Source organism: Cryptomeria japonica, chromosome 2 (genome assembly GCF_030272615.1).
Source record: "Cryptomeria japonica chromosome 2, Sugi_1.0, whole genome shotgun sequence".
In the NCBI taxonomy this organism is placed as follows: Eukaryota; Viridiplantae; Streptophyta; class Pinopsida; order Cupressales; family Cupressaceae; genus Cryptomeria; species Cryptomeria japonica.
The window spans coordinates 206,898,693-206,970,781 of NC_081406.1; the positions used below are offsets into that span (position 1 = coordinate 206,898,693).

General features: G+C 37.4%; 1 long non-coding RNA gene across 1 annotated transcript; it reads right to left on the reverse strand.

Moving 5' to 3' along the window:
- Positions 1 to 4,109: 4,109 nt before the first annotated feature.
- On the reverse strand, positions 4,110 to 29,543 carry LOC131040337 (uncharacterized). Its single transcript, XR_009104813.2, has 4 exons — positions 29,332 to 29,543; positions 22,770 to 22,847; positions 5,009 to 5,105; positions 4,110 to 4,770 (listed from the first exon to the last, which is right to left on the reverse strand). It is a non-coding gene; the product is annotated as an uncharacterized LOC131040337 (long non-coding RNA).
- Positions 29,544 to 72,089: the final 42,546 nt, after the last annotated feature.

The window sequence follows — 72,089 nt, forward strand, 5'->3', positions numbered from 1 at the left end:
CAGTAGCATCTCCTAGCAGGTTCTTATATTATGTTATCTTCATAGATGATTTCTCTAGGAAAACATGGATCTATTTTCTTAAATCTAAAGAGTCTGAAGAAGTCCTAAACAGATTTAAAGAATTCAAAGCCTTTGTTTGAAAATACTACAGGAAATCGAATTAAATGTTTGAGGTCTAACAATGGAGGTGAATACACCTCAGGTAGCTTCTATGACTTTTGTGTTAAAGCAGGAATTAAGAGGGAGTTTTGTGTTCCCTACAACCCTCAGCAAAATGGAGTTGCTGAAAGAAAGAATAGGACCATTGTTGAAGCTGCAAGAGCCATGATTCATGATCAAGACTTGCAACCTTTTCTATGGGCAGAAGCATCCAAAACCGCAGTTTATATTCAGAATAGATGTCCTCATCAAGTCCTAAAGAATGTAACACCTGAAGAAGCATTTTCAGGAATCAAACCTGATATCAGTCACCTAAGGATATTTGGAAGCCCTGTGTATGTTCACGTGCCTAAAGAAAAACGAACCAAGCTGGATCCATCTGGAAAGAAAGGCATCCTAGTAGGATACAACAAATCTTCCAAAGCTTTCAGGATCTACATTTCAGGTCAAAGGTATGTTGAGGTAAGAAGAGATGTAACCTTTGAAGAAGATATTGCTTTCAAAAGATCTAAAGGTTCATTAATCAACAATGATGATATGATGATGGAAAAACAAGATTCAATTGTTGATGCTAACCCTGAGTTACAGGAGGAGTCTACTGATCTCCCAAATCAGGGAGTTCAGAATGACTCATCAGAACCCATGCAATCTATCGATATACCTCAGGATATTGTGGTCTGCAAGAAGAGACCACTCTGGGTTAGAAATACAATTCAAGATGCTGAAGGGTTTGCTGCTCCCAAAGGAACCTTCAGAAACAGCAAGAGTGTCCAAAATCACGCCAACTACATTTCTGTGATGTGCAATATAATTGAGTCTGAACCCCACAATATCGGTGAAGCTATGTCCCATCATGCTTGGAAATTAGCCATGGATGAAGAGTATGGGTCTATCATCAAGAATGATGTCTAGGACATTGTACCCAGACCCAAAGGTAAGTCTGTTGTTTCCTCTAAATGATTGTTTAAAATTAAACATAATGCTGATGGTAGTATTGAAAAATATAAAGTTAGGTTTGTAGCTCGTGGTTTTTCTCAAAAGGAAGGAATAGATTATGAAGAAACCTTTGCCCCTGTTGCTAGATATACCTCTATTAGGTCTATAATAGCTATTGCTGGAGCCAAAGGTTGGGAGCTGCATCAAATGGACGTCAAGACAGCTTTCCTCAATGGAGTCATTGAGGAGGAAGTCTATATTGAGCAACCAGAAGGTTATGTAATCCATAAAAGAGATTCTCATGTTTGCAGGTTGAAGAAAGCCTTATACGGGCTCAAACAGGCTCCTCGCACTTGGTATGAAAGAATTGATAAGTACTTACTAAGTTTAGGGTTTTCCAAGAATGATGTTGATGCTAACATTTACTTGAAAATTTATAATAATGAGATGCTTATTTTAGTTTAGTATGTAGATGATTTATTTCTCACGGGTGAAAATAAATTAATCATAAGATGTAAAAAGGAATTAGCCTCAGAATTTGAAATGAAAGATTTAGGTCTAATGCACTACTTCCTAGGGTTAGAAGTATGGCAAAGAGCTAATGAAATCTTTCTAAGTCAAGGAAAATACACTATTGATATTTTGAAAAGATTTAGAATGATAGATTGTAAACCTATGCGTACTCCTATGGAATCTAACTTAAAGAAGTTAAGTGTTTCTGCAGCTAACTCAGATTTTGCAGATCCTTCTGAGTACAGACAGTTGATTGGCTCCCTGATGTACCTAGTCAATACTAGGCCAGATATCTGTTATGCTGTGAATGCCCTCAGTCAGTTCATGAGCTCACCGAAACATGTTCACCTGGTTGCTGCCAAGCACATTCTAAGATATCTACATGGCACAATTGGTTATGGGCTGAAGTATACACTTAATACCCCAATCCTCCTGAAAGGCTACTCAGATTCAGATTGGGCAGGAAGTGTCAAGGACAGGAAAAGCACTTCAAGCATCTGCTTCAACTTGGGCTCCACAGTAATCTCTTGGGCATGCAAGAAGCAATCTTCAGTAGCATTAAGCACTGCAGAAGCTGAGTACATTGCCGCATCTGTTGCATCCAGAGAAGCAGTGTGGCTCCGTAAGCTTCTTGTTGGATTATTCGGTCAAGTCAATGATCCTACCACCATTCATTGTGATAATCAAAGTTGTATAAAGATGTCAGTAAATCCTGTATTTCATGATCGGTCCAAACGTGTGGAAAGATACTATCATTACATTCGGGATATGGTGCAGAGAGGCGCCATTCACCTAAAGTACATTAGCACAGATGAACAGATTGCTGACATCCTCACCAAACCCTTATCCAGAGTGAAGTTCGAGTACTTCAGAGATAGACTCGGTGTCATGGAAAACGGAACCTTGATTGAGAGGGAGCTTCAATCTCAGTGACTATTGGTAGCACTTTGAATCATTCTTTGCTTGTGTGCAAGAATGAATTTCATCCAATCTATGCTTGTGTGCTAGATGGATGGTTGTAATAATGTAAAGACCCACTGATGTATTACACTTTCTATGCTTGTGTGCTAGAACCATCCTATGCTTGTGTGCTAGGTGGAAGATGTAATTCTATGCTTGTGTGCTAGATCCATTCTATGCTTGTGTGCTAGATGGAACGTAAAAGGTTCAGATTATGTATTCTCCTCCTCCCTAGTTAAGAGGGAGTGTTGATTGTAACTAGGGTATAGGGGTTCGGATTGCCTTAAGGCAACATCCGAACTCCTTTAGGACCGGGTCCTACCCTAACGTGGCCCTATCCTAAGTCCACGCTAAAACACATCTATTAAATATTAGCACCAAATAACATTAGCGCCTAAAATATAAGGAGGCCGACTTCAAGAAAGGGCTGACCTTAATAAAGTAAAGAGGCATATAAATAAAGATCATTTTGCAAGTCAACATCAAAAAAAGTTCAATTAACTCAGAATGCAAATTAGCTCTACTGTGCGAACCTAAGGAAGAGGGTGAATTATTCAGTTTGGTGTAATATTGTCCAAGGGGACATTGCATATCTTGAGGCAAGTCATTGAAGCATACAAGGACAGATCTGATGTGTTGAGATCAGATTCGAGCTAAGTATTGTACTGTTATTTAGAGGAGAATATATAATCTGACCTGTGGGTCTTTCATGCTGGGTTTTTCCTCCTTGGAGGTTTTCCCAGGGTATGCTTGTTTGTCTTCTATCATATTTCTGATTTATGTTGTCTTACTAAGTTCTGCAAATCTGATTACAATCTAGGGCACAATTTAATGCATGTTGGTTCACTAAACTACTGCAAATCTAATACAAACCAGGGCATAATTGAATAAGATAAATCTGATTATCATGCCTAGGGTTTAAATTAACACAAATAACAACATTAAGAGCAAATATCGAGAGTTCTGCTACAACAGCAACCTGCAGCAATTTTTTTGAAATTAAAGAGTTCATTAATATGTCTATTGATTTTAGACATCTACTTACCAGTCATGAAGTATATCTGTGTAAATACTCAAAAACTAGAATCAAAATATTACCTCATCTCTATAAGCCGCACATGCAATAATTCTTCTTCATTTTGAAGAACTAAGTTGATAATGTAATTTTAGGAACAGATTGAAATGATACAGAAGCAACAAAAAACTATGATTGCTACAGTTCCTAAACTAGAACTGATTACAACCCATTTTTCTACAAATTAGGGAAAATATTTTATTAAAAATTACATTATATTTTGCTACTATTATAGGAAAGTAAATGAGTGTATGAAGAACATCTGACATTAATGTTATGCTCCAGAAATCTCATATTTTCCTAAAAGTGATACCCTCAGAATGATCTATTGCTTTAAACAAAAAATAATATGCCACGGAGTTTGCTAACAAGAATTATTCCGCCATTACTTTGAGGATGATATGCTAACTACCCTCCTCCATACCAGAGCAGATTAATTGTTTTAAAAACATAGTTAACAATGTAGGAATACTAAATAATCATTTTCAAGAAATCTTCAGTTGACCAACATTATGAATCTGTATATGGAAGAAAGCTACAACAGAACCCACATAAAAACCTAGCTAACAATGTAGGAAGACTAGATAATAATTTTCGAGAAATCCTCAGTTGACACATTATGAATCTGTACATGGAAGAAAGCTACAACAGAACCCGTATTTCATCTTTCAAGAAATCTTCACTTGACCCACATTATAAATTTGTATAAACAAGAAACCTGTCAGTGCTACAGTTCCTAATCCAACATTGATTACAGACCAATTCTGCATTATCACGCAAACTAGTGCAATGAAACTCAAAGTGTGGAATCCCACTGATGTCCTCAAGGCAAGGATTTTTGTACGGTTGGACCCTCCAAACACAGTGATTGCAAGTACTACTGTCACAGTAGAGTATGCGACAGGAAATACAACATCGAAAGGAAACTCATCGAAGCAGGCAGAGCCTAGGGTTTTGGTGATAAACACTATAAAAGAGAGCAAACCAGCATAGTAAGGTATGAGAATCATCGCAAGAAATATGAAACTGTTTGTGTCTGCATGCTTTCCAATGGTATCCATCGCATTGATAGTAAGCTTGCTCAAGCTGCCTAAATATTTTCCTCCTTGCTGTGTGTTATCCTTTCCCTTCAAAAAAGAATAAAATAACCAGGATGCAATTCTTTTAGGGTTTGTTAAAGAAACCAACAACAAACAGATATAGGTAGTATTTGTTACAGAAATCAATAAAAAAAATATAGGTATTATTGTTACAGAAAACAAAATTAGGTGTAATTACAAAAATCAAGAAACAGATATAGATATAAAAATTACAGAAATCGAGAAACAGATATTGTAATTAACAGAAATCCTCTCTTGCTCATACCTCCTCCAACGGAGACACTCCAATAGAATCCATACCGCTGATAATAAGTTTTCTCAAGCTGTCTAAAACTCTTCCTCCTTGCCGTGTTATACTTTCCCTTCAAACAAATAAAGAAAATAACCAGGATGCAATTCTTTTAGGGTTTATTGTTACAAAAATCAAGAAGTATTGTTCCAGAAATCAAGAAATGGATATACATATTGATCTTTTCAAATTAAAAAATAAATTCAAATAATTTAACTATTCAGATTAAGATTAACTGTGATTATCTTAAGAAGATGAAATAAAGGATATGCCCATTAATTAATTTTAATGTTTAAACACTTCCTAATCCCCTTCAATGTATGGCTTAGAAGATGTTACCTATTTGTGCCATTTCTTAGAGGTGTGTCCCCTAATATGCCAATGCCATGTTTTAGTCACCCATGTATTAGTTGATTATTATGGGGTAGATATGAGAATTTATATTTATCCACACTTTTTATGTTGTGCAGTGGAATTTATATTGGCCATTAAATTCACAAGTGGTAGTAACCGCTTGATACCTTAAGTTATAAAAAGGAAAGAGTGTATGAACTAGGACTTGTACCAAAAGGGGTGCAAGGATCAAGTAGCGAGAAAAATATTTGTAAGTTAATATATTAAAAGTACAGCTCAAATTGTGAATAGAAGAAATTATTTTAGATAGAAAAGTTTGCACACGAATTGATATATAAAAGATTAAATATGCAAAACATGATTCTGCATTGTGATAGAGATTCCCTAGACAGATCTAAATGCACGACTCTTGCTTATACAAATTTTGAAAATCTTCGTCCCTAGGGTTATTAGATGTTACATAGAAAAACAACATATCAATATAACATGCAGCATAGATAATGCACTTCATTCAAGTAGCTAAAATTTACTTGTTGGGGTAAAAATAGTCTTGGATGTACATTTATCATTGTATGTTTTTCAGTCATGAAATAATAGCATATAAAGAGCTTCAAGTAAATATACAGAGATAGTGAAAATCTTTTCAGTATTACAAAAACTCATAAGCTTCAAGGAGACAGTTGGTCTTCTCTCTGCAAAGTCAATATATGAAAACAATATAAAATATATTTTTTTTCTAAAGGAAGGCATATTCTCCATTCAAAAGAAAACTTAACGAAGCTGGATAAGAAGAAAACAAGGATGAGGAAGGGTGAGCAGGACAACCACTCTGGGTTGTGTTGGTGCCTGCGCAAGGTGCCAAATTTTTGTTTCTGGTCTGTCAGTGGTCTCTGGTTTTGTCTGTGTAACTAACATAGGTTATAAAAAATAGTGTATGATGTAAATGAAGTATACTGCTATGGTGGGCCACAATTGTAGTTGGAGCACCCTATAGTTTGTTGTGTTGATGGTCTCTTGTTTGATAGCCGAATAGATGAATTGCAGTGAATGCTGGAAATCTCTGCCCAGTTAGGGGCTTTGAATGTACTGAGACTTTTTTTAATATATGAGTATAGCCCCGATAGCACTACATTTACTGATAAAAAAAAGTGATTTACTGGGGAGGAGCCTAAGGTCTGTATTTGATCAAGTACAATAGGGATAATATTCTTGACCAAGAGCAGTTGTAAATTGTACCTCAAATGGTATCTCATTGTTTTAATTTACCACCTAAAAATTTAGTTCCAAATTGTAGCATGGTTATTATCATTTTTTTCAGATCGGGTGAGCATTTGCCGAAATTTCAAAGCTCAGTAATTTAAAAAAGACAATAAAGAAGATTGCAGAGTTGCATCTCAACCTAAGTCACTGTGTTCGAATTCGAATTCGACTTCAGCAACAATAAAATTCGGATGTTCTTCAGCAAGGGTAAAAAATTAGAAAAAAAAATCGACATTAAATTCGCCTTATATAAAAAAAATTAAATATAAATAATATATAAATAAATTATCAAATTAGTTTAACTATTATTTTTGAAAGAGGAAAGATTTAAATTAAAATTTAATATAAATAATATAATATTTTAACTTTTCTAAGACATCTAAAGTCTATTTTTAAATTAAAAATACAAATATTGACAACATATTTAATAAATTTTAATAGAAAAAAAAGAATTTTGAAATTTGATGGAATATCAATACAAAAACGAAAAACAAAAACCTAAAAGAAAACTAAAACAGTGAAGATCCATATGCCTAAAGGTTGCGTAGGAGCTGCGGCCATTGCATCAAATTTGCTGGATCGCGTCAAATTTGCAGGGCGACACTTGTGAGAGTCTGCTCGCGTCGCCTCTGTTTGCGTCAGACTTGCCAAGCATCACCTCTAATCGCATCGAACTTACCGGGCATCACTTCTGTTCGTGTCAGAAAACCCGTAAAGGAAACTCAAGTTTTTCGAATGCATTTTTTATTGAGAAATCCCTAACCGATTTACCGTACGAATTTTAAGCCAAACTGAAACAAATTTTTTGGGTTTTTAAAAAAAATCGTTGAATTTCGAATTCCATGTATAATATTCACCGAATGCGGTGACTAAGCTCTCAACCAATGAAGCAAAAGTGATTTGCAAAAATCTTACACTTTCAAGATCAAAAATAGTAAATCTTCCACTTCCAAAACCTTTAAAATCCTAGAGCAGTTGAAGGGTGATAAGTCATGACCCTAGATTCTATACCCTCTGATTGTAGAACAGTCTGTCCCGAGAGGCATCCGAGGACCTTTCTAGAGTTTTCATTAAGAATGATTTTGCACTTTGCCACTAGTATCATGTCTTAAAGATGTAATCATTAATCATTAATGCATTTTTTGATACATCAGACAAGTATTGACTGCATTAAGCCTCATGCTAGAAAAGAAACTGTAAACCCTTGTAGTTGCTGTTTTTTAATTAACTGTAAGATCTGCTTCAAAATAAGTTACGTTTGAGCAACATGTGAGGTAATAGCAAGGATTTTGCTCTTAAATAGTGAATTTAATAACCAAAAATTGTTTAATTTAGCCAGAGTTGATGAGTTCTAATTCTGGAATTAGTTTTTTTGATGATGATGATGATGATAAATTTTTGGTTAATTACATTCATGTGACTCACTTCAGCATTCAATGCCTGTAACACGTTTGTATAATAAATGTTTTTATCTGACACACATTTTGGATAACAAAATTTGTCTCTCCATAGCATGAAACCACTTGTGAATTCCCCAGATATATGTGTCATGTCCCATCAATAAATGGAATTGCAACCATATTAATACGGTTGCAGCCATAAAACCCAGATAGCAGGGCCAACCTAGTACGATAAGAAAATAAAAATAAATAATAAAATCACATATAGGGCCGACCTGGATTGAGGAGTCAACCTAGGGTTTCGTGCAGTAATTAAGGAAAATAAAATATAAAAATAATAATAATAAGTTTATTGCCTTGGCCGACCTGTTGCGACCTTTGGTGATTTGAAAGGTATAAATAAGAGATTTGTGGATCATTAATGGCAAAAAACAATTTCTATTTAAAAGCAGATTTGCAGAAAGAAAGCAGAGCAGATGAACTAAAGGCAGAATTAGCAGATGAAATAAAATCAAACATTCCTATATATCTATAAAACCTGCATAAATCAAACAAAAATTTAAACACACATAATCTGCATAAATCAAAGGCAGAACATCGACCAGCAGCAAAAATAATAATATATGCAGCAAAATCGAATTCTGTAATAACTTCTCCGAGCAAAATCGAATTCTGTAATAACTTCTCCGATCATTGTGGACAAATTACAAGGTAATTCAGGAAAGGGAGCATTACAATTGGTATTAGAGCCTGATTCTTCCAGCATGAGGGATAAAATAGCAGATGCTTAGCCAAAGAACTTTGAAAGCCCTAGTGAGAAAATGGAACAAGAATCCAGGACCTTCATGGAGCAAACAGCCACAGCCCTACAAAATATAAATACTACCATAAATTCTCTTAGGTCACACCAAGGAAATGGGAGGGAAATTACCCCAAGCCAATATAAAAATAACAGCACATCAAGATCTACCCCTAGGATAACTTGACCTCCCTTATGTTGAGACCTTTTTACACATTGCCCCATTGCAAACGAGGACCCCCTCTTTCCTGCTTTTTGTGTCTTGTTAGTTTAGGGTTTTTGGCAATAGGTGGCAATTTTGAGCTTTCAGGAGTCCAAGTCTCAAGTTTTGATATGATCATGCCTAAATGCTATTAGGGTTTTAAAATTTTGAATAGGAACAAGTGCGTGTAAAAGGTTAAATATTTAGGTGATCCTAATTTTATCTAAGTCGGGAATTTGAGCATAGTTGAGTTTGAATGATTTTAAGTCGGTCATATTTTCGTGTCTAAGCATCAAGAGGTCCCTTAGGGGTTATTTTCTTGCTCCTAGGAGGTAATTCAAGTTAAAATTGCACTTTATCCCGATGGAATCTCTATTTTCTCACTCAAATTTTGATGAATTTGGCTAAGTCACGATGCATAATGATGAAATTTAACTTGTCTAGATGTTTTTGAGTGTGGAAATCATCAAATTCCCAATGGAAATTCATTAAATTGAAGTCTAAGAGTCAAAAATCCTAATGAGGGGCGTTTTTCCCCAAGTTTTTAAGCAAATTTCCAATGACCCATGATTTTCCCCACTCATAATCCTAATGGAGGGCATTTTTCCCCAGCTATCTTGACTTTTGTCTTGATGGACTACGTTTTTCTACCAAGGGGCCCAAATTTTGTCTAAGTGCTGGAAATTATCCTGATGACCCACATTTTTCCCCAGGAATGAAGTATGAACTTTAATGCGGATGAAACTGACTATCCTGATGAAGGTCGATTTTCCCCAAGTCAGTTGATGAGCAAATTTGATGGATTTTAGTGCGGATGATTGTCCTAATGTATGGCGAATTTCCCCCAAGTGTGTGTTATGATGATTTTTTATTCAGATAATCATCCAGATGGGGATTGATTTTCCCCAAGAGGCAATTGAGATGATTTGTGATGATTTTTCATGTGGATTTTTATCCAAACATGGGGCGATTTTCCCCAATTGGCCAAATTTGACGAAATTGAACGATTTTAAATGCAAATGTGGCTGGAATTTAATGGTTTTTGTCTTGTAAACAATTATCTAAGGATTAATAACAATTATTTAATGATTTGCAATGATCATTTAATGATTAAAATATTTTCCAGAGCCAAATCGATTTTCCCAGGCATGTTTAAAAGGCAAAGTTTTATCCCACATTGCATGTGTGGTGAAGTGTTGGGGTAAAAACAAGTTTAAAAGAGGCCAACCAGCAATATAATATTATTATATTTGCTGATGCGATTGATTGAAGACATTTTAGTGGCTGATTGGAGAGTTTCCAGCTAGGCGATTTTGCCTAACTGTCCATTGGACACCATTCTTGTGAGCTGGAGTTGCAGATTTGAGGAGATTGTTTGCCCAGTCAGACCTAGGCATTGCCCTTAGAGGAGGTTCCAATGAGTTGGTGGCTAATTAAACCACAGACAGCAGTTTTGAGGGGTGGTGCTTGTTGATGTGTTTTTTATGCACAATCAAACACAGAATAAAATACTAAGCTATCTTATCCTCTCTTGTACAAAGTCTCTCCTCTCAAATGCTATGCTTCGCAATCAAATGAGACAACTCCAAGGTTCCTATTGTCGGGTCTCGACATGTGGATAAGCTCAACGGTTGATGTGATTGCTAGTAATCCAAGGGGACTTACGTTGAATAGTTGAATACTTGAACACTAGAACTTAGATTCTAATTATTTGCTTGGAGAATAAAGAAAGGGCAAAAGACATAGGGTTTAAGAAGACTACGCTACTCCTAAGAATGCAAGAGATAATAAATGATTGGATGAGATTCAACTAACATTCTCTTCGCCATCAACAAACAACTCTACAAAGCCAGTGCAATCTCCTAAGGTAGGCATGTGATATTCAAATCACTATCAGCAACAAAGACTCCATCAAGACAATGCATATCAAAGTGTGAATAGCAATTGAAGTTAAGCTCGTTAAGAATTCTAGTTGACCACACAAGGCAAACTTACAGTCAGCAAATGGCTATTGGTATGGATATATGAATTTCATCATTAATCACTCACAATTCCTTTCATTCATCTAATCAACATGGAAACAAATGAATTGAGAAGTAGAGACCATGCAACTTATTGAAATGATACATTAATTCACCATAGCTTCAATGAAATCATATGTTCTTTACAACAAGATCTTGGCAACAATTTCTTCTTCTCCTATTCTAATCTAACTTCTAATTTCTAATCCATCTATTCTTCTATGCTTATTGCCTTGCTATTAATCTCTATATTTTTGCAAATGAGAAAACTGAGCCTTATATAGATAGCTCTTTACAATGAATGGATCAGATTGATTCACAATCAATGGCCACGATTGCATGATGAAAACTCTAATTAGGGTTTGTTACAACAAACTCCTCTGACCAATGAGAAAATTACAGTCAGGTAAAATATTGAATGTGAACCAATGAAATATGAGGGTAGGTAGCTCAAAGTTTGTGCCTTCGTAAGATGAGTCAGGTGCATTGCATCTGGACATGCTAACATGGAATTCCTTTGATTAGTGGAATAATGACTAGGATGCCATCTCAATTTGTACTTGTAGACTTGATTCATCATCGTGAATGAGTATTGAGTAATATCTCTTGATACTCAACGTTATTCAGCTTGCTCAATGTGATGATGATAATTGATCTTCTCTTATTCATGATACATCAAATAAGTTGTCTCCTCCATGCTTTAGGACCTTGACTTTGATCTTTGCTTTGCATGACTCGAGCTTGATCTTGATGTTGACTTGTCCTTGATTCCTTACTTAATCACCTGCAAAGCAAACAAAAGTGTCAAATACATAAAATACATATTAAATGTTTGATTTTGTGCTTGATATAGGTCTGACGCAATGTGAATTTTTCACACAATTTTGCCCTCAAAGTGGATAAAAGATGTCTTCAATTTGATCTTCTAATCCTCTCTCAACTAAAATCACCGCCTTCAAGTGAATTTTGATCAAATGTAATGATCAACATGATCATCAAATTGCTTCCTTGGATGATGTTTTTGAAATGAACAAGAATACTCTCTTATATAGGCACTGAGAGCTAAGGATGTGTCTTTTCACTTCTCCTTCCCATAGGCCAACTTGCATCTTAAAAAAAAACATTTTAATTTGTTTGTTGTGCTGGGCGCTCCACAATTGAAAGTCAACCTCCTAGCTTCCCTTTGCACTATTTGATCTTGGCAGCATTTTAAGGTGCCTTTGCAATTTGATTAGAGGCAGCACTTCATGACACCTTTGCATCCTTTGGTCCAGGCGGATTTTCAAGAGACCTTTGCAATCTTTGGTCCGAGGCGGATTTCTAAGGGACCTGTTGTCATTTTATGACACCCTAGGTCCATCAGTGAGAACCGATCAGAGATATGTTCTATGCAGCACCGCTGCCTCAGTTGATCAAGGAGAAAACAATGGAATCATGAAGTATGAAGTATTGTCTTGTCGGAAGTTCCTTTCCCAAGCCTTCTCTTCCTCTCTCTTTCCCGAAACTCCAGAACCTTTTCCCTTCCTTGGTCTCTTGTTCTCTTGCCCCGGAACTCCGAAACCCCGAAGTTCCCAAGTTGCTAGTCTTCCCAACTTCGGTGACCCAGGTCTCCAAAGCTCTCCCAACTTCGGTGACCCAAGCCTCTGAAGTTTCCCCCAACTTCGATGACCCAGGGCTCTGAAGTTCCCAAGTCTTCGACCCTGGAACTCCGGAACCCCCAGGTTCCCAAGTTCCTAATTCCTCAACCCCAGAACTCCGAAACCCCCAGGTTCCCGAGTTCCTAAGTCTTCAACCCTGGAACTCCGAAACCCCCAGGTTCCCAAGTTCTTAGTTCTTCTACCTCGGAACTCCGGAACTCCCAAATTCCCAAGTTCCTAAGTCTTCCCAACTTCGGTGACCCAAGTCTCCAAAGTTCCCCCAACTTCGGTGACCCAGGTCTCCGAAGTCTTCCAAACTTCTTTCTGACTGGCGACACTTCCAGATGGCGTGATCAACACTCAAAGCTTTAAATGCTCCGACAGCTTTTGTGACTTATGCACCTTCTTTTGTGGAGCCACAGGAGTGCATTTAATGTTTTTGGCAAGATTTCCATCAAGAGAGGTACAGGGCCTTGCTTGTTGTGGTGACTTATGTCATGTCTGCATACTCTGACTTTGGAAGGTCAACCAGTCCACCCTTCTCAGGGTTGCCTTTTGTGGGTATGGCTAGGTTGCTTGCATGTACAGAAGTCAAGTGCATGCACTTCCCTGCACTCCTAGACTGAAATACAGGGGTCACGATCACTCCTGTAACCAATTTTCTATATAAAGGTTGTTAAACCTCATTGTAAGGAGTTCTCTCCCTGCTGCCTTGAGCTTTCCTATGCTCTTTCTCTTCTTTTGAAGATTTGCAATTATTTTTGCATTTCTGTAACTGTAAGTTTGGCCTTTGGCCTTTGAATGAATTGAAATTACATTCTTGCCTTCCTTCAACTTATGCATGTTGTGTATGTTTCCTTACCTTCATCATAAGTGTATGTTTTGTGGTTCTTCTCTCCATATATGCTGTTGTGTTAACTTGAGTTTCTGAGTGTGACTTGTGGGAATCCTTCTCCCCTCTTGACACTTAGCAAATTCTAACCTCCATACATGCGTTTGGGTCACTCATGCAACTGAAGTTTGTGCATCTCTTGGGTATTTCAGTTGATTCCTCGTGCCATTTCGGGTGGGGAGAGGAACAATCTCTTATCTTGGTGCATCACCTCCTTTCATTTTTAGCATTTCTCTCTTCCCTTTTCCTCTTTAAGTTGTTATTGTAGTTTAGAAGTAAGAGTTGAGGTGTTGAGTTGATTCAATACCTGCACTTGGATTGAGAAGGAAGCCGGCCTTCTCCGGAGATTCAACCTCTTGCGCAAGGTCCCACACTTCGGGGTTGTTTCCATGTTTCACAAGGTTGCTAAGTTGATAGCTCAGTAAGGGTGCGAGCTTTTGTGATAACAGGACCTTTGCAATCTTGGTTGGAGGCGGCATTTTGTAGCACCTTTGTAACTTGCACACCCTTTACAATCATTTGGTCTAGGCAGCTTTTTGAAGTACCTTTGCAAGTCATCATCAAGGCAGATTTTGGAGATACTTTGCAAGTCATCCACTTGGGCAGATTTTCAAGGCACCTTTGCAACTGAAGACCTTTGCATTGCAATGTGAGACTTGATTGGCCAAATTAGATAGCTTTGCAATTCTCTTTCATTCGTAGCACCTTGACTTCATCAAAACTTCATTTGTACAAACTTGAAATTATTAAGCTAACATTTATCAAGATCAATCTTTTGAGTAAACTCGTGCCTTTGTCAAGTTTCACATCAAAACCCTAGTTCATGCTATTTCAAACCCTAAGACTTTTCTTTGCAAATTGACAACTTCCAGCAACATTAACCACATAGACAAGGTTGACAGCACAACCTCAATCCTGACTTGACAAGACATATTCATTCCTAATAGGCTAGGGCTAATAGCTACTTAACTTACCAAGCTGAGATGAACTAACTAAACACCTAATCCTAAACAAAAAGTAGGGGTCCCCATTTGCAATGGGGCGATGTGTGAAAACGTCACAACAGCGCCATGATTGGGGAGGCCACGATTTTGTTTGGTGGCTGATTACTCCATCTTGTGGGGTGATTTTATGAGTTTTGTTGAGCGCCATAGATGATTTGAAGCTGCGAACACACTCGAATCTGAGTTGGACTCCATGGCTGGGTGCTATTGTGGGTGATTCTAATCACCATTGTTGCTAGTCACTGACTGAAATGTGCATTCTAGATCTGATTTTACATTTCCAGCCTTAGGCGATTTGTTGGTAGGCCATTTTGGAGTGGTTTGGAGACATTTACTGACTAAACCATTGCTGGTGTAAGGTCTGAAACTCTATTTATTTCCAGCTACCTCCATACTTGGGCATTTTCTGAGTACAGGTGCTGATGTAAGTCTGAAACATCATTTCCAGATTTGTCTTCAGACTTAAATCTTTATTTCCAACCCTCTACTTGAGCCCAGATTTGACCATTTTGACTTTGGGAGGTAAAATTTGTCAAATGTGAACATTTTCCTATGGCTGCAACTTCCTCAAATAACTGATTTATGGAAGTTGCAAGTTGTCTTCAAACTTTGGGCAGCCATTGTTGACCTTGGAAAGGTGTCTTCAGACATTGAAAGTGAAAATCAGACCTTATCAGACCCTTTTCCAAGCATTTCCAGATTTGTGGTATACTTCCAGACACTAATTTTGACATTTTTCTGAGTATATCAAATTTGTCTTCAGAATTTGTTTTGAAATCAGACCTCACGCAAGTCTGAAACTAAGGGTTTTATGAGGGTTTTAGACCCTTTTCTTATCACATTTTCATTCTATTTTCAGAATTCTTGAAGAATATTGTTACAATTTCTGATTTTCATCCCTAAAATTGACTAAATCATAAGAAATCAGAACTTATATGATTCTGAAATTAGGTTATTCGGATAATTTTTCATGATATTGACTTCGAGTTTCCTACAAGTGCCATGTTTAAATCCAAAATCGGCATGAGGAAAGAACAGTTGAAGATAGTGCAAAAGGAATTCTATCCGGATTCCCAGTGGTCCTCCCGGTGGAAGGGAATCGCAGATGCAAACATGGAATTCCTAAATATGGAGCTGATGCGGCAGAGAATGTTTGGAATAAATAATCAACTTCCTTCTTCCCTTTCTACTAATATCATGAAGAGTGGCATATACCACACCGTTAGGTTTCCTCAATTCATACAGTACAACAAGCTTGTTCCTAGGGTGTGCAGGGCATTACGATCTAATTTCCAGGATAATCCGATCTCCCAAAGGGGTAAGGAAGTATTTTGAATTCCTCGGAGCACAGAAATGAAAGAAAGAACAAAGGATGAGTATGAAGCAAAATATAAAATGAAGGCAGATCCGTGTAAGACAATTGTGAACAAGGAATAGATGATTGAGCCAAGGCCTCATCATTCCAAGGCACCTAAAAGACTTGTGTACAGATTTCAAGGATGAATAAAGGGACCTGATATTCCTACTCAATCGAATGATGGGGATGCCTCAGGGTGCCTTGTTCAAAGGATGGATGTTTTATTTTATTCAGGATTGTATAAGAGGAACAATGGTCAATTGGGCCAAGATTATAAGCGACAATCTGGATTTTCAGTTGAGAAATGTGGAAAAGACTAGTCATTCAACATGACTTCCTACCTTGTATACCTACTTGCAAGATTCCTTACATACAAGGGATTGATATGCAAAGACGAAGTTGAGAATGGACCAAGACAGTACAGGAGTTATGAATGCTATCCACAACTTCATATGCAAAGAATCGAAGACTACAGAAGGGTGAATGATGCTTTCACTATGCATATTACACGAATGTTGGAAAGCGTCCACAAACGGTTATCCAAGGCGGCAACGGAACTAATAGAGAAATATGGATCATGGTACATACAGTTTCCCACCTTCACATACCTACGGATTCAGGGATTCAAATCTGCACCTTACAAACTTCCTAGGCATCCTATAGACAGAATGATCCTACTTGAGGTGGTGAGACAACTTCTGAAATTTGATTTCATCCAGAAGGAGAAGCATAGAACAAGGATAACTTTCCCTCTTGCAATAGGAAAGACTTTGGAAGTGTGCCACACTGTCACTGTAGCCAGTTCAATGATTGATGAGCTTGCATTTTATCGCCTTGGAACTTACAAGAGTAGAGATAAATTTGATCCGCATAAGAATGTTGAAAGAATCAAGGGAGAAAGATTCATACATGAGGTTGACATTGAAGATTATTGGGCTAATCTCAAGGATGAACAATCAGTAAGGAAGAGAATGCTGTCTAGAATGTCAATCGATTTCATGAGGAAATGTGAAATTTTTTCCATTACAGATCAGATAGTTGATGATAGTGATCATACTCATCTGCAATATGAAAATGAAGTGAACCGGCCTATCCTTTTGCCCAATTGGTCGCAGCCAGAGGTGATGGATTTGAATGTACTTATGAGAGAAGTTATTGATTTCTCCAGGGAATGGGTAGACAAGTATATGAACAAGTTGATAGAAATGGGCATCGCCTTCACCTATGAGAAAACGAGACAAAAGGAGTCCTCTCTTGAAGATGATCAAAGAACAATCAGCGATGCAAAGATATATGCAGATGAGGGGAGTCGTGCTCCTAATCGAAGGAAGGGTATGCCTAGAGAATCCAAAACGAAGGGGAAGGAGATAGTTAGTCAAACATCAAAGAAGAAGAAACATAAACCTAGCGCTCCTTTATCTCCCCCTAGTTCCTCATCAGTGAAAGAGATAGATATGCCAGAGAAAAGCAAAGAGTTTGAAGAATGCCTCCAATACAATGATTTTACCAAAGAATATTCAAGAGTTACATGAAGATGAAGAGTAGCCAAGATCTCCCACTGTCCATTAGGACGTTAGCTTGGGCAACAACGTTTATGATTTGACTAAAGACAAGGAGGAAGATGATGATGTTATCTCAGTGTTGAGAGGACTTGATCCGGAGATGTGTCTCGATGATGGGATGGAGATTTCCACCATTCACGATTGGTTGCTGCAAAGCATGGAGAAAAGGAAGAAGATGATAGGGACACAGCCCATTGATGACATTGACGACTATTTAGCCAGGAATGATAAGGAGAAAGAACCAAAGAAGGCTAAGATATTTTCAAATATAGCTAGAGATGATATAGGTGTGCGAATTGCACAAGTGGCTATCCTGATGGGTGATGTAACCAAAGATACAGCTACTCCCATGGATTATCATATCACTTTGGTTGCCCTTGGACGAACTACAAAGACACAAGAGTTCCAGGAACTCGATGATACGATCCAGGCGATCAATGCAAGATTGGATAGGGAGATAGAAAAGAAAAATATGTATAAGGAAGAGAACATGAAGCTTAAGGAATATATTGCAAGGATGAGGCATGAAGATCCCACTTTTTTCTCGCCTATCGCAGTTGATCGTGGATTTCACTTCGATCATGAGGCAACTAGGAATACACATGCAGAGTTTGGAAAATGGATTGAAGATGTGACAAAGCAAGCGGATGATTTCCTAACTTAGTTTGTCTAGGCATTTGACAGGACGTCAATGCTCGCATTTAGGATACAATATTCAGAAGGAGTTTGGCATGATTTCCAGCCAATACAAGGGAAGACCATTCCCCGCCTCAAGGTGCTAAACAAAATTACATGATGGAGATATCTATGATTTCCAGGGTTAGTATTGTTCATTGGCCATGCGGAAATCTACTTATGAGCATGCACGGAAGGATTGTGCAGAGATGGAAGGATTGATTCATGAGATTCAATCCAAGATCCTTACATCCATTGAAGAATTGTTAGGGGTAGACATCAGCCCTTCCAGCAGTCTACACTTAGAGGAATTGGGAGAAAAGATGAAGTTCATGTACTTCAGCCAGTTGGATTCTTTGAAGAAGAATCAAATTGATGATTTGGTTTCCTTGCTGATACATGTCCATATTTCACAGAAGCTTATGCCAGATTGGGAGAGTGTTTTGGATGCTTGTTCTGATGCATTGGATCTGATAGATGCACAACAGGAGGCTTTGCCCATCATCACCATAGAGGAGCTAGATTCAATTTTAGCCATGTGGTCAGATTCTTGGAATATGCTGCTAGAGAGAGGAATGCATGTTGTAATCTTCTAGAAGATTCCCTACTTGATGATTAGGCGTCATTCCATTGGATCACATGTTGGTGATTCCTTTTTTGAAGTGAACCCTAATTAAGGCAGCTTTATGGTTATGTTGGCATGATCTTGGCCCTCGATTCTAAATGAATCTTGGCCATTCATTTCTTTTGAAGCTCTATATAAACCCCATTGCCTCTCATTTGTAAGAGAGATTTTGGAGAATTGTCGTCTACATGCTATAGATTTGAATACAATCATTGAAGTTTGGTGATTTTGTTTAAGTGTTGTATGCATTTGTGGTTTTCATAGCCTCCAAGTTAGATTAGAATTTTAGATTAAAATTTGTTTCAAGCATTTAGATTGAATGAAAGAAGTGTTGAATGCATTTGTGTGGAATCCATTTAATCCATACCACTAGCTTCTTGCTGATTATAAGTTTGCCTTGTGTGGTCAAGTGGAATTTTATTGAATTTAACTTCAATTGTTGCACGTCCATTGTTATACATTGCTTTGATGGTATCAATGTCTAATGGTGATAATTTGAACATCTACGAGACTTACCTTAGATGATTGCACTAAGCTATGTCAAATTGTTCGTTGTGGTGAGAACTTTCCTAGTAGGATTCCATTGAATTGTTCATTGCCTCTTGCGTTCTAGGTTTTAGATTAGAAATTCCTAAACCCTATTCCTTTTGTCCTTTTTTTTACTAGATCAAGAGCTTACAGTGCAAAATCCTAATTCATCAACATAGCCTATTTCAATTCCATATTCATGAAAAGAACTCCAAGTTTGAACAATTATGTAAGTCCCCAATTGAAAACAACATATCACATAAAACCATTGAGTTACCCACATGTCAAGAACTGATTGTAGAAACCTTGGAATCGTCTTAGTTGATCAAATATTTAACGTCTAAGGTGATTTTACTCAAGAGAGGGTAAAATAGTTTGGTATTTTATTTTGTGTTCATAAGTACATAAAACACACATCAACACCTTCTTAACAAGGGAAGGGTCAACAAGGGAGGAAGAGGAAATAGATGTACAAATCCCTGATTGGGATCATCTTGCTAAAGCATATGCAAGACTTCATCTAGAAGTTAAGAGAAGTATTCCTTTTACCGCATATTGTGAGGCTAGAACCAAGGGTACACAAAGAAGACGAAGAAACCAAACTAATAGGGAGTTGCAACACAAGGTAGGCAAATTGACACTCCCAAAAATTGATGGGTCAAATAAGATCACAATCCAAGCGTGGATGCAAAAGCTTGATACATACCTGTCTCTAACCCAATGCTAGAAGAGGATGCCATTAAATTTGCCATATTACACCTAAGAGTAGCCCATGAATGGTGGTACCATGGATTGGTCACCCAAAATCACCAAAACATAAAACTCTATGATGCCTTAACTGAAAAACTAATTGAGAGGTTTGATTAGAAGCACCCCCAAAAATAGTTCAAAAAGTTAACAAGAACAAAGAAAGAGGTGTCCATTGAAGATCGCGTGGCTGAGTTTCAAAGACTATCCATCATGGTACCGGAATATCAAAAAGCAAGCTCATCTACTTGTTTATAGAAGGATTGTCGGATGCCACCCAAGCTCTAGTAAGTGCCTTGGATCCAACTAGACTCCAAGAAGAAATCCTTAAAGCCACTGGGCTTGATGCTACCCAAACAAGAGAAAAGGGATACTCTAAACACACAATATCAAAAGCAAAACCTTTTATGATAAGGAAGGGCATAAGAGAACCTTTATCTGTAGAGATGATGTGATGACTTAAGAAGCAAGAAGTTATGCTTCCAATGCAATGGAAAATGGAGGCATGGGCATATTTGTGAACAAGACAAGGGTAGAGAGAAAAAGGTGTGCTACAAATGCAAAGATGAATGGACACATGGGCACATTTGTAATCTAAAAGATCTCAAAAAGAAAGAGGGAACCAAGATATTTATCTGGGAAAAGGAGCCAAGTCCACACTATAGAAGCAATATCCAATAAAGAAAGAGGAAAAAAGGGAGAAGAAAACCCAAACAAGAAAATAAGGCACGATGAATGAGATCTTAAAATCATTCGATCAAAGGAATTAGGGACAATAAACAAATGGAGCTTTGTGGAGGAACAACTCTAGTGCTTACAACACCGTTGCATCCTCAAGATCTAAAAACAAATTATCAAGTCAAATTCCACAATTACAAATAAATAGTAAAATAAAAAATTGAAACTTTTACCCCAAGGGATGGAATTGGTCATAGTTGGATGTTTCTACCTCTTGTGGGCCAAGTGATGAATTTATTGCCCCATGGGATGGAATTGTGGGCCAAATGATGAATTGATTACCCCAAGGGATGGAACTGGTCATAGTTGGACGTTCCTGCCTCTTGTGGGCCAAGTGATGAATTGATTTCCCCAAGGGATGGAACTGATCATGGTTGGATGTTCCTGCTGCTTGAGGGATGTGAGGCAAATGGCCATGATTTGGATGTGACACGCTCTTGGGCTTAGTTGGGTTGGGCAGTTTACTGGCACCCTTTCGTGTTTCTTACTGAACTAAGCAATTATTGGTTATATAATAATTAGCTAGTCATAATGTTGAGCATATTCTACTTATTCACTAAATGCTCATTATTTCTTATGTTCATGTGTATTCTTTGTGTCTTCATGTGTATGCTCTGTGTTTTTATGTGTATGCTTCATGTATGGTATGTCTACTCCATGAATATCTATGATTATTGTAAACATGTTCCTATCATCATATGATTTCTATTTTTGGTTTTGAACGAGAGTGAAAGAAACTTACAAACCACACCAACTCTAGATTCTGTTGTTACAAGTTAGTTCAAAATTGCAACTTAAGATTTCATCAACGTTATAGAAGCTAATTATACCACAAGAGCATCAGTGTAGGGATTCGCATGTCGAAAAATTGGATAAAGTGACATTGCTCAAAGACGAGCAATATTGGGAAGGGTGGACTGTCATGCCCCATCAATTAATGGAATTGCAACCATATTAATAGGGTTGCACAAAACCCAGATAAGCAGGGCCAATCTAGTAGGATAAGAAAATAAAAATAAATAATAAAATTGCATATAGAGCCGACTTAGATTAAGGAGCCGACCAAGGGTTTTGAGCAGCGATTAAGGAAAATAAAATAATAATAATAAGTTTATAGCCTTGGCCGACTTATTGCAACCTTGGATGAAGAGGTCTAATTTGAAAGGTATAAATAAGAGATTTGTGGACCATTCAAAGAGTGAATTAATGGCAAGAAAACAGTTTCTATTTAAAAGCAGATTCGCAGAAAGAAAGCAGAGCAGATTAAATAAAAGCAGAATTAGCAGAGGAAATAAAATCAGACATTCCCATATATCTATATAACCTACATTTATTGAGCAGAACAGAATAAGGAATCAAATAAGAAATTCAAACACATAATCTAAACATTGACCAGCAGCAGACATAATAATATATGCAGCAAAATTGAATTCTGTAATATCATTGTGGGCAAATTACAAGGTAATTCAGGAAAAGGGACATTACAATATGTTTGCAATATCAACAAATACACCCAAGAAGAGTTTGTAAAAATTGTAACCCTAGAAATCATGTGGGTGTGCAAAAGCAGCTAGAAATTTACAAAGAAACCTAGGCTACTATCCAAATGCAATGATTAGATAAACATGCATATTACTTAAGTTGATAGATGATTGAGCACTTCTACAAGAAATAGTTCCCCAGACGTATCAGACAGACTACTCTGGAACTGAAGGAGATTGCCAATGGAAAACTTCTCTGGGATAATGTCCTATGAATCAAAATCATCAAACACCATTTACTACACCATGCACACTTTTCAGGCTATATTTTTCAAAGGTTGCCATTAATTTCCCTTAAGTAATGAAATTGCAATACTTAAATTTCTTGTATGTACTAAGACTTTCCAGTGACAACTACAAATCATATAGAAAAGGAGAGAGTACTAAATACTCACCTTCATAAGCTACTCAGGAACCTGCTGCATTTCTTGACCTTTAAATAGTGCTTCTCTTGGTTTACCATCCTTTGTTTCCTACAGATATCATTGCAAGACAATCAACATACAAGAGTGAAAGTCATCTATAAATCTAGACATATTAATCACAGCCATCATGTCATCTGGTAAATAGGAAATCAATGTAAATAACTTGGCATAACAGAAAGTGAAATGCTTATAGAGCCAAAACAGAATTACATAAAATAGGCAGCAACAAGATAAGGGAGGTAGTGGTCCCAAAATAAGTTGATCGGTACTATATGACTGATAAATTACCATATGATGTAAAATCTGAAGAGGCATGCCTGATCCCTTTTAATTCTATAAATCCTATTAATAGAATTGATAAGAAATGTCTACTATAGAGAAATATTTCGTCTATACTCAAAGTGGTATGTTAAGTCCAAAATCATGTCAAGAACGGTACCCACAAAAGCAATTGTGGAAAAGAACCATACACATGCTCTATCACTTAAATTGTATAAATTATTAAATCCTATTAAAATTTTTGATGAGAAATATCAATTGTCCACGATAATTTTCTTTGAGATCAAAGTGAAAGAAGATACCCAATAAAAAAATTGGTAGCCATAAACTCAACGGGTAGAATTTGACATGACAACAAACAGACAACACATAATATAATTATTTCTATCCATATCTCAATACATGCAGTCCCTATTCTTACCAGCTACAAGGACCACACTGGATATAAGTACAGTAGATTAAAATTTTAGATATGTGAATTTGTGACCAAGTATTTACTTCTGACAATTCAATGTTTGCTTTTCCTATGCGATAACATCTTTCAGGAAGTTTGAAAAGGATGCAAATATAGTAATCATTTTATCATGTGCCAAATACAAACACTGTTGAAAAACAATATATTTTCGAAAGGAGATGATAATGTGTCCAGCATTTTAATAATCTCAACAGAAGATACACCTCGTTGTTCAAATACAGATACAATGTGTCAACTGTCAAATACAAGCACAGTTAAGGTACTACCACATAAGTAGAGGAATCCTTAAAAACCTTCAAACTTCCAAGAATATCAAAAGAAAAATTCATACTTTACTAATACTTATTTTAAATTAACTACTAAGAACAATCTTTCTTTGCTAAGACCATTCTCAAGTGCAATATCAATCAGCTGCTGGCTAACAAGAACACAGATTCTAATCAAATAGTACCTAACATTTGGAATTCTCAACTGGTGAGAGCTGTCATAGAATCAAATTCCTAACTTCTATGTGGTAATATCTAATTTGAAGTAGTGGCCTGGATTGTCAGAAGTTAATTAGCTGAACTTCAATTATAATACTTTGAACTGGCATGAAAATCAATGCAGATTGACAAATATTGAAATGATTCAGATTTTTAGTGGACCAAAGAACTCTTGTTCTTTCTAAGTCTTGCACCAACAGAAATTTAAGTTAATGAAAAGCACCTGATTCGCTTTAGAACTCTGTCATCTCTTAATATGTTGTCAATTGACTCAATTCTTTATGTATTTTAATTGTGCATTATAATATAAAATTTCAAAAAAAAGGAAGTGATGCAGGAGTATTTTAGAAATCAGGCAATCAGCATCAACCACAAAAAATCATCACAAAATTTCAAAAATAGACATTTTGTCAAAAATTTGGCTTCCCCATGTCATGGTTTGAGTAATTCAAAAGGAAGTTGCCACATCTTAAGACAGGTCTATAATAGGTCTTCAGTCAATAATCATAAATATATATTTAGATTTGGGTAAACAGCAGTCTTGTTTGTGTGAATTTTTCCTTGATAGACTCCAACAACTCCATGAGCACAAGATTGTTGGAGAAATCAAAGAAAAAAGAAAGTCTTTAAAACAAAAAGGAAAAATTATTTTATTGATTTATGGAAGAATGAGTGCAGGATCTAGATAATTTTTTCATGTATATTCAGTTTGTTTTTCAATTGTTTGATGAAATGCCTATTTTCCAGATAACATAACAAATGAAAAATTTTGGATTTGATTTGAGAAAATATTTTTTTCTTAATAAACAAAATTGAAACAATATATGTAGATCAGTCTAGATAGCTATGCCTCCAGAACATGGTGAATTGGTTAAAATGTTTGCATTTCATATATTGTAAGAATGTTGGCTAATTAACATCCCAATTATCATATGCCCTTGACTTACCCACATTAAAATTTAAATGATCAGAAAATGTAAATTTTTATGTATTTAATACTAAATCTATAAAAATCCAAAAAAAGTGATATTAGAGCTGGTGGTTTTGCCAACATTAAGAACTGTTGTACTTTCTAAATTGAGACAACAGAGATTATAGTTGTACAAAGTATAGAGATTCCCTAGGAAATTGCAGTCGGGAGTTCGGCCAATAGCAATCACTAATATTTCACTAAAAAAATTTTCTTTGGTGAGTGCCCGCAATAATAATTGAAGTCTAGAAAAAGGGTTGTGGGTAACAGTAGATTCGACTATTGGTTGAGATAGCATTTGTCTACGTTGCTGTTGAATTTTACTCTAGAAAGCTTATTGGTTGAACCATAAAAATACATATCTGTGTTTCAAGGTTTGTGTTTGGAGCTCTCAACTGATGAGAGTTGTCATAGAATCAAATTCCTAATTTCTATGTGGCAGCATCTAATTTGAAGTAGCAGCCCAGACTGTCAGAAATTAATTAGCTGGACTTTAATTATAATACTTTGAAATGGCATGGGAATGAATGCAGATTGACAAATATTGAAATGATTGAGGTTTTTTGTAGACCAAAGAACTCTTGTTATTTCTAAGTCTTGCACCAACTGAAATTTAAGTTAATGAAAAGCACCTGATTTGCTTTACAATTCTTTCATCTCTTAATATGTTATCAGTTCTTTATGTATTTTTAAGGAAAATCATTGCATTTACCTGGCAAAAACCTTATTCAGGGTTAAAGCCATTAATTAGGGCTTAACTTGGAAGCAAAGTTGTCCTCAAAGTTAGTACTACATAAGAAGGAAAATATTGGTTCTAAGACTCACAAGAAAACATTGTTGACTTCCAGACACCTGGTATTCTTCAAACAATGGTCATGAGCCCTTCTATTATAGCATAACCAATGCATACACACATGGACATAAAAGTATAGTAGTTTTTTTTTTATGAAATGCAGTCACCATGTTTTAATATAAAATTTATTTAAGTCTTTGATTTTCCAAAATATACATATATTACTGGTAAAACTCATGTGTTTGGTTCTTTGAAATCAACCTACTATTCATGTGTTGGGAACAAATTTGTGGGCAAAATGTGCCAAATTTTGACAAATTCCAGAATAAAGGGTCAATGGAGTATGACTTGAAATGTTGAACTCTGTCAACTCTTAGTTATTCAAATCAGTGTTTTACGAGGATGCGTCCCCCCAAAAAAAACCCGTGTCCCCTATAGGGGGACATTTCCGAGACTTGGGGACTTGGGAAAACATCCCTCCACAGCACCACCACTTCCGCCACCTCTGTCGGGGACGCTGCTGGGTCGCTTGCTATATGGCACAAACCATTACATACTGATTGCAACCTTTAACTTCTTGAAAACTAGTTGGCCTTTCAAGGGGCACTCACAGAGAAGTTATATTACAGATTTTGCCTTGAAGATTTCAATTCACCTCTATTTTTATATCATCACTGCCCCCCACCACCGCTCCACCTCTGTTCTCCCACCGTCCCCAAATTTAGGCCCTTGGTCCCTTGGTCCCTCGGTCCCCTGCCAGGAAACTCCATGGAACTATGGAACTTATTTTCCGAGAAATTCATTTTCCATCTCCACTGTTTTGTACTGGTTCAATGTAATGGGCTCAAGCAGATTAACTTGAATTGAGCTCTGCCTCATTCGTCTGCGGAGAGCTGTGAGTGACTTATCTGTTTTGCTCTGAAAACTTCCTCCGTGTGAGTGATGTCCCTTTGAAGTTTGAATATCTCAATTGTATATACCTACAACTTAAGATTTTCTTTTATCTTTGCTCCCAACAATTCTCTATTTTTTTAAATCCAATTCCTATGTTTAGAGGTGAAAGGGGCATTATTTTCAAATGGCAGTTCTTATTGAAGCCACTCTTAATATGCGTCTTTTAAAATATCTCAGAAAACTGAGCAAATGCAATTAAAATTTGTTTCCAGGCGTAGTGAGAGTAATATTTCAACTACCTGTAGACACCTAAAAATGGTCAACCCTTGTGAAGTCATACTTTAACATTTACGCATTGCCTCATTTTAGGTTTTTGCGTCGCATTAACATTTCTCCTATGATTCGTACTTGGTTTTTATCATTTGCGAGCATCGAGTCATTCTTCTACATTCTTCATTTATCTCGCTCTCGAATTTGGTCTTGTCGACAACACTATCCAATCATGATTTTGATCAATTTTATCTTATTGCATCAATGTGCGTGCTTATTTGTCATCATTTTGGACATCGTCAATCCTAATTAGGGTTTTGTCCTCCTATCAATCTTGCGATCGATTTGTCATTGATCGTTGTACTCTTATCAAGCTTGTCGATTTATCATCAATCCGTATCATTTTCAATCTTGTCGTTTAACGATCGATTTGTCATCGGTCGTTGTCATGTTCAATCTTGTCATTTTGCGATCGATTCGTCATTGATCGTGGTCATTTTCAATATTGTCGTTTTGCAATCTATTTTGTCATCAATCCTTGTCATCTTGTCAATCTTGTCATTTTGCGATCGATTTGTCATCGATCATTGTCTGTCTCAATTATGTCAATTTGGATCAATTTGTCATTGTTCCTCGTCAATTGGCGTATTTTATCAATCAAATCATTTATCACATTGGTCATTTATCGATTCAAAATCATGATCGATATCAATTATCTTCAATCAAGACCTAATTGTCATTCTCGCATTGCTAATTTGTCTTCTAGGGTTTTATGATTTAATCATTTAACCTTGTGTGTCATTTCTTCCTTTAGGATTAATAAATTATTTATTTATCCTAAGTCTTCTCATTGCAATTAAATGTTCATTTAATTGGCTAATTATTCCTCTTTGTGAATTAATTAATAAATGAAAGATTATTAATTAATTTACCTAATTCCTAATTTCTTAATTCTCTAATTTCCTAATTTTCTAATTCCTAATTTCAATTTCCTCCTATTTCTCTCCTAAATTCATGGAAATGACATGTCAATTTGTCATAAATTTGTCATAATTGACAATCAATCAATTTTGACATAGAAGTTGTCATAATTTGTCATAAATTATCAATCAACAAATTTTGCATAGAAAGTGCATAATTTGTCATAATTGACATAATTGATTTGCAATTTCCATTTGAATTGAATCATGCTAATCTTGTCATCTCTCCAATTCTTCTATAAATTGGATGATCTTCATCAATCAAAGCTAATTGATAATCAGACTATCAAATTTACGCTTCTAGTACTCTTGATCAAAAATCTTGTCTACTTGCTTTCAATTATGTGTGTGCACTTGTAGGTGAGATCCACAACCAAATCATTTGAAGAGGAAAGAAGAACAATGGAGCAGCATGAAGGAGCATTCAAATCACATCTTTGGTTTGCATAATCTTTGCTTTTGAATGTTTTTATTTCATGTCTGTATTGAGTGTTGTTTAGGATAGATCATTGCAGTTATGCTTTTGTGATTAATATTATGTTTATCTTGTCTTGTGATGATTTCCTATTTCCTAACGTACACTACCTAATAGTTGTTTGGCCTAGTGTAAGACAACTTTCCTGAGAATCATGCTTTCATTTAACAGATAACAACAGAATTGTTTTAAAATGAAATAAAACGCGACAAAAACAATGATCGGCCGCGTACAGATTTTGAAAAATATAACTCACTCAGAGTATGGCAAGTGACTCAACTAAATATTGTGCACAAATTTTGCCTTGATATTCATGATGCCAATGAGCGAATTGGGCAGAGCTTACAGAAAAAAATTATGAAACCCTATTGCGAAAGAATTTTTTTTAAAATGAGAAACCAAAACCAATCTCCTTTCAGCTTCTGCTTCAATCAAATTGCATATTAATCAAAAGTGGATCTGAAAAGATTTCACGCCTGCACAAAGAAATCCTATTTGATTCGGAGATCTGAATACTAAATGCAAATAAGATTTGTTTTCGAGCGTGAAGATAGGAATGTTTAACTCGTAGAAGGCAACCACCTGTACCAGTAAACAAGACTGAAAAACTATTTAACGGCAGTCTGTTTCCGACAGGTTTCAGATTAAAACCCCACATAATGTATACCCTATTGAGTAATAAAAATAAAGTCCTATGTAAGTAATTAACATTCTTTATATATAGCTTCAAATTCACCCTAATTAATTATTGGACAAAACAACACTCTTTAATATGCACTCTACAGTCAATTCAACCCATAAACAGATGACGATTAGATTACTTTGACCACTCAATTGCCCAAAATAATTTTAAAAAAGAGAGAAAAAAAGAAACAGAAAGAAGTAAAGATGTAGGAAAAATAAAAACCCACCTCCTATCATCTTCATTGTTTATTTCTGTTTCAGACGGATTTAAAAAACCCACATAGACTGAATTCCCAGCATACAATGTGAAAAGATCGCCTCAGACGCACAAATCCAGTCGAACACCAGACTTCTTGAGTGCCGAAGCGTATAGACAAAGAGACCAATCTAGAATTTAAAGGCCTCGGAGAACATCCACGGCCGCAGAGGTCTCACAATTACGCACTTAAAATGTATAAAAGGTGGCATACCAAGCAACTAAAATATCTATATTTTTTTTTAAAAATTAAAAATTAAATTAACGTTGAGAAGACAATCTTGATCATTTTCTTATAAAAAAATAAAGATATAGATCATATGCATCTTGTAAAAATAAAAATAAAAATTAATTAAGTGTGCACTTAAAATGTATAAAAGGTGGCATAGCATCTAAAAATATAGAAAAAAGTGGTATAATCCAAAAAAATTGAAGAAAAAAATTAACTAAAAACTAATTAGGTGCGCATTGTGTGGAATACAATGTAAAATTAAACTTCTTGAGTAAGTAAGCGATCAGACCCTAGAACAATATGGGAATTGAAGGCCCCATAAACCATCCACACCGATAAATTGGGTCGTGAAGAAATCTCATCAGCCTTCACTTAAACACACCTATATTTATAGACAAGGAGAACTACAAACATTGATAATCATAGTCGGTAGATATGTTCATGTTTGTTTTACAATTACATACTGTAGACGTATAAAAATGACCACATTCCTAAATGAATATTTTATGTTCATTTTTCTATTTGATTAAATCCAATTTAATTAAATTATCCACATTCTTCTATTTTATTAAATAAATTACTCAATTTATTTAAATAAAATTCACTATACCCATTTAATGAATAAATCATTTTATTCAATTAAATCCCCCTATCCACTTTTAATTAAATTCAAATTTAATTAAATAGTTATCCTAAATTGAATAAATCTAATTTATTTAATTTCTCTAAATTGCAACCAAATTGAATTAAATCATTTAATTCAATTAAATCCTATTATCCCCCATCCACTTGCAAAATCCCAAACCCCTTCCTAAATCCCTTCTAGAATCTTCTAATCGATTCTAATTAACCTAACCCTCCTCTAAACTTTGTCACATCCCTAAGCAAAGGGAGGTCACTTCTCAAATGACCCAAAGTCTTGGATAACCATTGAAGGTTTTCAACCTTCAACCACTAAAACCCTTAAAGTCTTTGAAAACCATTAAAAGCTTCCAACCTTCAACCACTTAATCCCTAAAGTCTCCAATAACCATTAATGGTTAATTCAAACCTTCCCACATGGTTAAAACATTTGTTTTGACTCAACCTCTATCCAACCCAAGGGTCTCATCAGGCCATTAATGCTTTGACCATGATTATCTCTTAATCATTTGCACAAAGGTTTATCCTTGGATTAACTCTTAATCCAGTGGGTAAGCCTAACTTAGACTTGACCCTTAGCCTTTAGATAACCATGAGGTCTTCTCAGGCCTTTAATGCCTCCAACCTCTTCTCTCAATCCAATCCTATGGTGACACTTGTCACCATTTCATTGGTACAAATTGTGCACATGGATCCCCAACTTTCAAACTTGGCCCTTGATTAAACCTTTCAATCCTGACCATCCATTGCCCTGTTTATGCTATAAATAGAGCTCTCATTCCTCCATTCTTAACAATCATCTTTCAAAATTTGAAGCATTATACTTATGCTCAAATACTTTCAAGCTTTTTCATTTCATATATGCTCATCATTTAGCCTCTTTTAGATCAGGAATTAGACTAAATATGCATGCTTAGATTACTTTCTTTATCATTTTAGTTCAATCATAGACTAAATATAGCATGCTAAGATAGTATTCATACTAATCTTGTCATCTTATCATTTAGATTATTGCATTTTAGCATCATACATAGCTTACAACACATCTCATACTAAAATCAATCAAAAGCATCTCTCGTTCTCATATTTGCCATCCCTAAATCATTTTGCTCAGTAATCTGAGAGCAAAACATTGGTTTGAGGGACATTGTGAGATAGAGAACCATGGGACCCTCCTTGGGAAGCTAAGTAACGCTATGTTACTTCATAGCTTACATCAAGAAGTCCTGTGTGTGTGTGTGGACTGGTATTTCTCATATTTTCATATATTAAGTTTTATTCACCCACTTTTCCCACACACATTTCTGGCACCCACCGTGGGGCACGACCCCCAATAACACATCGTTTTTTGAATTTGATGACTTTTGCAGGTATGCGGGAAACTAGAATCAGCGCGTCAAAAAGATATTTTAGTGCATCCGCTTAATAGTTTAGCACTTCTAGCCTACTGTTTAGCGTGTGTGCTTTCTGTCTTAGCGCGTGAACACTGTTCCTTAGCGCATGATACTATTTAACAAATTTTCCTGTAGGTGTCGACGCCGGCGAAACACACATTAGCGCATCCGTCTAACAGTCTAGCGCTTCTAGCCTACTGTTTAGCGCGTAGGCTCTTTGTTTTAGCGCGTAAAGACCTTTATTTAGCGCGTGATTTGTATTAACAATTTTTCCTGTAGGTATCGACGTGGGCAAAACACAGAGTAGCGCATCAACATAAAATATTAGCTCATCTGCCTAACAGTTTAGCGCTTCTAGCCTACTGTTTAGCGCGTGGGGTCTCTGTTTTAGCGCATAAAGTCATTCCTTTAGCACATGATTTTATTTTTAAAAAAAAAATTTCCTGTAGGTATCGACGCGGGAAAAACACTGTTTAGCGCATCCAGTAAACAGAGTAGCGCATCCAATCCACTGTTCAGCACGTGGAGACCATCATCTAGCGCGTGCAGTTCAAACATTAGCGCGTGACCTCCATTAAGTTTTTCCTGTAGGTATCAACGTAAAAAAAAAAAAAAATAGCGCATCGGGTGAACAGCTTAGCGCATTGGAGGCACATAATAGCGCGTAGGGGATTTTTCTTAGCGCATAGACATCATTTCTTAGCGCATAGAGTTGGCAGAGCCAAAAATTTATGACAGAGTCAAAGATTAGGCTTGTGGGAGACATAATATATACTTATACTTTAAGTTATATTCCATATATACTTTCAGGATGTTTGAGAGGGGTTTCAGACCTCTAGGAGTTATAATGCAAAATCTAGTTTTTGGAAGATCTTCCAAATTTCAGACTTAGTCAAATTTCAGGGCATTTCAGGATCAGGATTGTAAAATTTGTAACCAAGATCAGAATTTAGGCTTGTGTAAGCCCACACTAACACTTGATCGCTGATTGTGTGCAGGTTCTAATATTTTTTGTGCAGAGGAAGGAGTTAGTTTAGAGGGTTTAAGTCTCTTTTTTTTTACTTTCTTTCAACAAAAGTTGGTTAAAAAGAACTCACTCTCATTTTTTTTGCACAAGTTAAAATGAACCTCATCATTTGATTTGGATGCATAAAATGAACTTCATGCCTTCCTTTTTGGTGTTCTAAAAGAAAATTCATTTTTCTTTATTGCAAGGTAAAAAGAACAACAAACTTCATATTTGCTTTCTTGCAAGATTAGAGGAAAAACACTTCATTTTGGAAGCTGTAAAAAGAACCAACAATCTTTACTTTGGCAAAAGTTTTAAAAAGAACCTCACCATCCTTTGGTGTTTAAAAGGATTCACTTCATTTTGCAAAGTAAAAGAACCTCATCTTCATTTTGTGCAAGGCAAAGAGGGAAAGTTTTTCCCTATCGACTTTAATTTTGTTGACCAAACATCACGATTTACTTTGTTGACCAGGCTTGTTTTACAAAAGTTTTGGAAATACACACTTTGCTATGAAAGGTTAAAAAGAACATCATGCTTTTTGGAGCAACATCTCCAAGTAGAAGTTAGCAAATCATTGTCTTGGAGGCTAAAAAGAACCTTGTTTGCCTTGTCTTGAAAGTGGAAGGTATATGCTCTCCCCATAACTGGGTGACCAAAAAGCCAAGCCACTCTTAAGCTTTCTGTATTTCAAGCATTTAAATCCTTTAGCAGGCTTGCCTTCCCGAGGGGTTGAAAAACTCTTAAAGCCATTCTTTGGCCGGTGTGAAGGGAACGACCTAAGTGGGGAACGACTTTGATGCCAAGAATTCCAACCCACTATAATCAAATGTGGAAAGTGACGAAAGTCCTTTTCAACGGTTGCGCGCAGTGATTAGCCTTCCCCCAGTATCCTCGAGATACGTAAAGCCTTTGTTCTAAAGGTTGGGAAGCCTCCTGAGGGAGTTTATCACTGACGGCCGAACAGGAAGCCTGATTACGAACCATAGAATTAGAAACTTTGAGCTGAGTCAGTCGCCAAACATTGGCAATATCATAGTGCAAGGGTGGGGAAGAATCCGCCCCCAAGATTACTCACCATATATCTCTCAAGATAACTAGTCAATTGTGAAGCGATTCACTTTGAGTTAATTTCTGGCAAAAGACAAAAAACCGGGTGCCCTCTAGGGGGTGACAAGGCTGTTTGAGCTGACAGAGTATCGAGACTAGTGGGCTATGATATTGTCAATGACCTTTGAATAAAGAGTCTATCTGATGTGTCTTTTGTTGTAAATCAAACCAGTGATAACATCGAGGATTTGAACACATCCTCAAAAGAATATACACTCAATGTATAGCATTAGGATGATCATTGTCTTCATGTGTGCTATGTATTCTTGTCACAAATGTTAAAATATCTTGCAAAGTATCCAACAATCAAACTCAAAAGTCAGTTCAAACAAGGAAAAATCATAAAGTGGAGAAGATTTCCATATCCAACAAAACATCTTTTGAGATGGCTAGCAACATTTCAACTATCTTTAGGAAAGACTTTCATCCAACAAGATTAGGGGAATACCAAACCAAGTAATCCTTTCTAGAAAAAGTTTTCAAACTTCTTGAGTATCCTTTCAGGTCCAATATCAAACGTGATCACAAGAAATCAAATAAAAACACCAGAGAAATCATTTCCAAATCAAACAAGTCAGTCTTGGAACAAAAGTTGTCAAATCCAAAACTAGCTAAAGATAAGACTTTATCCTATCAAAATCAGGTATTATCATCACCTTGATCAAAAGGTCCATCATCTAAAGGATTCTATCAAACAACATACCAAGTTTAAACCTTAAGTTGTCAAATCAAGTTTCTATATCAGGAGACTTTATCCATATCATTTGACACACTTTGTCGTGAGGGGGCATCTAAACCTTCATTTGATAAAAGTGGACTTAAGTTTCCAAACGAAGTATCTCAATCCAAACATCGAAGGAAACCATTGATCATTCGTGTATGACCACTCCTCATATTTTGAGACGAACAAGTCTTCATCACAAAACTAAGTTAAAGAAGAGACAACCTAGTCCTAGGACCCTTATCAACAGGAGTAAATTTCTCTACATCAAACTATCAAAAACATCAACTTTTATCATTCGTATGACCATTCATCATCAAACCAAGAAAAAGGAAACTCAGTCAAAGGAAATGAGTCCTAGCCTAAATCAAGATCACAATATCATGGCTCTCCAATATGATCTCATCTTCGATCAAGATCCCACCTGTCAAGAATCTTATGATGATCCCCTAAAATTTTGGTATTCCATCCACAATGACCCTCTTTCATCTCAAGAGCAGAGTCCCATTCAACATCCATCTCTTAAGAAAAATCATGATGTTCCTTCCATATCCTCCACTATTCTAATTCAAAATCAAGAGAAAAGCACAAACTCAAATGATCCTACTCCAAGTCAAGATCAAGATCAAGGAATCTCTTCATCCTCCAAATCTATCTTAGGTCCTTTCATTCCACAATCAAACTCTCCTTTCATCCATCTTGGGTCCTTACTTCCCTCCATCCACAAATCCATCACCTCAAATGATCCATAAGAAAGATCAATGAGGAGCACATCTTTGAAATTCTTTCAATCCTCTATCTAAACATCTTTCCAAAACTTCTTCTATCATTTCCTCTATCTATTTTGGGTCCTTCTGTCCCAAAATTCAATTTTCCTCCATCTCTTCATCACTTCTCAAGTACCAACACTCATCCTGAATACATTTCCCTCTATCCTTGCACAAATCTTCAAACACTCTATCTATTATCCAACACCTCTTTTCTATCCTTCCATCCCTATCATTCAATCCTTTGCATACATCCTTCATCTGTGAAATAGGCATTTGTGTCATTTTGTCACATACTTGCCCATGCTCGAATCTCATGTTCAGTCCTTTTCCTAGATATCTATTCATGAAATGCTTCAGAATCCGAGGTTGTTCCTCTTTAACATTTTCTTTTGGTTGGGATACACACTCAATCCAGAAAAGAACCACTTATCGTATCTTGGTACCGACATCTTTTGATTACTATATCTCATACACTTAATTGATTGCTCTAAAAATCATTGTGGTCTCTTAAATTGAAGACATGGCTAGTGAAAAATCTAAAATCTTGCTTCAGCACCACTATAATTATCAGACCCATGTAAGTTTCATCACTTACAAGCCAATGCAAGAGCAATAAAAAAAAATAAAAAAAAAAAAAAAAAAAAAAAATATATCAAAAGCATGAGCAAGAAAATGAATATCAAGAAAAGAAAAATGCAATGAAATGCAATATCAAAATGATTGGCTATGGGAACATGCAAGTAAATCCATCGGGGCTATGGACGCCTGGCTGGCAATGGAGCAATATTTGTGAGATTACAGCGATAACCTCGTCGGGGCTATGGACGCTAGCTGGCAGCGAGGCTCTATCCAGAATGCTTTTGAAGTCAAGGTAACTCAGGTAGCTAGCCATGTTGGATTCTGAAGATTACAATGATCATATGAGCCAGAATGAACCCACTTGCACACACATGGGTAATCAAAGAACTAAGTACCTTGATCCAGTTTGGGATTCTTCTTCCCTTTTGAGTCCGCTTCCTAGTTGCTAGAAATGTTCAGTTGAATTTTCCAGAGGTTCTAAGTTTGGGTTGGGTCTCTATCTTTGAAAAGTTCAGAAACACTTATTCAGATGGTGCTAAATACTATGACAATCTTACATATCACCTTTTTGCAAATGGAAACCTCTACGCTTGGGGGCAAAGTTCATCCACTCTATTCTTCCTACCATATCTCCCAAATCCTCTAATCCATATCCCTTATCCTATATATTCATTTCTTCTATCCTCCAATTCTTTCTACAATCTTGCTTCACTCTAATCCATGTCTATCTATCCTATCTATTCATTGCTTCCATCATCCAGTGCTATCTATATCCTATCTCTATCCATATCCACTTTTTCATCCTTGATCTTGATCAAAACTATGGACAACAAATCTATTTCCACCTCAATGGTTCAATCATTCATTCATCCATTCCTCGTCTTGATATACATTGGGGCAACCAAATACATCTTTCTTCTAATCCAAAAACTCAAAAAAATCAAAATATCCCAAAACTCAAAAAAATCAAAATGTCCCAAAACTCAAAACAATCAAAATATCCAAAAACTCAAAAAAAAATCAAAATATCCAAAAACTAAAAATCGACAAAAATAAAAAAAAAAATCAAAAAAAAAAATAAAAAAAATCAAAGCATGAACACATGGACCATCCATCAAATCAGATCAACAACTGGAAAACTCTCAAAGTCTACAATCAAACTTATCACATGTCTTGTTAATCAACTCATTACTTGAAATCAACATCAACATCAAACATGTCTTATACAGGGATAGGTACACTCGAAACCAGACAGATCGGTCTTATACGGGGTACTCACTCTTTGAATCTAGACATTCTTCTCAATCATCAAGTCTTGATAATCAATCCATCCATCAAAATCATTTTTCATCAAAGCAGAGTGACAAACAAACCATTAAAACTATTTCTCGAGCTAAATTTGTGTCAAAACAAAAGTTGTCAGAATCCTAAACGAATCGCACGATAAAGGACGTCTCTCCTATCATAATCCGGAAAATCTCATCATCAGTATCAACAGAATCCTTTACCATCTTACGGATTTTTATCTCAAAAACACTTGTTTAAAATTTTCAAATTGTCAAATCCAGTTTCCAGATCGGGAAGCTTTTATCCATATCATTTGACACACTTTGTCGTGAAGGGACAGCTAAACCTTCACTCTAATAAAGTAAGATTTGAAATTTTCAAAAACAAGAATCAACTAAATCCAAACCAATCAAAGGAATCCATTGATCACTCATGCATGACTAATCTCCTTATTCTAAGAAGAAAGAACCTCTATCGTAACATCACGTTGAAGAAACAACAACCTAGTTTTTCCAAATTCATCAAGAGAAATAAATTTTTATACATCAATCATCAACCACATCATAACAATGACATCAATCAATCTGACTGCTGGGTTTTGTTCTAGTTAGCCTTATCTTTATCAATTGATGGAAATACAGGGTTCACAAATCATATTGTACATATCATATCCACCCATCTGAGACATCACCAGAAATTCACAAATGCTTATCAATCTTGGACATACTTAGTGTAGTCACTGTCCTTGGTTTATCTGAAACAATTATCCAAATAATATCCCACCATGGCTTGGTGATCAGTATACATATCCATATCAAAGTAGTATCAACAACAAGGGGCAAAATCCTGACCTTGCTAGGGGCATTTCGCCTTCAAGATTTTCAACATCAGACCAAAAATGTAGCAAAACAACAAGGATCAAAACAACCAACAAATGACAAATGACAATGCAAGAAGGCTAAACATCACGAACTTGAACTGATTTCAACTGAACAAAGATCTATTTTGCAAGATGTTTTAATTGACAAGAATACATTTCCAATAGCATGCATGATTACTTATGGTTGTTAATTTTTGCTTATCATATCTCCTGAGCACCTCCAGGATGTCTTATGACTAGAGAAGCAAGGAAGGAATGTGATGTTTTATTTGTCTTCTATCTGTGAGTGAAGTCTTTTACCATGCAAATTTGTCCTATGAAGAAATCCGGTGGCATATCGCTGAGGACATTTCGGATTTGTATGGGACAAAGGTTAACTCTTGTATGTTTACGCAATACGCACTCAGGTCGTTCTGGTTCAATTATACCTTGACGCTTGTGCTATCTTGCAAAATCAAATATCATGTAAATTTTACTCAGGTCATTATGGTTCAATTATACCATTATGCTTGTATAAATTTTCAACATATCCAAAAATCGATAAATGCTCCATGATGATATTTACAAAGAAAGCAAATAAATGGTTATATCGGATGGCAAATACAGAATGAGAGATGCTCCAAAAACAATTAGTTGCATTTCATTTTACAATTAGTTGCATATCATTTTACAATTAGTTGCATATCATGTTACAATTAGTTGCATATCATTTTACAAATTAGTCGCACATCATTTTACACTATTATCCCATATCATTATTACATCATTATTACATCATTTCATATTACATGTAACAGCATATTAAATCATACATCTCATTTTCAAAATATCATTCATCATTCATCATTGCATCCCTCGCATGCATATCTATCACATCATCATGGAATCTTTCTTCACTTTCATATCTTCTATCATTCTTCTAAACTATCTTCATCATTCTTCCAAACTATCTTCTATCATTCTTCCAAACTATCTTCCATCATTCTTCTAAACTATCTTCTATCATTCTTCCAAACTATCTTCTATCATTCTTCTAAACTATCTTCATCATTCTTCCAAACTATCTTCTATCATTCTTCCAAACTATCTTCATCATTCTTCTAAACTATCTTCATCATTCTTCCAGCCTATCTTCTATCATTCTTCTAAACTATCTTCATCATTCTTCCAAACTATCTTCTATCATGTCTTATACAGGTGGTATCCTTCTTTAAACCAGATGCTTGATCATCCATATCTTATACAGGTGGTATCATTCTTGAAACTAGATGCTCGATCATCCATGTCTTATACAGAAGGTGTCATACCCAAAACAAGACTTGCTCTCATTCCAATCAATCTAATCAATCTTATCAAACCCATGCATGCCATCACTATCTACTCTTCCATCTTTCAAAAAAAACATTCTTCTTCTTTCGAGAGATCATTCATGCTTTGTGTGCACGAACGATCTCCCGAGGGGGCATTATCATATCAAATCTCAAAACAAATCCAATATCAATTTCCACATCAAAACAAAGATATCAAAATCAAACTTACATCAACAACATGAAACAAATTTGCTCATCTACATCAAATTCAAAAACCTATCATTTCATATCAACTTGTAACACAACTCAAGTTCTCAAAAACCATATCAAAACTTGTAAAACAACTCAAGTACCAAAATCACATAAACTTGTAAAACAACTCAAGTTTCCCACCCATATCAGCTTGTAAAACAACTCAAGTTTCCAACCCATATCGGCTTGTAAAACAACTCAGGCTTTCACACACATTGAACTTGAAAACAGACCACGCAAATAAATCATATTCTGATCAATACAACAGATTGATATCTATACATAACTTGGAAATTCACAAATCAAAACAAGTTATACCAACACTCATATTGGATAAATCCATCACATCACGACAGGCAAAGCACAACAAATTTTCAAATTTGGGGCATCACACATCAAATCAAATCTGGCATCACCATCAAATATCGAATCTGGCATCACACATCAAATCAAATCTGGTATCACACATCAAATCAAATCTGAGGCACAACTGGCAAATCAAAAAAGCGACACAAAAATTGCATTTGATCATAAAATCACAAAAACACATCATTTTCTTTGAAATAACATGTGCACACACGTCACTTCAAAGAGGGGCAAAATGTAGACGTATAAAAATGACCACATTCCTAAATGAATATTTTATGTTCATTTTTCTATTTGATTAAATCCAATTTAATTAAATTATCCACATTCTTCTATTTTATTAAATAAATTACTCAATTTATTTAAATAAAATTCACTATACCCATTTAATGAATAAATCATTTTATTCAATTAAATCCCCCTATCCACTTTTAATTAAATTCAAATTTAATTAAATAGTTATCCTAAATTGAATAAATCTAATTTATTTAATTTCTCTAAATTGCAACCAAATTGAATTAAATCATTTAATTCAATTAAATCCTATTATCCCCCATCCACTTGCAAAATCCCAAACCCCTTCCTAAATCCCTTCTAGAATCTTCTAATCGATTCTAATTAACCTAACCCTCCTCTAAACTTTGTCACATCCCTAAGCAAAGGGAGGTCACTTCTCAAATGACCCAAAGTCTTGGATAACCATTGAAGGTTTTCAACCTTCAACCACTAAAACCCTTAAAGTCTTTGAAAACCATTAAAAGCTTCCAACCTTCAACCACTTAATCCCTAAAGTCTCCAATAACCATTAATGGTTAATTCAAACCTTCCCACATGGTTAAAACATTTGTTTTGACTCAACCTCTATCCAACCCAAGGGTCTCATCAGGCCATTAATGCTTTGACCATGATTATCTCTTAATCATTTGCACAAAGGTTTATCCTTGGATTAACTCTTAATCCAGTGGGTAAGCCTAACTTAGACTTGACCCTTAGCCTTTAGATAACCATGAGGTCTTCTCAGGCCTTTAATGCCTCCAACCTCTTCTCTCAATCCAATCCTATGGTGACACTTGTCACCATTTCATTGGTACAAATTGTGCACATGGATCCCCAACTTTCAAACTTGGCCCTTGATTAAACCTTTCAATCCTGACCATCCATTGCCCTGTTTATGCTATAAATAGAGCTCTCATTCCTCCATTCTTAACAATCATCTTTCAAAATTTGAAGCATTATACTTATGCTCAAATACTTTCAAGCTTTTTCATTTCATATATGCTCATCATTTAGCCTCTTTTAGATCAGGAATTAGACTAAATATGCATGCTTAGATTACTTTCTTTATCATTTTAGTTCAATCATAGACTAAATATAGCATGCTAGGATAGTATTCATACTAATCTTGTCATCTTATCATTTAGATTATTGCATTTTAGCATCATACATAGCTTACAACACATTTCATACTAAAATCAATCAAAAGCATCTCTCGTTCTCATATTTGCCATCCCTAAATCATTTTGCTCAGTAATCTGAGAGCAAAACATTGGTTTGAGGGACATTGTGAGATAGAGAACCATGGGACCCTCCTTGGGAAGCTGAGTAACACTACGTTACTCCATAGCTTACATCAAGAAGTCCTGTGTGTGTGTGTGGACTGGTATTTCTCATATTTTCATATATTAAGTTTTATTCGCCCACTTTTCCCACACACACATACTTAAAATGTATAAAAGGTGACATAGCATGCAAAAGTAATTGTATTCAAATGTATAAAAGGCGGAGTAGCCCAAAACCAAATTGAAGAAAAACAAAATAACTAAAAGTGTGTGGGGTCGTTGAAATTTAAAGGTGTAAAGTGCATAACAAAATTCAAAGTTTATGGCAGAGTTGAAAAGGACATAAAATATGGAAACAATGACCAGTATTTAATTGCGAAAAAATATTGGATAGTAAAAATATGATCAAATAAATGAGAGTCTATTCAAAAATAAAAAAATATACATAAATGGATATGGATCTTGAAAGTTATACAACTACTTTATTTTTTAAGAATGTACTAGCATATAAATGGTATCTTCGATATATTTGAAATCAAAATTGTGTGTTTAAAAAGTGTGTCAATTGTTAACAAAATAAAACAACACATAAATGAGATAATTAATAAAATAGAAAGCAAATTAGAGTTTAAGAAATGCAAACTTTACTCTCTTTGCAATGTCCCATTTTCCTCTAATCCCAAGGACTTTGTGAATCTTTTGATGTGGCTCTCAGTAGCAACATGATCCTCAAAATGACTACCTAGGATATGAGTAGCTACATGATGCTATGCTAAAATACATGATTAATACGAGATTATGCTAAGATTATGTTAAATATACTAGAATGCTCTAATGATTAAATGCAGATTTGAAGATAGTAATGATGCAAATTAAGCTAAGATGCAGGAGATTGTGATTGATCAAAATGAGGGGTATTTATAGGATTTCCAAGGCTAAGGCTGAGGTGGCAGGAATCAACGATCATGATCTGATCTAGAGATATCAAGGGCTAAGGATGGAGAAGTTGGAAAAGAAGTTGGAAGAAGAGACATATGTCATCTTTGGGGTGACAAGTTTCCAAGAATCTCCAACAAAGTGCTCATGAGAGGGCAAGTGTCAAAGGGGAGAAGACATGTGGCAAAGGTGTCATGTGTCTCCAAGAGGGAATATCCAACCCATAGGAGGTTAGGATAAGGAAGCTAGGATGTGCAAGAAGAGATAGGGTTTGTTAGACCCTAGGTTAGATTGAATGGGTTAGGTTAGAGGGTGGTTAGGCTAGGTGGTTAGAATTTAGGAGGCATGTGCTCATTTGAATTTAAAATTCAAATTAAATACCAATGGATAATTAAATTCAACAAATTGATTTAATTTGTTTATTTAATTATGGAAATTAGAATTGAATTTGATGGGGGGAATTAATTAATCAAAGGGGAATATGAAATGAACTATATAAATAAATCCTTAGATTTATTTATAAGTAGAAGAATAAAAGGGGAATTAATTAAATAATTATGTATTTAATCAATTAGGAAGGTCCATTAATTAAATAACTGTGTATTTAATCCATTGTCTCCAGACCATTTTTTAGTATATACATTTTTGCCCATCTTTGAAGCAATGTTAATTCAAACAAAATTTTGATTTTATGTTGATTCGGTTTCGATATGATGCCCCAGATGTTGATTGTCGAATGATGATATGAGGATGCCCCCTCGAGAGATAAATCGGAAAAAAAATTGATTTTTAGGATTGATTTTTGAATTTTTTTTATTTTTTTGAAATTTTTAATGATTTTTGAATTTTTGGAGATTTTTAAATTTTTCTAATTTTTTCGATTTCGTCTCCCAATAAAGATAATTGTTAAAAATTGCCCCAGCCTAGCAAAATTGATTTAATTGATTTTAAAAAAATAAATGGGATAAAACATCCCACTTAAATGCCCTTTTAACCCCTTTAAGTTAAAAAGTAAAAGTCATTTTCACCACTCACTTACCATTTTCACACTTGGGGTTTGAAATTTTGAGTTCTGGAGAGAAAAATAGTGATTCCTCATTGTGACCACAGAGTCGAGCGAGTTCATCAGTATGAGCGTCCTCCGACTTATGGTCCTTTGGTACGTACCTCGAGAAAACCCTCCTTGTACAAGTGGTGGGCAATGGTGGGCCCATGCCCCCCACCCAACCCCACACACGGAGGATATAGATTGGCAATGGAAGTCGAAGCAATAATAGTTCCATAGGGGCAGTTCTTGGTTAGTTAGCTCCTTCTCCAAGGTGTCTCTCTCCTAAACCATGATCATCGATCGCCCTTCTCTCGATATATTGCATAAGCTTTACTAGAAGGATACATCGAGATGTCTAGACCAATTTGTTGGGGCTCGAGAAATTGGAAGTGGCCTATAGATAGTAGGGCAACCCCACCCTGCACAATGAACCTTCTTATGAAGTAGCTTGCGCTCCACCAAAAATCCATAAATAAGATTGAATGCCCAATATAAAGCTTTTAGAACTTGATGGGGTGGGAGAGGGTCATCGAGTGATCTATTGCGGACCTACCCCCCAACCTCCCTTTCGAACTACCTCTTTGATTGACTGCCTGGACCCAAAATGAATACTCGGCCTTCCTACCTCCATTTAGATCTATATGCATATTACTAATGATTTGGACTGATCACCTAAATTGGGGTGGGCCCCTATTATTCTATGGTGGAGGATATAGTTCCTTCTTGATTCTATATATAACATGCCCACCCCCAACTACAACTATCTCCTCCCACCCACCCCGCGCGCCCCCCCTCCCCCCACCCCCCAAAAAAATCAATAATTGTAGATTAGTGTGGGGCAACCCCCTTCGCGAATAGTAGAGCAACAATAGGTGTGAACTGGTTATGTTTTGTTGCTGGCGAGTATGCTAGAAAAATAAAAGTGAGTTATATAAGTCTAAATGTGTAAAAAAATAACCTAATAATGCATCTTCACAGACCAAAAACTACGAGATCACCTTTTATTCTAAGGTGATAGAGGAATCATACCATTCGAGTCTTTTCATGCTTTTTTCGTAGGATGCGGGAAAGAAATCTATAGTATAGGATTCTTGTCCGATAGGGATACTTTTTCTTGTTATAGAAGAGGAAAAAAAAGAGTGGAAGTAAATACTTCCTTGGTCTTTGACTCACTCAATCACTATGAACAATTCCTGGACAAGCACATTAGGAAATCGTTATTTGTCTCCTAATGAACAATGAGAAAAGCAAGATCAAAAAAGGATCTTGGAGTGTCTTGGATTGGGTTAGGAGGATATTATTAATGCCTCCTTTTCTCTTCTCATCCAATTTTTGACTTCTTTTCTTGTCATTGACGAAGGAGAAGGAAGGGGAACAAGTACACTTGGAGAGCACAGTACAGCGGAAAATTGTATGCTGTGTTCGGGAAGGATGAGTTGCTCTTGAATGAAGAGAGAGTTGATTCTCATGTAATCATAGGTGCAATGGTTTACTTCACGGGTGAGGTCTCTGGTTCAAGTTTTTTGATTTTTTTGATAATTTACAAATCGATTTCCAATGATTTTCACTAATTTTTAATGATTTAGCGCTTTGGGTATTTTGGTTCGCATTTAGATTAGGTTGTTTAGCGTTGAGGGTTTTCAATTTTTGATTTAGCGTTTTGGATATGTCGTCTGGCATTTTCAGCTAGGGTTTTAGCACTACAATAGGTTTAGCATTTTGATTCATTCATTTAATGTTTTGGCTATGAGTTTTAGCATTTTGGTTTTGAAATGTCTATTTAATGTTTTGGGTATGTACCCTAGCGCTATCGGTTTGATGTTTAGCGCTATGATCGATTTAGCGCTTCAGTGACATGTCAATGTTTTCAATGTGCAAAATAACACTTTGAGTATTTTGGTGTTTTGAAGCCAAAATTTAGTTTTTTGATAATGCAGTTTGGTGTTTTGAGTCGATTTTTGCCAAATGTTAGGATTTTGATGAGCCATAATAGCGTTTAAATATTAGATTGTTTGAAATGTGATTGAAACTTTCCTATTTTGACTAGTTGATTATCAGTTTCTGATTATCTCAATTTGAGTGCCTGATAGGATAGGATAGATGACGATCTCATGATAAATGAGAGTCGATGATAAATGGTTGTTGAGATTTTATAGAAATATCACATGAGAAAGATAGGTTGATTGATTGATAAAATGATTGATAGATAGATAATTCAAAAAGTGATACTTTGATTTGATGCGGCTATAGGAGCCTTTAGGTGTTCTCCAGTCTCAAGAGAGATTTCTGAAGGCGTGGAGTCTGATACCATGCTTGACACAAGCGAAGCTAGATTTGATTGATCAATGTGGCCTATAATCTCTAATTGACATGCCCCAGTATACGATTAACCGAGGTTTGTTGACTGCGGTGGTCGAGAGATGGCACAATGATCATAAAACTTTCCACTTACCAACTGCCGAGATGACAGTGACGCTAGTGGATGTCTATCAAATACTGCAAATACTTATTGTTGGAGATATCATCTTGTATGATTTATATGAGTAGGGTGGTACAGGTGCACTGAGGAGGGTTTTCCACAATGATCAGATCTATAGATATGATATCCCTTAGCAAGAGATGCTTGATCTGACCTATGCACCTCTTCTTTTAGTTCTAGTGGGTTTCGTCAGAGGATTCCTTTGTCTTGACCGCAGGTCAAAGGGATTGTCGATCGGATGGGGTCGCTTGCTTGATCAATTGATCACACAGGGTATCAGGTTCTCGTGGGTCTCATGCATGTTGGCCCACTTATACCATGATTTATACAGAGTGATGTACTTCAGAGGCATGAGTCTATTAGTTGGGGTGAGATTACTATAGATATGGCCCTAGGAGCACCTAGTGATTACATGTCCACTGGCATATAGGGATCATCATGTGGGTTGGCCTTATGTTTACGGGTATCTAGGTGTAGTTGTCCAACAAAATCTGGGCAAACTTGAGCATTGGCAGTGGGCTCTTGATGATCTTGATACAGTTATTTGGTGGCCATACAAGGATTGTGAACCATGGGTCGAGGATGCACTTGAGATGAGTTTTGTTTTTACTTCACGATACCTCATTGTTTCCACACCATACATCATTGAGCAGTTCATCATCACCTGGGTGCTGCAATAGTATGGCAGAGTGCAAGGGCCACCACAAGGTATTGCGATCTATGAACTTTGACATTAGGATGTGTCAGGTTGGGGGTTGACTATCTCAGCTGAGGTTGCATATGCTAAGTATCAGGTGCTAAGGGGATAGGATTTGGACTACCTGGTCGATGTGATTGATCTGGGGACCATTTTTGAGTACATGTAGTACTTCTTGATACATTTGTTCTTGTGATTGTCTACTTTGGATGAGCTAGTGCCAAGGTTTGATGATGGGGATTATAGACCACGATGTTGGGCTGCCAGGCGAAGTAGAGATGGAAGTGAGGGAGGTGCTCGTGGTGGGGGAGGAGAAGTATTTAACAATGTGTTATTAGTCTTTATGGTTTGAGCAATCTATCCAATTTCATCAAATCCAAAATCCAAAAAAATTTGCTAAGTCCTTTCATCAAGCCTTTTTCCTCCAATCAAACCTTCTAAGGTTATTCTTGCATGATCACAACTTGATCCCAAAAGAAAATGATGGTCGAACAACAATATGGCATGTCAGACATTAGTGTCCTATATCAAGACCCTACCCAAGATCCTACACAAAGTGTGCAACCCGACATCCAAGATCCCCAACCACAAGGGGACCCTAACATGGTTGATCAAGATGACCTCTCTCTGGAAGTGCGAACATTCCTAGAAAACTCTTACAATCAAGAAATGATAGAGAAATTCATCTAAAATAATCCTAGTGGTCTTCTAAAGACTCTTATTGAAAATGGAGCTCATCTTCCCCCTAATTTTGATATATTCATTATTGATCAACAACCACAAGGAGACCTTGCTCTTTCTCACATCGTCAAACCTATTATTCAACCTCAACCAATCGCACCCCCACATATCATTCAACCCCAATCAATAGTTCATGCGATATCTGTCCCCGTGGTCTCCATAACACCTTTTTCTTTCTTAGCATCCATGCCAATATCCAATCCGATCTCATATATTCTCCAACATGCTTCTATGCCATCTTCTTCTACCCAACCATATGTATATATTCCACAATCCTCCATTCCTCTCAACAATGCCGCTAATTTCATCCATGCTTTGCTTCCTCCTATCACAACAATTCATGGGTCGCAACCAATTGTCACTCAAGTCCCCATGACATCAGTCATCACATCTCACATCCCCTCTTCTTCATCATATCAATACATTAGTGTTAGTGGTGCACCTTCCATGACTCACTCAATATTAGGGGCAAGCACAATCCATCATGTCCAAAATCCGCAACAAGATATCATCAAGGAAATCCAGGACATGAAAAACATCATCAAGAACATGAAGGAAGGGACTAACAAGAGAAAACCTTATTCGTTTGAGGAATTATGTCCTTATCCTTATGACTTGTCGATATCTATCACACCTTACCCACCAGGGTTTGAGATGCCTAATTTCACAAAGTATGAGGGCCAAGGGGACCCCCAAGACCATGTTCGTGAGTTTCATATCTTATGCCAAGAAGTCTCCTATAGAGATTTATATCTTCATAGGCTCTTCCCTAAAAGTCTCATGGGAGACACTATTGCGTGGTTCTCGTCCTTGCCTCGAGGTTCTATCACCTCCTTCCCAAACTTAGCTGAAAAGTTTGTGGCCCACTATGCTTATAAAATTGTCAATGATGTTTCTATGATGGACCTTTGTAACATGAAACAGAGGCCTGGAGAAACTTTCACTAACTTCTTGCAAAGGTGGTGACACCTTATCAAGAAATTCCAGTGGGATATGCTATAATAAGATAAAATTGAATTATTTCAGAAAAATTTGGTACCCGAACTATCAAGACCCTTGACATCTCAATGCATAAAGTCTTTCCAAAAGTTGACTAACAAGGGCCTAGCCCTTGAACATGTCTTGTTAGAGGAAGGTACCCTAAAGCATTATCAAAAATCAAGTCATAATTCCTCCTCTTACCATAATGGCAAACCAAAATTTTGGTCTAAGAACAAGAATGTAGTCAACAATGGTGTTACTGATGCAAAGCGGGTTCAAACTGTGGCCGCTCCTCCAAAGCTCACCACCACTAATCGCCAATTCAATACTCATCAAAACAATCAAAATCAATCTCAAAAGCCTCCCAACAATGTTTTAGTTTAGGGGTGACCACCTCGATTAAACAATAGGACCCTAAGAGTATACTCCTCTTGTCAAGCCCATTGAGGTTGTGTTCCAAAAGCTTGTCCAAGTGGGTGCAGTCGTTTTTCCAATAACTCACCTGTTTGATCCTAATCAACCCAAACCTAGGTAGTACAATGAGAATGAGTATTGTGAATATCATTGTATCAATAGGCATGATACATGAAAGCGTATGAAGTTGAAGACCTACATACAAGACCTCATTAATAAGGGTGATATTGAAGTAGCGACAACAAAACCTGGTAATAGCAATGACAAACCCAAGATGTACCAGGAACCTTTCCCGAAGCATGAAAAAGGCAAGGGATCATCATCTAATGTCATGAACTATGATTACACCAATCATATAACGGGCTTTGACTTTTTAGTGCATCGCATTGAGCCTGCAGATAATCATGTCAATGTCATCACTGTCCAAGGAGTTAACCCTCTCCCTTCCCAAAGCAGGCCTAGGATCACTGTCCAAGGTGATCCCACCCCGTCTCAACCAGCAAGCAAACCTAACCTTGCCAAGATAGTCATTCAAGGTGCCACACCTTCCGCTTCCCACTCTTAGAATGACTGCAATGTAACTACCAGTCGAGGGAGAGTAACTGTCCAAGGAGTCCCTCCTCCGTCGAACCTGCCCCCCATGTCATCGACTCGCCGATATGATCTCCTTGACCATCTTGGGAAGACCCCTGCATAGATATCCATCCTAGAGCTCCTCAAGACCTCCCCCATCCACAAGGAAGTTTTGGAAAAAGCCCTCTTTGAGTTGCGTGTCCCCGACAACATCAATGCTGCCCAATTCCAAGGCCTCATTAGAAATCTTGCTACCCAACAACACCTTGTTTTCACTTCCAATGATGCTCCCACAGACGAGGACTATAAAAAACTATTGCATATTGAGTCCCTTATCCAGAAACACGAGGTCAAACACATCTTGATCGACGGTGGATCTAGACTCGATCTTTGTACATATAAGTTAATAAAGCAATTGGGACTTTTTGAGGACTTGGTTGATACGTCGAGAAGAATCAAAATCAAAGCCTATGATGATGCACAAAGGGTTTCTAAAGGAATGATCACTTTGCCTCTTCAAGTGGGCCCTATTACAATTGAGACCCCTTGCCAAGTCCTGGATCTTGATCTCCCTTATAACATCCTCCTTGGACGCCCATAGATTCATTCCCTTCAAGTTGTTCCTTCCACTTATCATCAATGCATCAAATTCCCCTTCAATGGTAGAGAGATCACTATCAAAGGTGATCTGCAACCCTTTCAATATTGCAAGCTCTTAGAGGGGAAACATCCATATCATTGCCCATTAAACAGACCCTCTCCAACTCCCCCATCTGACGCATCTAAAGTCGCCTCCACCTCATCTTAAATAGAGCCCAAAGTCAAGATCCTGGACAATGGTTGTGGAGAATACAAACTTGAGGATGTCTTATTAATAGGCAATTTCCCCTTGTCTCCCAAGTCATTTGGTAAGCCCAAAGAAATACAAAAAGATCATAAACCTGACACTACCTTCAAACAATGGGGTCCACTTGATGAGGAAAGTCTAGAGATGGATGTTTCTTCGTGGTTGTACCAGGAAGAATATGAAGATCCAACAAAAATACCTAAGAAGATGTATCCAAAAGCATCAGCCATAGTGGAGAAGATGGGTTATAAAGGACACAACCTGGGGTCAAAAGAGAAAGGAATCAAAGCACCAATAAATCCCATCTCATATAAGTATAACAGGGGCTTGGGTTATAGTCCAGTGCCTAAGATCACTATCACTGGTGCCCCTTCAAGTCCTTCTTTGGATGTCAAAGACTCTGATGAAGATGAGTTCCATCAAATGCCTTTTGAATATGAAGTTGACATCTTCTTTGACACCCATGTCAACACCATCACCCCTTCCTCCCTCCACAAACTGCAACTTGTTCACCCTGAGCTTATAGATTGGGACCAACGAGATAAAACCTCTTTAGACATTTGCACCAATGAAAATGCTCTCATAACTCTTTTGACTATGCACGATTTAGAAGACTGCAATAGAGTTCATGGGATTCAATTACATGAAAAAGGATACTTTGGTAGTCAGGTCAATGCCCTTAGTTGCAAAAAAGAATATAAAAATAAAAATCATGCTTCTATAGGTGAAAACCTCTATGAGGCACCTTTGGATGAGAAAAGAGTAAAAATAAAGGGCCTATCCGAAAGTAAAAACTTGGATCGGGCACTTGAGGATGAGGGACTTGACCTCCCTACCATTGTTCCTCCTTAGCAGGACATGTCAACTTTGCTAATAGAGGAAACATACATTATCAATATGGGCACCAAAGAAACTCCAAAGAACATGCTCATTGTCAAGTCCTTGACGGATCAAGAGAGACAGGACTATCAATTTTCTTACAGAAACAAAGATCAATTTTGCCTGGTCATATGCTAACATGCCAGGCCTAGATCCCGACTTGGTAGTTCACAATATTGATGTTCGTCCAGATGCAAAACAAGTAAAGAAGAAGTTACGCAAGATGCATCCACACATTGCACTCCTCATCAAAGCATAACTTCAAAAGATGGATGTTGGATTCATAAAACCAATAGACTATCCTAAGTGGGTATCCAATGTTGTTCCTGTCGGCAAAGCTACTAGGGGCATCCGCATTTGCACAGAATTCTGATATCTGAATAAAGCATGCCCTAAGGATGATTTCTCGCTCCCCAACATAGACATGACTGTAGACCTCACAATGGGACATAAAATGTTATCACTTGTGGACAGATTTTCTGGATACAATCAAATCAAGATCATAGAGGAAGACCAACAAAAAACAACATTCACAACACCATGGGGCGCCTTTTGTTATTGGGTCATACCTTTTGGTCTCAAGAATGCCAGCGCTACATATCAACGAGCAATGACAACAATTTTCCATGACCTTTTGCACAAAATTAGGGAGGATTATGTGGATGATCTTCTATGAAAATCCAAAACAAGACATGAGCACATCCCTATCCTAAGGTAAATCTTTGAGAGATTGGAAAAATACAAACTGCACCTCAATCCCAAGAAATGTGTCTTTTGTGTCACATCGGGGAAACTGTTAGGCTTCATTGTTTTGTGCAGAGGCATAGAGGTTGATCCTGCAAAGGTAAAAGCTATCATGGAAATGCCTCCCCCAAAGGCCCTTAGACAACTGCGCACTCTCCAAGGAAAGCTCCAATCTATCAGACACTTCATCTCACAACTTGCAGACAAATTTCACCCATTTTCTCACCTATTACGCAAGGATACCAAATTCAAATGGGACTGTCTGTGTCAAAAGTCTTTTGAGAAACTTAAAAATTATCTTGCATCACCTCTGGTTCTTATGCCTCCTATTCCAGGGAAGCCACTTCTTTTGTACATATCTTCTACTGTAGTGGCATTGAGGGTATTATTGGCATAGATAGATGATCAAGGAAAGGATCATGCTATATACTATATCAGTCGCACACTAGTAGGGTATGATCTCACTTATACCCTTATGGAAAGAGCATTCTTAGCACTTGTCTTCAACACACAAAAGCTCTGACACTACATGCTTAACAATAAAACAAAATTGATTGCTAAGATCGACCCCCTCAAGTACCTCCTATCAAAGGTTGCTCTCACCGATAGAACTGCTAAATGGGTCATTTTGTTAAGTGAATTTGACATCAAATATGTAGATAGAAAAACAATCAAAGGACATGTAATAGCAGATTAGTTAGTTGATGCTCCACTTCCAAGTGATCACCTGATCGTCACAGAATTTTTGGATGAATTCATAATGATTGTCACCACATCCTCTACATGGGAGATATACTTTGATGGTTCTTGCACCTAAAATGGATCAGGGGCAGGAATATTGTTGATCACACCTCAAGGAGATTGCATCCCTAAATCATACAAGATAGCCTTTACATGCACCAACAACATCTCAGAGTATGAAGCACTAATTGCTAGCCTACGCCTGGCTATCCAGTGGAAGATATTAGAATTACATGTCTATCTATGGTGATTCCCAACTTGTCATTAAACAAGTCAATGATGAGTATCAAACAAAAGATGACAAGCTTCTTTCTTATCACAGTATGGTTGAAGACCTCAAGCATCATTTCACATCAATCAAGTTTGATCAGATTCCACGTACCAACAATAGAGTTACAGATGTAATGGCCACTATTGGTTCCCTCCTCCAGATGTCAGCACATAGTTAGAAATGCAAGTTTTTGGTTGAGCAACTCTTCATACCGGCATATGACCTACCAAAGTCTGAAATGGTGTGCATACTCGTTGGTCCCGAATCTCCTTAGTATCAAGAGACCTTCACTTACCTAATAGATAATACCATTTTCCCACACCTCACCAAAACCAAGCAACAAACCTTTATCTGTCGATGTGCCCACTATACTATCCTTGGAGATACCCTATTTAGAAGGCATTTCGATGGTTCCGTCCTAAGGTGTTTAGACAAAAAAGAGGCTGAATGGGCACTATGGGAAGTGCACAAAGGTATCTGTGTGGCACACTCAAGTGGTCTCACTTTGGCTAAGAAGATCTTGCGAACGGGATACTACTAGCCTACAATGGAAGTGGATGCATACAATTATGTCAAGAAATGTATCCTCTGTCAGAAGCATGGTGACAAGATTCATGCTCCATCTCAAGATCTGTAGCCTTTTATCACACCCTGGCCCTTCTCACAGTGGGGGCTCGATCTCATTGGTAAAATCCACCCTACATCCTCCAATGGTAATAAATTCATCATCACCACCATTGAATACTTCACCAAGTGGGTGGAGGCCATCCCTCTTACCTTCACCACTGGTAAACCGATCTCCAAATTCATTTTGAATTATTTAATTTGCCGATATGGAATTCCCAAAGTTATCATCACATATAATGGAAGACCTTTCAAAAATTAGGATGTTAAAGAGCTATGTGAGAAGTTTGATATCCAACACTGCTTCTCCACCCCCTATTACCCACAAGGTAGTGACCAAGATGAGGCTTCTAATAAAACCTTAATCAAAATTCTTAAAAAGACACTCAATGAAGTTGGTCGTGATTGGCACCTCCAACTCCACCCTGCTCTGTGGGCTTACCACACTTCCATCTACATGCCCATAGGCGCCACTCCATATTCCCTTGTATTGGGCTCTGAAGATGTCCTTCCTCTTGAGATTGATATCCCCTCCCTAAGGGTGTCATTGCAGAACATCCTCCCAGATGAGGAATACAGAGTTGTCAGGCTGCAAGAACTAGAATTGTTGGATGAAAGGTGCCTCAAGGCCTTAAATAATCTTTGAGTATATCAAAATCACCTACACTTGAGTTACAACAAGAAATTAAGAACTTGGGAATTTGAAGTTGGTGATCTTGTCCTTATGGAAAATTAGAGAAACCTTCAAGAAAGAGAAAAGAAAGGCAAGTTTGAGCCTAATTGGCTTGGACCTTATGTGATCACAACAAAGTATGGGTCAGGGGCATATCAGTTGGCTACTCCCAAAGGAGATCCCTTGGATGAGTTGATGAACATCATGCCCCTAAAGAGATTCTATGCCTAGTCCTCAGAAGGTCATCAATTGTCTTAAAATCTCAAAAAATCAAAAAAAAAAAAAAATCACGAAAAAATACAAAAAAAAAGAGAAAAAGATCTTGAAAAAAGATCGTCACTCTGGTGAAAACTTGGTAAATAGGCACCTTGTGACACACAAAAAAAAATTTAAATGAAAAAAGGAAAAAAGTAAAGAAAATCAATTCGTCCATCAAGTGAAAACCACTTTGTGGTGCTATGGGCAAGTACCTTGGTGAAAACCTGTGTGCAGACATCAAGGTAAATAATCTAGATCCATCGTCTATCAAGTCAAACTCACTCCTCATCGCCTACCCATCAGATATCCATGTTTACTACCACTCAATCCTCCTACCATAGCATTCATCACCCGCCCACTCAGCCATGTTCCGTAGAATGATCACTTGCATGATGATGAGTCTTTGCCTGAATCATGAATAAGGATAAAACCCATTAATCTAAACTTTATCCCATCAAACTGAGCTTTGTCCTGCTTCCTGAGCTTGTGCCTCCATGTGAGCTTCATCAAGTCTTGGTGTCAGTCCTACGTTTGCAAGATAATCCTCATGGTCATTTGGTCAATTGCCTAGTCAATCTCATTCACCTTATCCTTTTCCCTTGGGATGAATCCTTCCCTTGCCTGACAGTTTAATCTTTTATCCTAATCCTACTCTTGGCAAGAGACGATAGTTGGTCATGTATGGGTGACTTATTTGATTTTTTCAGATTTTCATTTTTGACTTGCATCTTTTGCCCTACGACTACTCCTATCTATGACTGCCTGGATCCTCCATATCCAGGTATGTTTACAATGGGTGTATACTGGGGCATGTTTCATGGCATGGCATGTATGGGATCTCTCTTGTACGAACTGATGACCTGGTACTAGTGTTTATCAACACTTACCTTGTCATGTACAAGGGATATCTGTGTGTTTGAGGGTTTCCTTGTACGTTCCCACAAATTTGTATTAGTGTTTTTCAACACTTGCATGGTTGTGTGTAGGGAATTCCCACTTGTCTGTGTGTCAGTCCACACCTTGGGTTTCTCATGGCATCCTGGTTTCTATAATTAGTGGTACAGGTTACCTGGGGCAATATCAAACTAGGTTGGCTCTCCACATCTTTTGTGCACAATTCCCCCCATCATTTCCATTTTGTATTATCATCAAATCCTGAAAATTCTCTCCATCTAATATCCCTATGGAATCTTCAATTCCCCCCTATTCTTCTATCCTATTTAAGGTCATTGTATTATGATTGGCATATTCACAAATAAATTTTGCATTATTCATATAGGTGCATTTTTATTGCATTAATTCTTTAGGTTGCATCTCAAAATTGTTATTTATTTAATTATTCATTTAATGTGCATCTCAAATTTTGTTATTCATTTAGGTTGCATCCCAATTTTTTATCCATCACTTAGATTGCATTTCAAATTCTATTGCATTTTTATCACTTAGTTTGCATCCAAATTTTGTTCCATCATTTAGGTTTCAAATTTTGTTGCATTATAAGCATATATGTTCATTTCATTATCATTGCATCACATTATCATTACATTACATATCCATTGCATTACATATTCATTTTCCTTATTACATTACATATCCACTGCATTATGCATTCTCAAATCATCAAAAAAATATCAAAACAACACATCATACAAATATACATATATAAACGTATCATAAAATCTCAAAAACATATACATCCACATAGTCAATCATCCTATATCCATCAAAGAGTCAGTAACATATCATAAACACATGCATGTGTATCCATCCTGCATCCATCAACACGTCAGTAGCACATCATAAGCATAGACATCCATAATCATCATCCATGCATCACATCATAAAATAATAAGTAATGTCCATAACAAAGTAGATGTATAATCGCTGCCAAAATCATATATATATATGTGTGTGTGTGTGTGTGTGTGTGTGTGTGTGTGTGTGTGTGTGTGTGTGTGTGTGTGTGTGTGTGTGTGTGTGTTTGTGTGTGTGTGTGTGTTAGTCATGATACAACGATCGCCTCGAAGGGTCAAGAATAACACATAAATCAAAATGGAGCTAGCTCTCTCCGCCTATCTCCCCAACCCCCTCCTCATCACCTCCTCCTTAGGATCCCCCTGCTCCTCCTATCCCAGGTGGTCTGAAACCCACCAATCCACCTGTTTGTTGACTCTGTGTGGGATATTGGCTGTGGGTCCTGTGGGAGCGTACACTCTTGGTATAGGGGGTTGCTCTCTAGTCTGTTGGTACCACTCTATGGTATAATCCCCTGTAATAGGCTGCCTCTCGACTTGCCCTCTCTACCCTCTCCCTCTATTGCATCATATCTGAGTACATCTATCCAAGCCCTACGAGGACCAACATCTGTCTTGTGAACTCTATGCCTCTGCCTTGTGAACTCTAGCTCACAGCCCCTCCAGCTCCTCATCCTGCTACCGTAAAGCATCCTACAGCTCCCCAATGGAATTCATTGACCTTGCCTCCTCCAACATCCTCTCTGACTCCTCCCTATCCATCTGCAGGTCATCTACCTCCGTCCTAGCTGTCTGGAAGCTCTTAGTCAAATCGTCGACCTCCTGTCGTAGCCTCGCCACCTCTGCCTCCAGGCTCTACCTCCTCCTTGAGCGAGTTTAGCCTCACCTTGGTAGCATCTCTTTGTTGCAGGAGCCTGTTAAAATCTTCCTGTGCTACCCCTCCTCCACCCTCTGCTCCTGCACCTTGTACTTATACCTATGGTATGTCCATAGGAACCACCTCACCCATCCCACCCTCTCCTCCCCTGGCTGCCTCCCCTATCATTGTTGCCACTGCATGTACCTATGTTGCATCTGGCTCTCTCCCTCGCACCACCCCCCTCTGCTACCTCACAACACCCTTGCCTCCTCCTGACAAAACCCTGTCTCTAGGTGCATCCTCCTCTCCTCCGACTACCTCATCGATTTTCAGTTGTAGCTCATCATCCTCCAAAACTCCGAGAATAGTCAGATGCACTGGTAGGTGCGCCTCCCACCAGCTCATGTATCCTCTGGTCATCCTCGGATTGTCCTATGCTCCCCTCCACTCATCCCACACTAGATAGGCTACCATCTGGAAGTTGATCCTCCCCTCTAGCGGACTCACTATCTGCCCCCATCTCCCAACCTCCCGAGTTGTCCGAGGGTATAATGGTATGTCCCCCACTATATCCTGCACCAAACCAAACTGTTGAGCTACTCTAAAAGGTGCGTAGTACTCCATAATGTACACTGACCGACCAAAGAGCCACATCTCTACACTAGCCCAATGCAGCTGCCAATCCCCCCTCCATCTCTCGCAATCCAAAAATGGTCACCATGTAAACTCCATGATCTTGTCAAAAATGCGGTGCCAAAACCAGATAGTTCCTATTCGTGTATAGTGCAGAAGGCCCCTATATCTGTCGATATAAGGTTTTCCGGCTTGCCTATCCTGTATACCAAGTAGTTGTGTCACCGCGAGGTGCTCCCATGCCCATATGTGTAGAAGGGTGACCCCTACAGATAGACTAGCATAGTCCCTATATACTACAAGATGCATATCATGATAAAGTTGAGCCAACATCGTTGCTCCCCAGACATACTTTGTGCAGTCCTATATCATGTAGTAGACATAATGGCTCCATCCGATAGGAAATCCATGTCCTTCCAGATCAGGTATCATTTGTTCACTCAGAAACCCATAGATCACAAGTAATAATTGAGGAATGTGTGGGATCTCCATCGCCCTACCTAGATGCATTTGACTCCTATCCAACATGGGTAATGCGTCATACTCGCAATTCTCCCAAAGGTAAAAATATTTTGCATCTAGTAACTACTCAAGGATGACACCATGAATGGGGATCTTCAAGATCCTCCATACATCTAACAGAGTCACTATCACCTCTCCTATGGACAGATGGAATGTATAGGTCCTATTATCCCATCTCTCCACTAGCACGGTCATCATAGCAGTATGTGCTCGGATCCTCGACCATCAGTTGACGAAATGCAATCCTATCGCAACTAGTATCTCTAACTCGTCTGCCTTTAGCTGCCTATAGAGTCTCATGGTTGTCGGCCAGTGCTCCCTCGATGCCAATGACCCCAAATTAGCCTACATCCATGCAAACACTTCACTATCTCATAACATTCTTGGCCCTATTCAATCCCCGAGGCATTCATGAGCCCCCAACTAAGCCATCTTATTTGCCTTTACTTATCACATTCTTCATCTCCCTCCCCTCCTTGTGCTCGTGCTATGCCACAGGCACACGTGCCAAACCATCCCAGATTTGGGTCCTTGACTCTGATCAGTGCGGGCGCTCGCATCGTGCGCCCTCTTTCCCCCCCCCAACCTAACCCTAATCTAGCCTAGCATGACACCTCATGCCAAATGTGTTTGCCCACCCTAGAAGCTCCTGAGATTCATATTGCCCCGCGAGCGCTGGCATTATTCGCCAATGCTCGTGCTACCCTAGGAGCATGTGTGCCGAAATGGCGGTCAATGCATCTGCCCTATCAAACTTTTTATCATATTTCTAACCCTAGATTTAACCTCAACCTATCATATCAAAGAGGAGGTTAGCGATACATACCGATGGTTCATAGCGGATGGGTCTCTCATAGAGGCAAACCCTCTCGATGCGGTGCTCATGCATAGGAACATGATCCATCTCCTCTTCTCTTCTTCTAGGCTTTGAAATGCTCGAATGCTTATGTGTGACAATGACCCTTCATTGGGCTATGTGTGGCTTATATGGGCCCCCTCGTGGGCCCGCTCCCATCGTCTTCTCCTTTCTTCTATCTTCCCTCATATTTCCTCAATCATTTCCTCAATCATTTCTCTCTTTCTTTCTCGTTCTCTCATCTTTTCTTCTCCTTCCTTCTTCTTTTCAAGAATTTTTTGCCAATTTTTCAAAAAATTCTGAAAAGTTCTCGAGGGGGCATACACCACCCGTGCTTTGTGTTGGGGCATCCCTTTTCTTCTATCTTTTACCCATTACCAAATTTTGTTGTTGCATAAAAGAGGGGCAAAATGTAGACACTTAAATTAATTATTTTAATTAATTAAATTCCTTCTAATAGTTAATTTATTTAATTATGTTAATCCTTGTTCTCTTCACTATTAATTAAATTAAATTAAATTAATATTGTCACTATAGTCCAGTGATTGATTGATTTAATAAATAAATTCTCGCGGGCACTCTTCTAAGGTGTCCAAAATTAATTCTTCCTAAATCTCCCCTTTAATTAATTAAATTTCAATTAATTAATTAACCCAAGTGATTCCTACAAACCACATTTTCCTAATATATCATTAATCTAATCAATTCTTCTAGAAGTCCTCTTAATCCCACTTACCATTATTTCCTAATTTTTAATTGCTTCCACTCATTCTCTCTCCTAGTCAAATCCTCCTACAAATCCCACTTGCCCTAATCCCACCTAATCATTCTTCTAATCTCTCCTTTAATGAGTTGCTAGTGGCTAATCCTCATGATTATCCACAAAGTTGACTCCTTGTCCCCTCACTCACCCACCTTCCTTAAATACTCTTTTCCTAGGTGAATGTGAGATTTTCAAAATCTCACATTCCTCTAGGTATCCCTTCACCCAAGGAATTTTAGTTCCTTTATATTCCTCTGATCCCCATGCTCCTCATTTTAGGGAATTTTTAATTCCTTCTCCTCATCATCCAAGGAAAGTTTTTATTCCTTTTGTCTTCCCTAGGTGCATTGGGAAGCCTTCCCAATGAATCTTGAGGAGTGTGGAGACAAGAAATTCCTTTATGGCATATCTCTTGGACTCCACACTTGTCTTCTCAACTCCTCTTGATCCATGTGTGGGCTCACGTGCAATCTTGACTCTCCATCTTCAATCAATCCTAGCCCTCCATTTCCTCTCTCCTTCTTCTATAAATTGGAGACTCCACTCCTTCATTATCCATCTGCAAATCAAGTAAGTTTATGCTGCCCATTTGAGTTCAAATCATCATCCAAGCATCCAAGCTATAGCCAAATCCATATAAATCCATCCATCTCATCCTCCCATCAATCATATTGTGCGCATTTGGAGAGACAACCACATACAATCCAAGAGCAAATCCAATTAGGTTGGAGAAGGGTGCTATTCCAACCTCATCATGCTCAATCTGAGGAACAAGAGGATATCTATGGAGGTATAATGGTTTTTATTAAGTTTGTTTGATTTCATGTTTATTTATGCTTAGATTAACCATTTGCTTTCATTTCAAATTTCCCTTGGTTCAGTGGTGATGGGGGGGATTGTGGTGGAGATGGAGGGGGTGGGGTGGAGATGAAGGGGGTGGGGGTGATGAGCCTAGCAGTTCAGTAGTAGGTACAATAGTAGGAGCTAGCAGCTCTAGGCCTCCTAGGGATCTACCTATTTTTTAGGCAGCCTGGATAGGTAGCACTGGGGTAGTAGGCACTCCATGATTAGGCACCGCCTTAGCAAGGGCCACCACAACAGGCATCTCAGGGGCCCCAATGTATACAGATCAAAGTGCCTTCCTATCAGCAGGAGGCACAACCCAAAGGGATAGAGAAGACAGTTCAGGGATTACAGGGCTAGATCATGCAATTACAAGCCCGGTTGACACAGGCACAGGTTCCTCAGCTACAAGGTTAGGTGACACAAATGCATGGACAAATTACCACTCTCACAACTGAGAGGGATGCAACCATAGAGGGGCATAGGTAGGTAGAGGCATACACTGAGATGATAAAAAGGGTGGTCGAGGGTGCCATGACAATATACATGCTCTGAGAGGTTCGCCATTCTACTCAAGAGATGGAGTACTACCGTTAGTTATATTATGCCAATGTTCCCGTTGCTCAGCGAGCACCTAGTTATGCTGAGGTTTCTGCTGCCAGATCCAGATGTAGTCAGACACAGACAGAGAGCCAAGGAATCACAAGGCCACTTCATAGAGATCCCCTAGCTGGGGACCCAGGCATAAGGTCATCAAGTGGTGGTGCTAGACCTACAACATTTGGAGAGAGTTTTGTGTGTCACCCCTCCTAATACATTGATGTATCACACATTTAATGTTGTATACACTTTGTGATGAGACACTAATGATTCATGTGATGCATCTCAAATATTTTTCTAATATCATTCTACATTGGACCTTGATTCTTTTTTATTATATATGAGATGCAGTTGTGATGATTATTTTATTTGCTTATGTTGTGATTGGTGTTACAAGTGTGGTTGTCGTTGCACCAAAAGATCAACCTGTTAATGCCCGATACAACCACTAGACTTATAGAATCCACTAGAGGTGATTAAGCCATGTCACAAACCCAAGCGTTGCACTGCACAACACAAGGAGACCAAGGGCGCACACCTTGCAACAATCCCCCCTAGTGCAAGTGAGGGGTTTGAACCTGTGACCAAGCTCTGATACCACTTGTTACAAGTGCGGTTGTCGTTGCACCAAAAGATCGACCTATTAATGCTTGATACAACCACTAGACTTATAGAATCCATAGGAGGCAATTAAGCCATGCCACAAACCCAAGCGTTGCACTGCACAACACAAGGAGACCAAGAGCATACACCTTGCAACAATTGGTGCATTTTTACACTATATGCATTTACTTTCTATATGCTCTATATGATGGATGTATGCATTGCTTTTATGTGTTGTATATGATGGATGTATGCATTGCTTTTAGGTGTTGTATATGATGTATATGATGATGAGGTGTAATGTATAATGAATCTACTTGAGATGCTTATGCTTATGAATGAATGATGCAATGAATGCATATGCACTATAATGATGTACTTATATGATGGATGCAAATGGTTATGCGTATGCAGTGATTCTATATGTGTTGATGTGAGATGTTATCTATTTATATGCTTTCTTTTTGTTATTTTTATGATTTTCCCCATGTAATGGATGTGAAATGCAATGAAACTGATATTATGATAATGAAATGTAATATGAAATGTATGGACTAACTAAATGGATGAATGATTTATTATATTATAATGAAATGCGATGCAATGAAATGCTATGAGTTGTTCATTTTTTTGTTTCTTTCTAGTGTACTCAATCACTTAATAAGAGAGATAACATTTGTTTCAAGCCTTCAACCTTAAAAAAGTGTGCACCAAGCATGCTTATGCAAAATGAGACGCAGTCTACTCTATATATGCAAATGTTAATTAAATGCAATGTTGCGATCAAACCGTTCATTTGTTCATGATTTTTATCATCATTGAGCCTTTAAAATGTGGTAAGCGAGTGCAAACATCAATAGTATAATTGAACCATGATGACCTGAGCATTGTTTATCTGGATTTTGATATTGCAAGTTAACACAAGCATCGAGGTATAATTGAACCAGGATGACCTTAGTGTTGTTTGCATTCAACAGGCAGAAGTTAATCATCTTCTTATGCAAATTCTAAATGTCATCAATGATGTATTATGGATCATGTCCTGCAACCAATTTGCATAGTACAAATGATTAACTTACAGACAACAGACAAAAAAAATCATGCTCCTTCATTGTTCCTCTAGTTCAAGACATACTTGAGTAACTCAGGAGGGATGATTTCAAAAATTAGATACAAAAATTGAATATTTTTGCGAAAGTGTATAAAACCATGTTTCAAAAGATATCATCCATTGGTTGTTATTTGTATGATGTTGAGTTTGAATGTGATACTTGGTAAGACTAATGTTCTAGGGTGTGAATCTAGATTTTGTTGTACAAGCATACTCTCACTGTTGTTATGCCTGTTGTGTTTAAGCTCAAAGTAGATTGTTGTCAACTAGGTTCAGGATTTTGCCCCCAGTCCAAAAACAAACCTTTATTATGGGTAAAAAGAATGACCCAAACCATGGTGAGAGTTCACCCATGATGGTTGTGTATGTACAAAGGATTTATTATGGATATGCATAATGTTGATGAATGGATGCAAGTGGAGAGATGCATGACCGAATAGATTTAAGAGCTAGCTAACAAATAACATATGTTTCTAGGTTTTCACTACTTGATTTTATTGCACTTTTTCTGATATTTGATTTTTTTTGTATTTTTTTGCTTTTCATTTGTTTTTTAACATAGAACTTATTCAGATGCATTCTATTGATGGGCTCATCAAGATAATCTCCTTTTGGTGTGATAACTGATAGGCACCCGACCCAAATGTAGTTGTGATGACAAAAGAACCCAACCAGTTTGGTTCAAAATTTTCTTTCTTTTCTCGATCTTACTGGTTGCATGGATTTTCTTTCAGCACTAATTCTCCAACCTAGAATATCCCAGGCTTGACCTTATGATTATAACTTCAGAACATTCACCGTTGATATAATTTCAAGTGATTAGAGGCATTTGGACAACATTCTTGTAACTCTAGCTCGCGTAGCCTAGATACTTGTTATTCTTCATCTAGAATGAGACCTCTAAGTGAGACACGCAAGGAAGGTATCTCCACTTCAATAGGAAATATGGCTTCAGAGCCATAAACAAGAAAATATGGTGTGGCACTTGTACGTGTGTGGATGCTGGTGCGATATGCCCATAGAGCAGGAATCAGTTTAACATGCCAATCCCTACCAACGTCATTAACTGTCTTTTTCAAGATTTTCAAAATTATTTTGTTGGATACTTTTGCTTGCCCATTTTCTTGTGGATAATAGGGTGTAGAGAATCTATGCTGGATCTGAAATTTCTCACAAAGCTCTTGTACATCTTGATTCTTAAACAGTCACTCATTATCAGTGATAATAGTCATGGGAATGACATAGAGGCATATGATATAGTTCAAGATAAAAGTAGTGATCTGTTTTCCTATGATATTTGTGAGAGGTACAAACTCAATCCATTTTTTAATGTATTTTGTAGCTGTGAGGATAAAAAAGTGACCATTAGATGAGGGAGGATGAATCTTTCCCACTAGATCAAGACCCCACTAACAAAAAGGCCAAGATGTTGCTAGAGTATGAAGCTCTTGTGCTAGTGCATGGATTAAATTACCATGGATTTGACATTGTTTGCATTTTTTAGTGACCTGAAAAGAATCATGTTTCATAGTTGGCCAATAATAGCCCAATCGTATGAGTTTCTTCAAAAGAGTAAGACCACTTGAATGAGTGCCACATATACTGTTATGAACTTCACTTAAAGCCTTTTTCAGATTCTTCTTGCTTAAGGCATTTGAGGAGAGTCCCACCCAGACTTCATTTATAAAGAATGTCTGTGACAAGAGTGTAATGAGAGGATTGATGAATGAAATTCTATTTTTGGCTCCTCGATAGGCCGAGAGGGAGAGTGTTATCTTTTAGGTATGCATAGATTTTGCCATATCGGGAAGAATCATGCTCGACAAGGTGACAGATGATTTGGGTATCAGGATAGTCATGGGCAGGGTAAAACAAATCTTCCACCAGGAATTCGTAACAATTTTGATTTTCCCGTGTCTAAAGTAGAGAAGAAAGTGTAGCCATGGCATCTGCTGCTTTGTTGTCATTCCTTGGAATCTGCTCGAAATTAATTTCCACAAATTACTTTTTGAAGTAATCGACCATCTTTTTATAAGGAATCAATTTTTCATCTTTTGTTTGATAATCATCATTGATTTGATTGATGGCTAGCTGAGAATCTCCATAAACTTGTAACTGTGTGATGTTCCATTCTATCACCATCTTGATTCCTGTGACTGATGCTTCATATTCTGCTCTAATGTTGGTGCAAGGAAATCTCAATTTATATGCCTTTGAAATAGTATGACCTTGTGGTGTGATGAACAATATTCCTACTCCTAATCCATGTTGTGTATAAGAACCATCAAAGTACAATTTCCAGGTTTGCTTGGTAATTGTGAGGATGTCAACATTTGGGAACTCAATGTGTAAGGGATGATCATCTTGAAGTGGTACTTCTGCTAGTTGGTATTCAATCACTTGTCCTTTGATAGCTTTTTTTGTCAACATACTCGATATCAAACTCACTTAAGATTATGAACCATTTTGTCAATCTTTCTGTTGTCGCCTTGCTGAGAAGATATTTCAAAGGATCTATTTTTGCTATCAATTTGACTGAATGAGGAAGCATATAGTGTCGCAACTTTTGGGATTCAAACACTACTAAACATGTTTTATCAACTGATGTGTAGTTAAGCTCATAGCCAACTAGGGTCTAGCTAATATGATATATTTATCACTCTTTTCCTTCTTGATATTGTTGTGCTAGAAGAGCTCCCAATGATAATTATATGGTATAAATGTAGAGTAACGAAGGCTTGCCTTTGGTTGGCGATGCCAAGATCGGTGGAGTTACTAGATATTCTTTTATTTTATCAAAGGCTTGTTCACATTTACCATCCCATTAGAATAAAATATTTTTGTGGAGTAAGTGCGTGAATGGACGATGTGATGCTAAAAATGTGGTATATAGGAGGCATACACATATAATGAGACAATAAAATGTAATTTAAAAGCTTAATTGAAAACTAGATTAGAAATGAAAACCATAAGCCTTCCTTGAAATGTCCCATTTTCCTCTATTCTTGAGGACCTTGAAGGTGTTGGATTGATGGGCTCTCAGCGGAGCAATGACCTCCAAAGTGACAACTCAAGAGTTGAGTAGTTATTTGATCATGATTGACTATGGAGGTGATATGAAATGCATGATTTAAAAAACTAGATTAACATGCTATGATTAATCCAAAAGCTAATTACTAGATAATTGAAAATGTAAATTGCCTATAGTAATGATGCCTAAATTGATATGAGATGGGATCCTTATTGCTCCAAAATAGGGGATATTTATAGGAATTCCAAGGCCAAAGCTGAGGTGGCAGGAATCGACGGTCCAGATTTGATCTGAAGATATCAAGGGCCAAGATTGAGGAAGTTGGAGAAGAGGTTGGAGGAAGGGACACATGACATCTCTGTGGTGATAAGTGTCAAGGAGCCTTGCTTATGAGAGGGCAAGTGTCCAAGGGAGGAGACATGTGGCAAAAGTGCCATGTGTCTCAAGGAGAGAATATCCACACCACGAGAGGTTAGGATAAGGAGGTTAGAATGTGCAAGATAAGATAGGGTTAGCTAGACCCAGGATTAGGTGGAATGGGTTAAGCTAGGGGATGGTTAGGTTAGGTGGTTAAAAGTTAGGAGCCACATGCTCATTTGAATTTATAAATTCAAATATTTGGAAAAATGGTAATTAATCTCAACAAACTTGAGTTTGTTAATCTTAATTAGAGATTAGAAGAATTGATTAATATGGGGAGACATTAATTAATTTAGAATTAATTAATCAAAGGGGGATATGAGATGAACTATATAAATAATCATTTAGATTTATTTACTAGTAGATGAATAGAGAAATTAATTAAATTGCTTGTGAATTCAATTAATTGGGAAGGGGAATTAATCAAATAACTGCGTATTTAATTAACTATCTTCAGACCATTTTTAGGTGTATATATTTTGCCCCTCTTTGAAGTGATGTGTGACGACGTGTTGGTTCAAAGAAAACTTGATTGATGATGTTGTTGATATTGATTTCGATAGGATGTAGATTCGATCTTGATTTGATGCGGATTTGGTTTTGATATGATACTGATTTGATTTGGAGATGATAAATCTCGATATGATGTGGTTTCGATCTTGGAGATGATAAATCTCAATATGATGCCCCAGACTCTGATTGATAGATATCAATGCGAGGATGCCCCCTCGGGAGATGAATCGGATAATTTTCAAATGTTTTTAAATTTTTCGTGATTTTTTTATTTTTTTGAAATTTTTGAAATTTTTTCGATTTTTAGATTGTTAATGATTTTTCAATTCTTGGAGATTTTTAGAGTCAATCTGATTCATTTCCCGATAATAAATTTGAAAATACTGCCTTGCCAAGCTGATTAGTTGATTAGATGATTAAAATTCAGTGGAATAAAAATCTCACTTAAATGCCCCATTATGAATTTAAAAAGGTGAATTCCTTTTACCACTCCCCATTTGTGCACTGCAGTTGTTTGTGAAAATTTGCTTTGAAGGAAGGAAATGGTGATCCCGTACCACCAGCATAGGTTCGAGCAAGTTTGGCGATATGAGCGTCCTCTGGCATACGGTCCACCGGTATGTACTTCGAAAAAACCCAACTTTGTTAATTTTTAGTTTTTTTTGGAAAAAATTAGTTGTTTGCATAAAAAATCATTTTTTTAGTATTTTCGTCAGATGGGTTGGGAAAAAAATTATATTTTTGAGATGGGTTTTTCGATTCATGAAATGGGTTATTTTGGATTTTTAAAAATTTTCAATTCGTATCCCAAAATTTTTTATTTATGCATGCATTTAAAAATTAAAAAAAAATACATCAAATTTTTTTAAATCCCTTAGTTGTTTTTTTGCGTGTTTTTTAAGCATTTTTTTTTGGGGGGGGGGAAGAGGGCGGTGGTGGAGGCCTGGAGGCGGTCGCCACCGCAGACACCGTCGACCGCCTTGGGCAGTGCTTTGGGCCCCATCGCGGGGTCTTGACTTTTTTTTTAATTTATTTTTTTTGATTTTTTCAATTTTTTGATTTGGCGATTTTTGAAATATTTTGATTTTTTGATTTTGGCGATTTTTGAAATTTTTCGATTTTTTTATTTTTGGCGATGAGTTTTTGATGATTTGATTTTTTTATTATTTCGATTTGGGTGATTTTGAGAAAATGATTTGATTTGTAAATTGGTTGACTTTGTTGTCAATTTGATTTGATTTTTGATAGGGTAAGATTTGATTAGCTATCTAATTGATAAAATTTGATGCTCCTGATTGATAAATTTGATGATCAGTTCTGATTATCTCGATGCATGCGCGAGATGAGATAAGATTGATAATGACCTCATGATAGATGAGTGTCATTGATAGGGGCCCAACGAGATTTGATAAAAATATCAATTGAGCAAAATAGATTGATAGATAGATTGATTTGATAGACAGATAAATCAAGAAATTGATATGATGAGATAATTTGATTGCATGGGCACTTTACCGTTCTTCAGTCTCAGGAGCATTTCCCGAAGATATGGATGCTGATACCCTGCATTAGCCAGGTGGAGCGAGACCACATTAGCAGGTGTGGTTTATCTTCCCTTCTTGACATGCCCTGACCTTTGATAAACTGGGGATTACTAACAACTTTAGCAGAGCGCTGACATAGCGAGCATAATACTTTTCATTTGGCGATGGGAGAGATGACAATGACACCCGAGGATGTCTACCGAATTCTACGCATCCCTATGATGGGCGATCTAGTATATTAGAATCTCAGCGAGCGGGGTGGGACAAATGCACTTTGCCGAGTGTTTGAGGATGATGAGATAGGCAGATACGATATTGCATGTCACAAGATGCTAGAGCTAGGATATGCCACATTACCAACTATGCTTGCCGAATTTATTGGAGGCTTCCTTTGTCTTGATCATAGGTCAAAGGAATTATATGTTGGATAGGGTCATCTGCTTGAGCAGATGGTGACAGAGGGGACCCGATTTGCATGGGGGTCATGTATGTTGGCGCACTTGTATCATGACCTGCACTGAGTTGTGTACCAGGGATCAACTGTGTTATCAGCAGGGGTGACCGTGCTTCAGATATGGGCCTAGGAGCATTTACCTATCACATGACCATTGGCTGATAGAGAGAGACTTGTAGGCAGGCCTTATGCTGATGGGTATCCAGGTATCATTATCCAATGAAAGTTGGGCAAATTAGAGTACTGGTAACGAACCTTGGATGATCTGGATACTATGATATGGAGGCCATACATGGATTGCGAGATTTGGCCTGAGGATGCATTGGAGATACCGTACGTATTCATGATGTGATATCTAATTGGATCGACACCCTATGTCATCGAGCGATTCCTGTGTACGAGGGTGTTGAGACAGTATGGCAGGATATAGGGGATACCACAGGGTATAGCTCATTATGCTCATCGAAGATTGGATGTGGCTACTTGGGGTCTTCTATTTCATATGATCATGCTTGTGTTGAGTATCGATCATTGGGGCCACTTGATTGGGATTATCTTCTAGGTGTGATGGATAGCGGGATGACACATGAGTACGTCGTGCATTGTACTGTACATAGGTTTTCGAGGCTGACATGTCCGAATGAGCTAGAGCCAGTCTTAGATGAGGATGACGAAAGGCTACGATGCTGAGCTCCTAGACGACAGAGGGATGGTGGGGGGGAGGAGGTGGAGGCAGAGATGATAGTGGAGATGGAGATGGATATGGAGGAGATGCAGGAGATCACGGTGCTAGAGATGATGATGGAGGAGATGATGATGGGGGGGAGGGGGGAGATGATGATGGGGGGATGGTCGAGCAGTGGCAGTGGCAGCGATAGGCACACCAGGAGCTAGCAGTTCTAGATCTGCCAGAGATGTATATATAGATTGGATGGCCCAGGTGGTCAGACACAAGAGATCAGGTTCAGGGGATCAGGGGCATTAGATTCCAGAGCAGAAGGTTCCCCTGGTTGAGCAGGTACCTATGACAATATCATGGGATGAGTAGCCATAGGTAGAGGCACCTCGACAGATCCTCATTAGGATGTCGTCTCATCAGCACCAGGCTCAAATTATAGATTTACAGGTTCAGGTTCAGTAGTTAGAGAGTTAACTAGTAGAGAGGGACTCTCAGGTGGCTCAGCTAGAGACTTAGATGGCTTCTCTCCTAGTCGAGAGAGATGCAACTAGGGATAGGTGTCAGCAGGCTGAGGCATAGGTATAGTTGTCAAGAGAGTCTATTTCAGGGAAGACTGCCCTAAAGATGATGCGCCAGGGGATCTGAGAGGCTGAGTATTACAAGACCTTATACTTTACTAATGTTCCTCCTGATCGGAGGGCTCCAAGATTTTCACAGCTGAGCAGGAGATCAGGACAGAGCTAGACTGAGAGTTGAGGAGTGACAGGGCCACTTCAGAGAGCTCCCCTAGGTGGGGACTCAGGTACAAGGGTACCAGCTGGTGTTGCTCTACCTGCCGCATCAGGACAGAGTTCCACTCCACATCCTAGTGGTCACACTGATATGGGACATTGATCCATTTATGTACACACATTTTTGTGATGAGATATTCATGATTCCTGCGATGTATATTTGTGATGTATCTCATATATTTTGTGATATCATTATACTTTGGATATTGATCTTGTTTTGATGATATGATATGTAGTCAATCCTATTCGCTCTACATGACCTATGAGATGATGGATGCATTCTATTTGATATATGATTATGTTGTGCAGTTACTTTCATGATGTATGCTTTAATTTCTATATGCTTATGAATTCTAAATGATGGATATATGATTATGTAGTATTTACATGATGTATGCAAATGCAAATATGTATGGCGATGTTTATAATTTCTATGTGATGCATGTGCAATGTAATGCTTTCTATGTTTATGACAATTTTATGATTTTCTCATGCATGTTAATATGAGATGGATGTAATGTAATGCAATGGTTCCATTTTATATGATTTGAGATTAGATGAATGATATGCAATGATCTTACTAAATGAATGAATGATTTGATGCTTTATATGAATGATGCCTTAGTATGCAATGGTTACATGAGATGAACTAACTTATCATGCAGGATGAATGAATTGATTATTTTTATTATTGTTCAATGTACTCAATTACGTAATAAGAGAGATAACACCATGTTAGTCTTTGGCCTTGGAAAAGATGAGAATTGTGATACCATGCAGAATGAAATGCAAATCTACTTTAAAATGCAAATGCAAAAATGAAATGCAATGTAGTGATATGACCGATCATGGAGTCATTGCTTTGTTTCATCATTGAGCCTTTAAAATGTGGAAAGTGAGTGCAAACATCAATGGTATAATTGAACCATGATGACTTGAGCACTACTTTCCTGGGTTTTGATATTGAAAGTTAGCACAAACATCGAGGTATAATTGAACCAAGATGACCTGAGTGCTGCTTGCGTAAAATAGATAGTATTAACCATTTCTATATGCAAGTCCGAAATGTCTTCCATGATACTTTGATGATCATGTCCTGAGACAATTGTGCACATATTAATGATTAATTTATAGACAGTAGACAAGAAAAATATCATGTTCCTTCCTTGTTCCTCTAGTCAAAGACATCTCGAAGTTACTCAGAAATCATGATAGAGAAAATCAAAATAAAATATTGGAACCATCATTGCCAAAATGTTAAAATCATGAGTCGAGATATATCATCCATTGATATGTGTTTTGTCATGTTTAGATTGATATGTGATAGTTAATGGTTGACAATGTGGTCTTATGTTCAATGTTGGATGTATCTCAGTTTTTCGCTTGACAAGCGTTGTCTGACTGTTGTTCTACCTATTTGATTAAGCTCAAAACAATCAAAACTTTTTTCCCCTAGCTGGGTTCAAGATTTTGCCCCCAAACTAGAAACAAACCTTATTATGATATAGCCAATGATCTAAACCATGAAGAGAAATCACCTGGGATGCACGCGTATGCACAAAGGCTTTATGATGGATATGAACAACGCTAATGGAAAAGAATGCAAGCGAAAGAATGTGTGAACCAATAGATGGAAGAGCTAGCTGACAGATAGTGCTGTTTGCCAGGTTTTCACCATCTGTTTTTATTGCACTTTTTCCCATATTTGATTTTTTTTTTTTCATTGTTTTTCATTG